This window comes from Bubalus kerabau, chromosome 4, assembly GCF_029407905.1.
Source record: "Bubalus kerabau isolate K-KA32 ecotype Philippines breed swamp buffalo chromosome 4, PCC_UOA_SB_1v2, whole genome shotgun sequence".
In the NCBI taxonomy this organism is placed as follows: domain Eukaryota; kingdom Metazoa; phylum Chordata; class Mammalia; order Artiodactyla; family Bovidae; genus Bubalus; species Bubalus kerabau.
In genome coordinates, this window is record NC_073627.1 from 71,312,472 (window position 1) to 71,384,560 (window position 72,089).

Below are 72,089 nucleotides of genomic sequence, written 5' to 3' on the forward strand. Positions count from 1 at the left end.
CCCAACTTACTTCATTATTTAGCATCATGTCTTGTTAGATTTCAAACTGGATCAAGGTCAGCTCCATTCCAAAGTACTCTGCCTTAGCTGCTTCCCTCAGTTCGATCTTTGTGAGCACTGAAAATGCATTTGATGCACAAAAGAGGAGAGCACAGGATAAAAAGGAAACTTGGCAAGAGGAGGAGGGAGGGTGACATATTGGTAATTCTTTTAAAATCCACTTATTAAACAAACATTAGGCCAGTGATAATGGAGACATATATTACATTTTTGTGTAGATTATACATTCACAAGATTAAGAATGAAAAATATAAAATGAGACATTGTGAAGAAATTGGTTCCTTTCCCCATCTTGCACGTAGAACCATTTTTATTAGTTTCTCATGTCTTGTCTGTAATTTCTTTACGCAAATATATCTGAAAACCTCCCCTCCTTTAATGCAAAAGGAAGCACACTATAAACTTGTTCTTAATCTTGCTTTTGTCACTTAACAGTGTATTTCAGATATCTTCCCCTATGGGCCCAGTAGCCTTGGTTTTCACAGGCTATATACTACAGTATGTATAACTATATACTATTCCATTGAAAGGATGTTTTCAGTACTATAATTTATCTACCTAGTCACTTGTTGATGGACCTTGATAGGATTTCTTACATTTTTTATTACAAAAAAACAAAGTAATAAATTACTTGAGAATGCATTACCAGTCTTTCTTAAACATTGGCCTATCACTCCATTGAAAGGCTGTATCATGATTTTTTTATCCAGTCCCCTTTTGGTGGACATCGAGTTTCCAATATCTTATTTTTGCAGACAGTAAAATAACCTAATACTTAAGTATTTTCATTTATTGTCTTTTTAGGCAGTGTTAGAGCCATACAAGTCTGAAATTAGAAAAGTCTAGGTAGCCTGCTAAAGATTATAGAAAATGCCTTACATGAGAAGTGCGAGCCCATGCTAACTGCATGAATAAAATGTTTGGCTGTGAATAATATTTTTCTGTTATGGATAATTTTTAGATACTATTAGCTGAGGAAAGTGGAGAAAAATCCTTCTGTCACTGAGTCAGGAATTTTATGAGATAAAAGTTAGTGCTAGTAATGATTAATATTATTATGTACCATTTAAAAAATGTAATATATCCAGGTAATTTTTTTATACCCATTTAACTATGATATTGGAGAAGGCAATGGCACCCCACTCCAGTACTCTTGCCTGGACAATCCCATGGATGGAGGAGCCTGGTAGGCTGTAGTCCATGGGGTCGCTAAGAGTTGGACACGACTGAGCGACTTCCCTTTCACTTTTCACTTTCATGCATTGGAGAAGGAAATGGCAACCCACTCCAGTGTTCTTGCCTGGAGAATCCCAAGGATGTGGGAGCCTGGTGGGCTTCCGTCTATGGGGTCGCACAGAGTCGGACACGACTGAAGCAACTTAGCAGCAGCAGCAGCAGCAAGTATGATATGATTGAGTCTAAGAATTATTTTAAATTAAGAAATAAAAAGTAGAAAAAAGGTAGAATTTAGGAAATATGGCCCAAAAATGCCTTCCTCAAAAATTGTCAACCTTACATATACTTGTAGTTAATGCTGTTTGGGACATTTCTTTCTATGTGTCATCAATATGACTCTTCCCTTTAAAGACAGGGAATTTAAGGAAGTCATGGATGGAAGACTGGTTTAAGGTGGGACACATTAACACCTGGGTTATTTTGGGTCCATAGTAATGGGATTTGTTGTAGAGTATTCATTCATTCATAAATCCATTCAATTCATTTATTCATTCATTCCCTGTCAGATTCCATATTTACTTGGCTTTTGATATGCAAATCATGCTAAAACTCTGGAAAATATAAAAAGTACAAAGTACAGATCATACCGTACAGTCTTGTAAGGAAATTAACAAATACACAGGATACAATGAAAGGGTCCATGGTAAATACCGCAAGAATGACATAAACTGATATAAAGGCAGTTCCAAAGAGGAAGACATTACTTTCAATGGGCAAGAGATGGTGGCATTTGTCCTGGAGTACAGGATAATAGGAATAGCAAAATCTGAACATAGTAGATTCTACTGACAATGCAGTGACTTACTCAAAGTCTGCATTGATTGGATAAATTCTCAGAAACTGATGAACAGATGGCTTCCTAGCTGCCCACCTTCCCTGGTATTCCAGACACTTGCATAACCTGGTTCCATGTTGCCCACTGGGTCTGGGTGGGCTGTTGGACAGAGGATCTTGGCATTTCTCGAGATGTACACGAGGGGCAGACTACATCATTTGTTGCTCAAAGACCCAAAAGTTCTTTCTTTTATAGTTGATTGTATCTTGCCATTTTTAGAGTGTATTTTGGTGTGATCTTTGCTACCATCTTTTCTGGAAATTCCATATTAGATAGATACAAGTTGAGGTGAGCAGTGTGGTACTGGACTTTTTCCAGGCTTTACCCTTATGCATCCTCTTTATCCATCCTGACTCCTATTGCTAAGCCACAGTGGCTATATCTGGAACAGTTCTTCCCAGTCTTGCCACAGAATAACTATGGAAAGGATCTTGATGAATTTGGACTTAGGGTGGGATATAGGAGGAAAGAGAAATAATTCTAAGTGGAAGAAACAGGACAAATGGTGTCAATAAAATGTTCCATGTCTGTGCCAATGCAGTAGCCACTCATCACATGTATTGGGTTTGCCAGAAAGTTCTTTGATTTTTCTATACGATCTTATGGGTTTCCCTAGTGGCTCAAATGGTAAAAAATCTGCCTGCAGTTTGAGAGACCTGGGTTCAATCCCTGGGTTGGGAAGGTACCCTGGAGAAGGGAATGGCTACTCACTCCAATATTCTTGCCTGGAGAATCCCATGGACAGAGGAGCCTGGCGGGCTACAGTCCTTGGGGTCGCAGAGAGTTGGACACAAATGAGTTACTAACACTTTCACACAATTCACATACAATCTTATGGAAAAATCCAAAGGAACTTTTTGGCCAACCCAATAGCTATTGAGCAGTTGAATGGGGCTCCAGCAAGTGCGGAACTGAATTTTTTTATTTGTTTGATTTTAGTTCATTTAAATTTGAATTTAAATGGCCACATACGAAATAGTGGCTTCTATATTGGACAGCCCAGCTCTAGGCCATTCTTGGAAATTCTGAATATATAGGACTAGTTAAGAGCTGAAATAGACCTTCAAGTTTACCTAGTCTGGCATTTTGATTTTACAAATGAGGGGTTTGACAAATGGGAATACTGAAACCCAAAAGGTAGCACGCCTCATTCAAGGGTTTTGCACATGGGTATTGGCGAGCCGAGTTGGAAGCTGGCCTTCTGATGCCCTGAGCCCCAGTTTGGTGGACTTTTGGCCCCAGCATGTCGCCTCCCAGTTATGACGGCAGTGCTGTAGCCACACCCAGTCACAGGATGGTTGATTGGAAGATTTAAAAAGTGAAATCACGCGTAGGTCCTTCAAATCAGCTAACCATGAGATACGTGCTGAACTTGGTGGCGTGCACTAAGATCGGGGGGTAGTTGTTGGTGAGGGAGGTGCAAAGTGTCATAAAGAACCCACAGTCAAGTTGAGGAAACAGGAAATTTTCTGAAATATATGTTAGAATATATTCTAATATAATATATATTTCTATAGACTTAACCTATATTGAAGTCTCTAACACTGGAAGTAAAAGATGACATTCAAACGTAACAGTGGTTGGACTTCTCTGATGGTCCAGTGGTTAAGGCTGCAGTTCCAGCGCAGGGGGTGTGGGGTCAATCCTTGGTTAGAAAACCAAGATCCCAAATGTCAGGGGACAAGGCCCAAACAAACAAACAAACATAACAATGGCTGATATGAAGCAAACTTCTGCTCCATGGCTGACTTTGCATTCTTGCATTTTGTATTGATTACACATGCTCAGTTATCACCAGGATCATTTATACTGTTTCTGGAGTTTTAAGACGTGAAAGGCAAGTTTGTTTCTGGATTATTTTCCTATAGAGTGGCACTGATATAGAATGAATTAGTATTAAAGCTATGCTGTTAGATCACAGAAGAGTAATACAGTCATGGGAGGCTGTCTATTTAAATCAGGAGAAAAGTATTGGCTCCTATCTTTTAGACATAGCCAGGCAACCAAATCCTTACTTGATTTACTGAAGTCTGAACCTGGGGTTGCATGACAGCATTTCTAGAGTCTTTTTTTCCCACTGGTAGGCAAAACAAATGAGACCCACGTGCTCATAGAACATTCCAAAGAGTCAACAGAGAGAAGTGGAAAGTATTAGAAACATGATTGTCTTTAGAAAAGGAGACACAATTATAAGTAAAATGGGGAATGAAAAATCATCTAGAATCTAAATAACCACACTATAAATGTTTCCTAAGATTTTTTCCTTTCTCTTACTTTATAAAGGTAATGTGTGCTTAATGTATTCAGCCAGGAAAATAAAGAAAAAATAAACAAAAGCAACTAAAAATTACTCCCTATCTCACTCAGAAACAACCCATGTTAATTTCCTTTTCCTTTCTTTCCAAAACCTACTTTTAAATATTTAGTTACTTAATATTGTAGAGAGCTTTGTACCATAATTTTTCACTTAACCTTAATTGAATTTTGACTGGGGAATTTTTTTGAGGGAATGACTTTTGTTAGGGGAGCCCAAGCCAGTTGGGAAACCCATGCAGCGTTTTCCACTTCTGCAGGTCTTTAAGGGTGTTAATAAATTATGTCTTGTAATGTTAATAAGTTCCAAAAGTTTTCTTTGTTGGCATGCTTTGGTAAGGGGGTAAAATTATCTGGCTTGGTACTTTATTCATTGTCTAGTTGCTGATATGAACCACCCATCAATCTGCGCCAAGAACGTGTAATGCTTGCGTCTTCAGAGCTTTCACTTCAGGAAACACTGTCGTCAATGGCAGGGACAAGAAAATATCCGTTGTCTCCTTGGCATATGGAGATCTGATTTGTCTAGGGCATTCCAAAGTGGACTTCAAGAGTCATCTCCTTTTTCCAATGAAACATATTTATGTAACCATATTGCATTTATTATGCGGACTTTTTCTATGCCATGTTGAGTGATGTCACATTCTGTTTTCTTCAGTCCTGGGAAGGGATCTCTGACTTGGCAATTTGGTAACATTTCAGTGTCTCTTCTTGCTACAAATGATCTATTAGAAATATTGCTGTAATACATGGATATATATATGAATGGCCGAGTCCCTGTGCTGTTCACCTGAACCTATCACAATGTTGTTAATTGGCTATACCCCAATACAAATAAAAAAGTTAAAATAAAAAAATGACTATAGTTGGAAAAATAAAGTAATATCAGTGCTGGTAAGAAAAGAAATATTGCTAAAAATGTTTGGTCCAGTTTGGATAACCTAAAATGATACTCTGTTCTTTACTAACCTTGAACTTTATAAATCAGTTTCTTATCCTCAGAGGAATATTTTTTTAAAAGATGTTGTTTCCTGAACATTATTGCCTCCTTTGATCTCACACTACATTTGGTCTTTCAGATAAGCGAGCCCAATAATTCCTCAGCTATAACTTCAGCAACACAGATAACTATCAAGCACCATATGACATGCAGCTCATTACACAGTTGTGAAGAACTAACCGTGGTCCTACATTAAATGTTTTACAGCTCATCTCTTCATGGCTTACCAAGTTAATATAACACTTACGGCTATCTTTGTGTCCAGGACTGATAAAGCAACTCTTTATAAAATGGCATATGATATTTAAATTGAAACATTTTAAGATGTCTTAGAAGAAGAAAACGCATGAAAACACACGAGTAAAGTAAATCTCCATATGTAGCTTAGTCCTTTTATTTTATTCTATCCAATAAAGGGGCCTCCTTTCTTTGATGTGTCTAGTAATTCTCATTATTGCCTTTTGGATAAAGTAGATGAATATGCAGAAGCAATATGCCGTCTTCAGAACTCTCTGTATCAGCATCTACTGTGCCATCATCCTTCTTTATCCACTTTATAATATACCGTTGAGTTCTTTGCAAGGCATAAAGACCTCTTTGGAATGTAATAGAAAAACAAAAGATTGGTTCAAGATCTGATCACATACTTCAGGACAATCTTTCTACAGTTTTAGCTCACCAAATAAAGAGCTGGCAGTCTGGAGATGGCTGGACGAGCAGTTTCCTAATTTCGAGTCTTTGGCAAGCTGGAATTCCACCTGCTAACATGTAACAGTGTGGAGATTGTTGTCCTCCGGGTACATTTGCAACTTTCTGTTGGGTGCTCAATAAAGCGGACTGTATTACTGCGCTGGAAAAATTTAACTTGCTGCTCATTTGAGTATTAATCTATCAAAATATTTCCTGGACTTATTTTATGAGCTAACAAAAGAGCCATTATACGTTTACCATCAGAAAGTTCTTAGTTCAGATTGATATTTTTAATTCCTTAATTGAATGGTTTTACTTCCTTGCTTAATGTAGACATTATTTTCAGATTATTGGTGAACTAAGAGAAGGTTAATTTGTAAGTTGAATTGGATTTTTGTTACAATCTGAAAAGACTTTTTGTAACCCAAAGACATTTTTTTCCCTGGGTTCTAACTCTCCCTACCACCATTTCCCCAGCATCCTTCTCCTCTCAAATGAGGCTCCCTCACTCCTTCATTTCTCCTTCTCCTCAGTAAAGTGACTCCTCGGTCAGATAGTATAGATGCACTTCTCAAGACCAACTGGTTCCCAAACATTATAAGGGGGATGCAGATGTTTATTTAAATGATAGCAAAAGAGGGAAAATGATGAGAGCCTAAAGTTTTCTGGAATATATACCAGGATAAAAGTCTGCTTGTTTTACAACCTAAGTGGGAACTTTAGCAGACTTTTATAATTTTTTTTAGAAAAAATATTCAAGATGATAAAAAATATATAGCATTTTTTTCCCTAACTTAGCGCAAATATCTAGAGTAAAAGAAGAATTTTTTTTTTTCCCCAATCATGTCTGGGGTTGTATTATTATTATTATTTTTTTGTCTCTTTGTGGAAATTTTTTGGCACAGTAGGTTCAAAGTTTGTTTAAACTTGGAAATTAATTTTTCAAAAAGGTGGGGTTAAAATTTGTATGGTCTAATTCCTACCTTAAAAACACAAAATAAGGGTTTTTTAAAATTCTACTGTCCATTGTTCTTACTCAAATCCAATTTATTGGTGTGTGTGTGTAGGACTTGTGTATATGCATGAACAATTAAAAACAAGACTTTAATTAAAGGAAGAAATTATCATTGTGAGTAAGGTTTTGTCTACACAAACAAAATAGAAGGCTATTTCATAATTATCAGGTGAAATAGGACTATAAAAAATGGCATGGTGGTGGATCTCTGTTGTTTTTTGTTGTTTGGTCACTAAGTGACTGACTCATGTCTGACTCTTTTCGACCCCATGGACTGTAGCCCACCAGGCTCCTCTGTCCATAGGAATTCCCAGGCAAGAATACTGGAGCGGATTGCCATTTCCTTCTCCAGGGAAGCTTTCTGATCCAGGGATTGAACCTGAGTCTCCTGCATCTCCTGCAGGCTAATTCTGCAAACACTGCAGACTTTTTTTTAACCACTGCACCACTTGGGAAGTGGTGGATCTTGGTACCAAATTCTAGTCCCTTCAGTAATACTTTTACAGCATGAAGGTTAGTCTTCATTTCATCAATGTCAATCCAACTGAAAGTGTTTGGGCAAGGGACACTACAGTACTGCAACCTGAACCTACCTTGGCAAAGTTTTGTCAGGGTAAAATCTGTGTTGAATAATGACTCCTTCATAATTCTGTTCTTTGCAACTCATCATGTGGACTGGTTTGCTGAGCAGTCAGCATGGTGAATGGGGCTTCCCTGATGACTCAGTGGTAAAGAATCTGCCTGCAATGCAGGAGATGCAGGTTCAATCCCTGGGTCAGGATGATCCCCTTGAAGAGGTCACGGCAACCCACTCCAGTATTCTTGACTGGAGAATTCCATGGCCAGAGGAGCCCGGTGGGCTACAGTCTATGGGGTCTCAAAGAGTCAGGCAACAGACACGACTGAGGTGACTTAGCACACACACAGCATGGTGAACAGAAAAGGGCGTGAGTTTTAGGATCAAAAGACCCCATTTCTGAATCTTATAGCTTCGGGGCTTTGCAAAAGTCAGATGGCTTCCTGGAGACACGATTGTTACCTCTATAAAAGAGGTGAACAGCACCTACCTTCCAGGTCTATGGTGAGGAAAATAATTCGATATGTGAATGTCCCCCATTATGTTTTTTTTCTTGGATGTGGACTATTATTGAACTCTTTATTGAATTTGATCCAATATTGCTTCTGTTTTATGTTTTGTTTTTTTTGGCATGTGGGATACTAGCTTCCTGATGAGACGTCCAACCCACACCCCCTGCATTGGAAGGCAAAGTCTTAACATCATGGAAGTCCCTGAAAGTACCTAACATTGTCCCTTATACGCAGTCACCGCTCAGTACATTTTATGTTTTCACAATTACTTACTACGAATTAAATATTTAGCTATTTTTTGTTTTGTTTTGTTTCTTTTTGCAGTGTAGCATCAGTTAAAGTATTTCGGGGATATCTCATTAATAGGCAAATGTATTCCAACAGCAGACATCCATATTATTGTATATTTGTGACATCTGATCATCCTCAAATGAAAAAAGGAGTGCGACAGGATACCTCTTTGAAAACTTGGAGGGGCGCCTGGCTGCCCTGTGAGTTTTCTTTCAGGAGATCTTAATGTGCGTCTAATTCCTTGTCTTGCGGTAGCTGTGTGCTCAGGTGTTTTTATTGTGGACCTTCTGGGGCCTCATGCTGCCTCCCCCACCCCTTCCCCCCACCACACAGCCACGCCTCAGTACAAGCAGAAGTTCATTTCTTTGCTAAAATCACAGTGACCTTCAAAGACCCAGAGATGGGAAGTGCTGGATCAGAGACATGGCTCTTCCCTTTGTTCACCAGACCTGTGTTTTCTGCCAATCCTCTCAGGTGGCTTGAAGAGCCCTGTGGTATGGGCTCTTCTATTTCCTTGGACATCCTGTGTCCTCTTTGTCACAAGAGAGGCTCTAGCTTTTATTTGAAAATCAGTCCTATGGTACATCCAAGCACTGACAAGGAAAGAACTGTCAAGATAGGCACTGTACTTTCTTGGGATTGTTCATTCTTGAATGGCCTGGTCCCTGCCCGCTTCCATCCCCTCAGGTCTGAGTCCTAGTGGAGGCTGAGGCCTGACCTGCTATGGCTCTGCTGCTGGATCACCCCTTGCCTGTGGTGGATGGTGGATGGTAATGTAAGGGATGAAGCTTTCTGGATTTGAGGCCTTTTTACCTCTTCCTTCTTGGGAAGCCACTCCACTTACATAAGGTTTCCTTGATGGCTTGGTGGGTAAAGAATCTTCCTGCAATGCAGGAGACACAGGAGACCTGCCTTCCATCCCTGGGTAGGGAAGATCCTCCGGGAGAAGGAAATGGCAACCCACTCCAGTATTCTTGTCTTTAAAAAATCGCATGGACAGAGGAGCCTGGCGGGGACTACAGTTCATGGGGTCTCAAGAGTCGGACATAACTTAGTGACTAAGCACGTACCACTTACATAATTGTTAAGGGGGCTTATTTATAAAACAGAAATTGAGTCACAAATGTAGAAAACAAACCTATGGTTAACCAGGGGGAAAGGAGGGAGGAATAAATTGGGAGATTGGGATTGATGTATACATACTATATGTATACATATATATGTACAGTCAGTTCAGTCACTCAGTCATGTCTGAATCTTTGTGACCCCATGGACGCCAGGCCTCCCTGTCCATCAGCAACTTCCGGAGTTTACTCAAACTCATATCCATTGAGTCAGTGATGCCATCCCAGCATCTTATTCTCTCATCCCCTTCTCCTCCTGCCTTCAATCTTTCCCAGCATCAGGGTCTTTTCAAATCAGTCAGTTCCTCCCATCAGGTGGCCAAAGTATTGGAGTTTCAGCCTCAGCATCAGTCCTTCTAATGAATATTCAGGACTGATTTCCTTTAGGATGGACTGGTTGTATCTCCTTGCTGTCCAACGGACTCTCAAGAGTCTTCTCCAACACCACAGTTCAAAAGCATCAATTCTTCGGCGCTCAGCTTTCTTCACAGTCCAACTCTCACATCCATACATGACCATACAAGGCTATGGAAAAACCATAGCCTTGACTAGACAGACCTTTGTTGGCAAAGTAATGTCTCTGCTTTTTAATATGCTGCCTAGGTTGGTCATAACTTTTCTTCCAAGGAGTAAGGGTCTTTTAATGTCATGGCTGCAGCCACCAACTGCAGTGATTTTGGAGCCCCCCAAATAAAGTCTATCACTGTTTCCATTGTTTCCCCATCTATTTCGCATTAAGTGATGGGACCAGATGCCATGATCTTAATTTTCTGAATGTTGAGCTTTAAGCCAACTTTTTCACTCTCCTCTTTTACTTTCACCAAGAGGCTCTTTAGTTCTTCTTCACTTTCTGCCATAAGGGTGGTGTCATCTGCATATCTGAGGTTATTGATATTTCTCTTGGCAATCTTGGCTCCAGCTTATGCTTCATCCAACCCAGCATTTCTCATGATGTACTCTGCATAGAAGTTAAATAAGCAGGGTGACAATATACAGCTTTGATGTAGTCCCTTCTCGATTTGGAAACATTTCCCGATTTGGATTTGCTATGTCTATTGCACTATATGTACATATATATGTATATACACTATATGTACATATACAGACTATATATATAAAATAGATAACTAATGAGAATCTACTGTACAGCACAGGGAACTCAGTACTCTGTAATGATCTATATGGGAAAAGAATCTAAAAAGAGTGGATATATGTATATGTATAACTGATTCACTTTGCTGTACAGCAGAAACTAATACAACATTGTAAACCAATTATATTCCAGAGGGCAGTACCTGGAACTCAGGTAACCCTTACCATGTTTTGCAACCTTTATTCCTATCTTTGTTATTTATTTGTTTAATTTTTATTGGAGTGCAGCTGCTTTACAGTGTTGTGTTAGTTTCTGCTGTACAGGAAAGTGAATCAGCTACATGTATACATGTATTCCCTCTTTTTTGGATTTCTTTCCCATTTAGGTCACCACAGAGCACTGAGTAGAGTTTTCTGTGCAATACACTAGGTTCTTGTTAGTTGCTTATTTTCTACATAGTATCAAAAGTCTGCAGATGTCGGTCCCAATTTCCCAATTCACCCCACTGCCTTTCTTTGTTATTTAAAGTAGGAGGAGCAATGGCACCCGACTCCAGTGCTCTTGCCTGGAGGATCCCATGGACGGAGGAGCCTGGTAGGCTGCAGTCCATGGGGTCGCTGGGAGTCGGACATGACTGAGCGACTTCACTTTCACTTTTCACTTTCCTGATTGGAGAGGGAAATGGCAACCCACTCCAGTGCTCTTGCCTGGAAAATCCCAGGGACAGGGGAGCCTGGTGGGCTGCCGTCTATGGGGTCGCACAGAGTCGGACACGACTGAAGCGACTTAGCAGTAGCAGCAGCAGCAATAGAACCTGACTCACCTGTGAGTGTTAAGTGAGCTGAGATGCTGTGTCTATTGCCCTTGGCACACTGTAGGGCTCCCATACATGTTTCACTTCAGATAATCAGAAAATGAGTTCTTATCCAAATGAGAAGAGCTTCAACATCATGCCCCTTCTCCAGGCTGCACACAGGTGGGTTGGTGCTGGTGGAGAGGCGGGGTGAGCCCTCTCTCTGGGTTCTGGTGGCTCTGCATTGGGTTCTTTGGGTCCTACTGTTGCTCCATGGGTTTAAACTGCTGCGGTTTGAACAAGTGTAGAGAGCCTGGCCAGGGGTCGGGGGGTGGGGGTGTGGAGTGGGGGACCAGTGGCAGGCTTTTCTCTGTTGGTTTCTCAAGGAGCCATAACTCTTTCAGATTCACTGCTCACATATGGCCTCCAAGCAGGCCTGGCAGTTCCCATCCATGGTGCAGGCTGGGAAAGGTAGGGTCTGGAAAACTCATAAAAGCGGACTGAGTGGTAAAGGAAAATCAATCTTCTCCTGCTTTGGACCAAGTTGATGAGAATCCTTCTCCCTGATTCTCCATAAATTGGAACAAGGCTTAGGACACTAATCCTACTGTAATACCATTTGAAGACGAACAGTGACATTTAAATACCAGTTCAGGTCTGCTATTAAACCAGGGCCTCCAACTGTTTAACCTTTGCTCTTGTGTACTGTTGCCCTTGGTCCAGTGGATGCAAATGTATTTATTAATGCATTTCAGCTTTCTGATGACACATACTTAGTTCATTCTGCTGGCTGTGTTGCTTCTGTGAATGGCGCGGCACCAAATGCAACATTTGTTTTCAAACTTTTCAGTGTGATACATTCCAAGACTCTCTCTTAGATTTTTTTTTAAATAGAGTTAAAGCTAAATAAAAGTCAAGGCCATTATCCAGAAAACTTCCTGTGGGTGGAAGAGTGTATTTCCGGAACTATCTAGAGAAGCCCAAAGCCAAATTCATTCAGCAAAATTTCTCAAATGCTTTTTGTGTCACATACTGTATTATATGCAGTACGAAGAAGAGGTGCATCTTGCCTTTAAAGAATGTAGCCTTGTGATTTAGGGCCCTGCTTATGGGGTTCTGCACCTTAACTTGTATGAATCTCACCTTACTCTTTGTCTGCGCTGACAAAATCACAAAAAGCAGATTCTCGTCTAGTTAAAGTCATGTAAACACATGAACTAGAGACTGGAGGATATGGATCCTTTTCACTTTGATATGTCTTCCCGGGTGGCTTAGACTGTAAAGAATCTGCCTGCAATGCAGGAGACCCAGGTTCAATCCTTGGGAAGGATCCCCTGGAGAAGGGAATGGGTACCCACTCCAATATTCTTGCCTGGAGAATCCCATGGACAGAGGAGCCTGGCGGTCTATAGTCCATGGGGTCACATAGAGTTGGACATGACTGAGCAACTAATACTTTCTTTTTTTTTTTTTTTCATGGTATTTTTAAACAGTGTTGGTCTTAAAAATCAGGAATAAACTCTTCATTCTTGGATATTTTCCTGAGCAGGAGAAAACACTTTCTGCTTTGTTCTTTCTCATCATGTACCATCTCCTGAGCAGTGACAAATCTGCTGCACATCTCATAGAAAAGCAGGTCGCTTTGGTACTAGGATCACTTGGAAGCTGGCATTCTAGTTTAGCTTCAGATAAAGTTAGTCCCAGCCTGGCTGGTTCCTGAGAGACCCAACCTAAATGACTGGTCCTGCCAGTTGCTAGATGTGCAAAATTCACCAAGGTGCTTCTTCATTCCATGGGCCTCTGTTTTCTTATCTGTAAAATGGGTGAATTGTACTTTCTTGCTGAGTTGTCAGAAGGATCAGAGGAAAGAATTCTGGGAAAATAGCGTAAAGCCTGGCCCATGGCAGCCTCTGTTTGGGTCCCCATGCTCTGCAGAGCCCCCATCCCATTTCGTTCCTGTTCCAGCTCTGCTGCTGGTCACAGCACAAACCTTTTCCTTCTGGGCCAGTGATTCTAGACTAGGAACTATTTGTCCCCAGGGATACACCTGAAAATGTCAGGAGACTGTTTTGGTTGTTACAGTTTTTGAGCAGGGGGGAAAGTTACTTGCATCTAGAGAGAAGAGGCCAGACACACCGCTAGACGTCCTATAATCTACCCTCCCCCACAACAAAGACACATCTGGCACGAAGTGTCCGTGGTCCTGAGGTTGAGAATCCCTGAAGGTCCCTGGGAAGCTGACATTCTCTTCCCTGAACAACCCATTTCCAGGGTCTGTGCTTCTTTATCATTGGTCACGTGGGATGAGTTGAGATGTGAGAGCGATGTGGGCAAAACTTGGAAGTGTGGGATGGAGTGTCTTTATGCTTCAGTGAGGCCCCTCCCAGAGGCCTGGGGTGGATGAAAAGGCAGTGGCCCTTGGGCCTGCTCTCTATGTTCCAATGTGGATCCTTTTAAAAAATATTTATTTATTTGGCTGCATCACAGGATCTTTCATTGTGGCACATGGATTCTCTAGTTGTGGTGTGTGGGATCCGTCGCTCCATGGCTTGTGGGATCCTAATGGCTTGTGGGATCCTAATTCCCCAACCAGGGATTGAACCTGTGTCCCCTGTGTTACAAGGTGGATTCTTAAACCACTGGACCACCAGGGAAGTCCCCTCCAATATGGATCTTGCAGGAGGCTGAAGATCCTCCACAGCAAGCTGGCCTTCAAGTCATTACAAAAGAACATCTGTCAAGGCCAGATGATAAACTATATTTTATTTGTCAGTTTGTAAACTTGAGGAGTAACTTTAAATATTTAAACATATGACACGGGGGCCTCTGTTTGCATTCTTGCTCTGGGAAATGAAAGTGAGGGCTGGGAGCATCAGTTTGATTTCTGAGACTCTGCCCTCTTCGCTCCTGCACAGCTGGCTACAGTGGTTCCCCCTGCAGGCTCAGCTCTAAGGCTGTCCCTGTACTGCAGGCAGGTGGTGGAGGAGGCTCTAGGGCTGCAGGCTCAGCCCCAGTCTGTTTTGATTGCTGGTTTGTTTCTGAGTTGGTGATCTTTTTTTGTAGTTGAAACAATTGCATTTGGGAAATTTTTGTAGTGTAAATAAGGAAACAAGTTTTCACCTGGACATGTACAGTTTATTAGATGCAATCTTGAAGACATATCAGAAAAAATTGCATACTGCAGAAAAACTGGTAGGAGAGTATACAAATGAGTATTCAGATGCTGGTCTAGGGGCCTAGCTCAGAGGACATGGCTGGCCTTGGGAATCAGAGTATGTGTGCATGTGAGTGAGTGTGGGTGGGTGTGACTGACTGTGTGAGCCTGCTATTTTCCAATATCTTAACATGTGTTTTCTCACTGATTCTTCATTATAACCACATGCAGTCCGTCTTATTATTTCCATTTTTATAAATAAGGAAACTGGAGCCCCTGTTAATGGTGGAAGTGGAGTTTGAATTTGGGTATGAGGGTAGTAGTAAGGTGGGAGCTATAGAAATCAATGGTTTTCTTATAGAAATGTTGGAATGTCTATTTTTATCTGTTTGTGTCATGCAAAAATTTAGGTTCTAAGAAACCACTTAGAAGTTAACAGTGCTTAAAAATTGTAGCCTGCAGACTCGTCTGAGACACTTCTTTTTTTTCTTCTCTGTTTGCTCACCTGAGGATTTAAGCTGCTTCCAAGAGATCCAGTTGATTCATTAATGCAGGCATTTTTTTGGTGTGTGTGCAAAAATGTCCAAGTGGCTTAATGATATTACACAGTGAAGACAATTGACTGACTGGCTTGCTTCCTTTCCCTCTTGTAATATTTTTTTATTCCCCTGCTGAGGTTTGCTCTTCTTTTGCTTCTCATTTTATTCAGGCTGCTCAGTCAATGTCTATGAGTTTATGTGGGTTTGTGTAAAGTTTTTGTTTTTTTTTACTGAAGTGTAATTGATTTACAATATTGTGTTAATAACGTTTTCTTATATATAGACTCAGGATGGCTGTCTGGATAAACTGATCATCTGTACTAATATCATTGTTAAGATGAATTTTTTTAAAAGGCAAATTAATTTCAAAAGTCAATTTGTTAAACTCTTAAACATTCTATTTATGCTTTTAGTCTTAGCCTGGCCATAATTTTAGATTCAAGAACTGAACCTAATTATAGATATATGTATAAAAAAGATGCTTAGAATAACTTTGTCATAGTACAGAGGATTCTATGCCAACAGTTTTATGATTTTGTTTATTCCTAAAATATCCAGTCTAATGGACATTTCCAAGATAATTTAAATAGGGAAGTTTTACCATGGTTGTTGGCAAATTAGGGTTTTGTTCCCCAAAACTACCATATGTTTTAATCAATAATAAGTAAGATCTAAAGTCTTACACATTCTGCTAGTTCTGAAAGAAAATTAAAGGTCTAATTAAAGACCCATGTCATGGTAGAAAAAATGATGAATCTTTTCACCACTCAGCATCATGGGATCCTCTAAATATATTGTTCTTTTTTCCCCCTTGGAGTTATTTATTGGCCAGAAGGGGAGGGTGGACAGAACTTCTTTTGAAGTTAAACATCTTGCTTGGATGAGTAGATATGTTGCATCAAATCACAGTAATAAAAAGATAAAATGCTTTATTAAATCTTCTTTATCACTATATTGTGCTCCAATAGAATGATCTAATTAAAGACACAGTGAAGCCTCTTTTCATCTGAAGAGGAGTTCAGAGGCTTTCCTTATTAAAAGGTTTGCACACAAACATATACACTGCTGCCTTGCTTCCAAGTTTCTTAGGGGTGCCTCCTTCCTGTTTTGCTCTAATAATTATGGATGTCTTGGCTGTCACTTCGTGGCTTGAAACTAACTTGTCTTTTTCATCTTCAAAGTACCTGCAAGGCATTTACATGATTAATATTCATAATACCACTCAGAGAGAGGCACTGGGAATGCTATTCTTTTCTCAGATATGGAAACAAAAGAAAAGAATGGAAAGTGGTGCTTATTTGCTTCTGCTAATGAACAATTTACTTTCTAGTTCTAAGCTTCCAGATATCTAAGCTGGTGCCTTTTCCTGGCAACTCTAGCAGATGCTGCCAATTCATTCTGCCTAACATGAGACTTCTTTGAGCAATCAGATGAATTGCTATCATTGTCATGGGAAAATGTATACGAATCAGAGAGAACGTGATTCGGTACTACCCTTCTGTTAGAGTCTCTCTAGGTTCTCTTGATTCAAGGAGCATTTATGAGGAAAGGAAAGGAAAGGAAAGATATACTCATTTGAATGCAGAGTTCCAAAGAATAGCAAGGAGATAAGAAAGCCTTCCTCAGGGATCAATGCAAAAAAGTAAAGGAAAATAATAGAATGGGAAAGATGAGAGAGCTCTTCAAGAAAATTAGAGATACCAAGGGAACATTTCATCCAAAGATGGGCACAATAAGGGACAGAAATGGTATGGACCTAACAGAAGCAGAAGAAATTAAGAAGAGGTGACAAGAATACACAGAAGAACTATACAAAAAAGATCTTCACAATCCAGATAATCGCGATGGTGTGATCACTCACCTAGAACCAGACATCCTGGAATGTGAAGTCAAGTGGGCCTTAGGAAGCATCACTATGAACAAAGCTAGTGGAGGTGATGGAATTCCAGTTGAGCTCTTTCAAATCCTAAAAGATGATGCTATGAAAGTGCTGCACTCAATATGCCAGCAAATTGGGAAAACTCAGCAGTGGCCACAGGATTGGAAAAGGGCAGTTTTCATTCCAATCCCAAAGAAACACTATGCCAAAGAATGTTCAAACTACCACACAATTGAACTCATCTTACATGCTAGCAAAGTAATGCTCAAAATCCTCCAAGCCAGGCTTTAGCAGTATGTGAACCATGAACTTCCAAATGTTCAAACTGGATTTATAAAAGGCAGAGGAATCAGAGATCAAATTGCCAACATCTGCTGGATCATCAAAAAAGCAAGAGAGTTCCAGAAAAATATCTACTTCTGCTTTATTGACTATGCCAAAAGGCTTTATTGACTATGCCAAAACCTTTGACGGCGTGGATCGCACCAAACTGTGGAAACTTCTGGAAGAGATGGGAATACCAGACCACTTGACCTTTCTCTTGAGAAATCTGTAAGCAGATCAAGAAGCAACAGTCAGAACTGAACATGGAACAACAGACTGGTTCCAAATCGGGAAAGGAGTACGTCAAGGCTGTATATTGTCACCCTGCTTATTTAACTTATATGCAGAGTACATCATGCGAAATGCCAGGGTGGATGAAGCACAAGCTGGAATCAAGATTGCCAGGAGAAATATCAATAACCTCAGATACACATATGACACCACCCTTATGGCAGAAAGTGAAGAAGAACTAAAAAGCCTCTTGATGAAAGTGAAAGAGGAGAGTGAAAAAGTTAGCTTAATACTCAACATTCAGAAAACTAAGATCATGGCATCTGGTCCCATCACAAATAGATGGGGAAACAGTGAGAGACTTTATTTTCTTGGGCTCCAAAATCACTGCAGATGGTGATTGCAGCCATGAAATTAAAAGACACTTGCTCCTTGGAAGAAAAGTTATGACCAACCTAGACAGCATATTAAAAAGCAGAGATATTACTTTGCTAACAAAGCTCCATGTAGTCAAAGCTATGGCTTTTTCCAATGGTCATGTATGGATGTGAGAGTTGGACTATAAAGAAAGCTGAGAATCGAAGAACTGATGCTTTTGAACTGTGGTGTTGGAGAAGACTCTTGAGAGTCCCTTGGACAGCAAGAAGATCCAACCAGTCCACCCTAAAGGAAATCAGTCCTGAATATTCACTGGAAGGACTGATGCTGAAGCTGAAACGCCAATACTTTGGTCACCTGATGTGAAGAACTGACTCATTTGAAAAGACCCTGATGCTGGGAAAGATTGAAGGTGGGAGGAGAAGGAGATGACAGAGGATGAGATACTTGGATGGCATCACTGACTCAATGGACATGAGTTTGAGTAAACTCTGGGAGTTGGTGATGGACTGGGAGGCCTGCTGTGCTGCATTCCATGGAATCGCAAAGACTGAGCGACTGAACTGAACTATGAGGTACTGAACTGTGTTTTAACTTAATCCCCTGAATAATATCCTTCTTGCATAAGAACTTCATTCAGGTTGAACTAAATTATGGATCAAAAACTAGCAGCTGGTGTATTAATGCATATTTGTGGAATCTGAAAACAATTGGTGTAAATGATATTCTTTACAAAGCAGAAATAGAGACACCAATGGACAGAACAAATGTATGGATACCAAGGAAGAAAGATAGGGGGTCGGATGAATTAGGAGATTGCAATTGACATGTTTATGTATGTATATATATACTGTGTATAAAATAGATAACCTAATGAGAACCTACAGTATAGCACAGGGCACTCTACTCGATGCTCTTTGGTGGCCTAAATGGGAAGCAAACCCAAAAAAGAGGGGATTATATATATGTGTGTGTGCTCAGTTGCTCAGTAATGTCTGACTCTTTGAGACCCCATGGTCTGTGGCCCACCAGACTCCTTTGTTCATGGAATTTTCCAGGCAAGAATACTGGAGTGAATTGCCATTTCCACCTCCAGGTGATCTTACCCATCCAGGGATTGAACCCATGTCTCCTGCCTTGGCAGGTGGATTCTTTACAACAAGCCCCCTGGTAAGCCCTGATATGTGTATATCTGATTCACTTTTCTGTACAGTAGAAGCTAACACAACATTGCAAAGCAACTTGTTATTGTTCAGTCCCTAAGTGGTGTCCAGCTCTTTGCAACCCCATGAACTGCAGCATGCCAGGCTTCCCTGTCACTGTAAAGCGATTGTACTTTTTTAAAAAAACTAGCAGCTGTCTACAGATATTAATTGGTTGTTCACATTGTTAATAATTTTGTGTTTGTGTTTTCAATTCTTGTGATGAACTTTGTACTTCTTGATTCATCACAGACACCCTCCTCTACTCGACACAGAATGATTCTGTGGAATTTATGTTGTCCATTAACTGCTGAGGGAATTTGAGATTGCTGGCTAAATAGGAAATGATTATCTTATTTCTCCAAAATGAGGAAAATTTGGTAAATTGACAAATTTGGTAAATTGTTGGATTTCTTTGACGTCATATCACTCCTGCCCCCAAATGATCTCTCTCCCTTCCCTGTAAAATTCTTGTTTTATTTATTTCATTTAGCATTCTCAGAGGACAGTGACTTCACAAGGGAATCCACGCAGAATTGTGAATGGGTGACTCCAGAATGATGGTTTGTGCTCTAGAGCTACTGGGAGTTTAAAGGAGAGCGCTAACCCCATCATCATCTCTGGTATCTTGCCAGGCATTGGAATATTTTTTTTTTGGGGGGGTTGCTAATGGTATGATTGGTATAATGGTCACATTATACAGTAGTGATTGACTTTGACACTGAGTGTATAGCATATAAGGCAAGTCCTATCCAAAAACCTATTTTTAAAAATATAAAAAAAAAAACCCAATTTCATTCATGAATTAATTCATTAAACTTTTTGGCTGCATGGCATGTAAGATCTTAGTTCCCTGCCCAGGGATTGAACCTGCGCCCCCTGCATTGAAAGTGTGGCGTCTTAACTATTGGACTGACAGGGAAGTCCCAAAGCCTATATTTCTATATTCAGATTTCATTGTCAAAATCTAGAAAAACTGGAAGAAATTCACAAGTAAATATCAAAAAAGTAGTCTAAAACATCACCTATTCCATGAGGGTCCTCTCTGCGTTAAAGAGAGTGTGAATAGGAAGAGAATGTTCTGGGGCAGCAGTGCAGAGAAGCTAGGCAGACCCTCTTACATTTCAATTTCCATTCTGAATTTGATGCTGACCTGCCTGGCCCTGGGAGTACATACACAGACAGAATGGAGATCATGATGAATTATCCTGGACGGAGGCGCAGGTCGGGTAACGGCAACTGTGAGTAAGACACATGAAACACTCCAGTGGTGACTTCTAGGATGGACCTGCAGGCGGGAGGGGTGAGCTGAGAGCTAGGAGCAGAGTCCACTTCGTTACTGTCCCAAGCTCTCGAAACCTTCACTGTCCCCTGTAACTTGCGGTTAGCTGAAGTCACTCAATTTAAGTCCTTAAAGGCCCAGGCAGTGCAAGAACAAGAGGCTTTCTGAGCCATGTACAACTCAGTTAATTCCTTGGGCCTTCCATTTTTAATTTTCACAGGTTTTCAGCTTGAGTTTAACAATTGTTTGTGATCAAGGTTAAATGAAAGTTTATTTTACTTTTGGTGACATTTTCACAGCTAATTTGAACTTAGGTCCCTTGCTGGAGAAATATTTACAAAGAAATAACATCAAATTGCACAGAATAAATGCCATGCCATTCAACTATGTAAATAGCAGCTGAGATGTTTAATTGAAAATAAAACACTGGTAAAATGTAAACATTTTGTTCCAGTTGCTGTGAGTACAGGATTCAGTGGCAGCAATGAAAACGGGAACATGGAAGTTAGAGTTTGTGACAGCGTCCACTCACTCTAATGTGTCTGTAAGCCTTTTTTTTGTAGTCGCTGCATATTCTACAAAGCTGTTTAGTCCACCTCTCAAAACACACTCATTTGTGTTTTTCCAAAAAACCTAAATGACTAACTTGAAAAGATACATGCACTCCAGTGTTCATAACAGCACTACTTACAATTGCCAAGGCCTGAGAGCAACATAAGTGTCCATTGACAGATGACTGGATAAATAAGATGTAGCGTATATACAGTGGAATAGTATTCAGCCATATAAAAGAATGAAAATTTGCCATTTGCAGCAACATGGGTGGACTTGGAGGGCATTATGCTAAGTGAAATAAGTCAGACAGAGAAAGGCAGATACTGTATGATAACACTTATATGTGGAATCTGAAAAACACAACAAACTCGTGAATAAAACAAAGAATTAGATTCACAGATATAGAGAACAAATCAATGGTTACCAGTGGGGTAAGAGAAGGAGGAAGGGCACCATAGGGGGAGGGGGAAAAGGATTATTATGGGATTATATGAAGCCATGCATGTGAAAGTTTTGAAAATTGTAAAGCACTATAGAATTTAATATAAATTAATTTTTTTATCCAATAAAAAGTCTTACTAAGATAACTAAAATGGAATAAACAAATAAATAAATAAAATCTTCCTCCTTAATAAAAGGCCACTCATTTGTTATCATAAGGTTTGGTTGGTTGAGACCTATTTCCACCAGCCTTTTAATGTACAGTTCAATGGACCACCAGGCATTTGGGTCTTTCACTCATTAAGCTATTCTGTGGCTGTCAGTCAGGTATCTCTCCAGAGTCTTTGGGCTTCCCTGGTGGCTCAGACGGTAAAGAATCTGCCCGCAACGCGGGAGACCCAGCTTCAATACCTGGGTCGGGAAGATCCCCTGGAGAAGGGAATGGCTACCCACTTCAGTATTCTTGCATGGACAAGAATTCAGTATTCATCCCCTGGACAGAGAAGTCTGACAGGCTACAGTCCATGAAGTCACAGAGTTGGACACAATTGAGTGACTAACAGTTTCACTTTTTCCAGATGTTTTATTCTTTCAGACCACTAGGAGCACACCTGGCCTTCCAAAGCATCAAATTCTGGTGTTTTGATTTGATTGTCTATTTATATAGCTGTATTTATATAGGTCTTCCCTGGTGGCTCAGAGGTTAAAGCATCTGCCTGCAATGCAGGAGACCTGGGTTCGATCCCTGAGTCGGGAAGATCCCCTGGAGAAGGAAATGGCAACCCACTCCAGTATTCTTGCCTGGAGAATCCCATGGACAGAGGAGCCTGGTGGGCTACAGTCCACGGGGTCGCAAAGAGTTGGGCACAACTGAGCGACCTTAATTTATATAGCTGTAGTTCTGTACCCCAAACAAAACCCTCCCAGGTCCTATCTTGACAAGATTAATATTGGAGTAAACATAAATATTTATGTACCTTGGGGAGAGTTGTCTACGTGTATCTATTAATACTTTTTGGAAAAGGGGTCCTCTTTTCCAGATTTAAAGCTTTAAGATTAAGAATGAAATTGTGATATATTTTGACCTAAAATTTAGGAGAGGTGGAGGATTATTTTGAAAATTCCAACCAACTGTATATTTATTTTGAAATTGCATTAATTGGAGAATTTCTGTTACCTTTGTTGAAAGCCTTATCTGAAGAGGTATTATAACAACTATTAAGAGCACAGACTATGGACACAGACTTGTTGGATTAGCCCCCACCCTCACAACAAGTTACTGAACTACTCTTTGCCTCAATTTTCTCATCTGTAAAACAGGTATAAGAATAATATTTAGTTCATCAGGCCATTGTAAAGATTATACAGGGTAGCATATATAAGCATAATAATGCCTGGCACAGTTAGTGCTAAATAAATGTACTTATTATTCATTCCATTAGTACATATTTATTAAGAGCTTTTATTACTTAGCATTTACTTATCTGTATTAACTTTCTATATTATTATTATGTTTTATGGGAAATGCTTTAAACTGATTTATTTCATTATTTTTTCCAGCTTGATTGATGTATGATTGAAAAAAATTGTATTTATTTAAGCTATACAATATGATTTTTAAAAGGGTGTACAGTCTGATTATTTCATATGTATATACATTGCGAAGTGATGAGCAGAATCAAGTTAAATGGTATATATAGGACCTCATGTAGTTACCGCTTTTGTTTGTGTGTGGCAAGAAAATTTAGCAACTTTTAAGTATATAATACAATATTGTTAACTCTAATCCCCATACTGTACATTAAAGCCCGAGAACGTAGTCCTCTTATAACTGAAAATTTGTACAGTACCCTTTGATCAACACCTCCTTATTTCCACAGCTTCCCAGGGAAGAAATTCTTTTTTTTTTTAATTTACTTTTTGGGGTGTAACTGCTTTATAATGTGTTAGTTTCTGCTGTACAATGAAGTGAATCAGCTGTATGTATACATACATCCCTTCCCTCTTGGGCCGCCTTCCCTCCCCTCCCCCATCCCATCCATCTAGCTCATCACAGAGCACTTGAGTTGAGCTCCCTGTGCTAAAGCAACTTCCCACTAGCCATCTGTTTTACACACGATAGTATGTATATGTCAATTCCACTCTCAATTCATCCCACCATCTCCTTCTCCCACTGTGTCCACATATCTGTTCTCGATGTCTCTATTCCTGCCCTGCAAATAGGTTCATCAGTAACATTTTTCTAGATTCCACATATATGCATTAATACATGATATGTGATTTTCTCTTTTTGACTTAATTCATTCTGTATGACAGACTCAAACTTGATTACAAATTCTCCCTGCTTCATCCCCACAGTGAGGGTCGAGTTTTAAAGAGTTAAAATCTGATGAAAATGTGCTCATATCTGGCAAAATTCTTAGCATGGACACGTTTTTTAAAAATGAGAGGCAGCATCTGGACTTTGGTAAGCAAATGTGCACTAACGTGTTACTTTGACCTTTTAAAAAGTTGATCTTCATTTTATTCAAATGGTAGAAATATTCTGAAAAGTTCCATGTTGAATTGCATTTTGGCCATCATTTAGTGAAATACTGACGTGCAAATGATGCTTTTACATTTTATTCTTTGTACTAAAAATTAGACTTATAGAATCATCTAAAGTAAAAAATGAGAAAGATCAGACTTCAGCTCACCAAACACAGGAATCCAACCCGAAAACATCCTTTTCAGATGGGAAATGGCTGACTCTTTCTTGTTCTAGCATAAGGGTCAAAAACCCTAGGATGGGTGATTTTGCTCCCTGTTACAGCCAAGTCTCTATGACTGGAATCAGGCTGAACCCAGTAACCACTGGCTGCAGCCCAGACATGAGTGTGAGAGCACCTCTATTTCTGTTTCCTGCTCAAGGCATTTAATTTCTAAAACTCAAAGTGGACTTTGCCAGAAATAGAAAATTATTCCCCCAATTCAAAGTCTTTGTTTATTAATGAAAGAGCAAATGCTACAAGCACATTTATACTAAAGCTTTGTTGTGTGTGTGTGATTAATTAAATGTTAATATTTTACATGGAAATATCAATGCAGCTGATGGTAACTTAGCTTTCAATAATATTTTCTTTGAAGCTAATAGCTCTTGTGAAACTTCATCAGTTACATGCTTCTGTAGGGCTCCACAGTGAGATTTTGCCCAAATGTGTTTTGGGTTGGCAGTCATTGCTAATCAGCCAGTGAGAGTATATGTTCTAACTCAGTTCTATAGTTCAGCCTTTTTGCTGCAATTTTGGGGATAAAATGTTGACAGTATTGAAATGAGCTACACTGATATCTTGGGGGAGGTGGTGGTGTTCAGTTGCTCAGTAATGTCCAGTTCTTTTGCTACCCCATGGACTACAACACACCAGGCTTCCCTGTCCTTCACCGTCTCCTGGAGTTTGCTCAGACTCATGTCAATTGAGTCAGTGATGCCATCCAACCAGTTCGTCTTCTGTCATCCCCTTCTCCTCCTGCCTTCAATCTTTTCCAGCATCAGGGTCTTCTCCAAGGAGTCGGCTCTTTGCATCAGGTGGCCAAAGTATTGGAGCTTCAGCTTCAGCAAGGAGGGTCAATTAACAGACACAATTGGTTTCAATACTTGCTTTCCAGAAGTGAAGTGTCTGCCACGGTGTTATTAGCTGAGATACCGTGGGTAGTTTTACATGTCAGGAACTGTGAACATGCACCCTGCAGGTCTGATTACCAGTGTTAAGGAAGTTCTGTGCTACATAACCCCCAGAGCCAAGCCTCCAGGAAAATTAAAGGTCCCTGTTCTACCAATAAAATGGGAGACTCATGAGACTTTTTTGGATTGACTATAAACTCGGACTTGTGGAACTTTGTTCTTAAAGGTGAAAACAAACACAAATGGAGGACAAATTGCTTTCCTTAAAAATCGTTAAACCTTCCTTGAAAGCATTGATCAGAAAGTTTCTGAAAAGAAACGGTATCAATACTGCCTTATGGTTATCAAAGGGAAAAAAAGTGAAAAAGCTGAAGTGGACATTTTCTCCTTAAAATCCAGCACAGAAGAAATTTTATACACTTAGGCCATTGCCCAGAAGAGTGGTAAATGTGATATTTGATATGTGAGACAGTTGGAGGAACAGCAGAAGGAGTCATATTTATCAACAGATTTTAGGAATAATTAAATGATTGTGAATTTATGAGACATATCATGGACCCTTGAAATACAAAAGTAATTAGGTGAGATTCACCCACAGATGGTGAATTAAAGGCATAACTACTCCTGTCCAGTAACATGCATATCAATTATCTTGAATGTGAGATCAAGAGCATGGACTCTGAGAACGCAAGCTTTCTATCAGGTTTGAAATTCCATGGTCCTAAAAGCATACGTTGAATATTTTTTTGAAAACTGATTATGTTTCTCTTCTCTCAGAATGGAGGGAAAAGAGACAGAAAAGAAGTGTCAAAACAGACAGTTCTAATCCTAAATGCTGGGCCTCTGAGTGAATTCAGGACGCAGATCCATTTAGTTCACATCCTCCCAGACTAAAAAGAGAGGCGGGCTGGCTGCTGTCCCCCAGAGACCACCATCTAGGGCAAAGGATAAGTCTCTTCACCACAGGGTGATGCGGGTGTCACCACAGACAGAGCTGGACCACAGTGGCGGTTTCCACCTCTGTCACCAAGAGCCTGTGGCTCTGGACAAATTATGTAGCCTCTGTGGGCCTCGTCTTCAAAAGAGGTGCTTGGACAGGCCTCCAGCATTCTTTCCAGCTCTTATATCCTTTGATTCAAAGAAAGCATTGTCTTTCGTATCATGTAACAATCCAATGTGTCTACTAATCTGAGGTCAAGTTTTCTTTATTTTTGCCTAAAATAGTATCATTCCAAGCTGCAAAGTAGAGATAGCTCCCACATTGAGACTAACTGGGCCATTTACAAGGACAAGAGGAAGATTTTGGACTTTTCCTGGAACCAAGGAATTAAAGGGCTTCCCAGGTGGTACAGCGATAAAGAATCTCCCTGCCAATGCAGGGGACGTGGGTTCGATTCCTGGGTGGGGGAGATGCCCTGGAGGAGGCAGTGGATCTTCAGTGCAGTACTCTTGCATGGGAAAATCCCATGGACAGAGGAGCCTGGTGGGCTACAGTCCATGGGGTCTCAAAGAGTTGGACACGACTTCGCACAAGAAAATAAAAGAGCAGGGCGCACTGTCAGGAGAGCTGTAAAGCTGTGGGGAGATGGAGAGATTAGGCATTTTTCTATCAAAGACAAAAAAGTTGTAAGAAGAAAGTGAAAAAAAGAAAGAGGGAGCAACACGGGGGAAGGAATGGGGGAGGAAAAAGGAAATAAATAGAATAAGTGCAGCCCCTCTCAGCTGCAGGTCTTTGAAGTGAGGCCAGAGTCACGGCCCAGCATCGTGGGACCAGAGGTCGACCAAGAAGGAGATGGAGCCCCGTTGTTCAAAGGTTAATAGTGTGTTATGAGGGCTTTATCAGAGTGAAATGCCCTGGCGTTTTTAGATACTTCTTAGAGGAGTAAACCAGTTCTGGGGAAGTTTCCCAACATCCTTATGAAAGAAAAGTTTGGTTTAAAACCTAAAAAAGATCCTCTGCAACTAAGGGACTCTGTTTTCACTAGAAATATCTTTGAATTATTTGAATATGAACTAGGAAAGGACTGGTCGTTCCTATTTAAAATGATCCAAAACAAAGTGGTTTGATTTTTATTTGGGGTGAAAACAGTGGGTGAGTGAAGTGTTGATAGTGATCCTTTTCCCTTACTCTGTAGGATTTGCACTGTTTCCACAAGCTCAGTGCCATGTAAATAATGAATGAGACGAGAGATCTTTGCTCTCTGTAGACATTCTGGTTCCTAAGTGATGCCAGCCAAAGGTCAAAACCGAGGTAAATTTAAGTTTGCTTTGGCAAAAGCTACCTTCTCATTCAGATAGCTGAGTAGGTGATTGTGTAAAATTAGCAGAGGTTACTATGGAATCATCTGGAAAGCTTCCTGCAAGTGTCGGCGACCAGGGCAAGTGGTGTTTCCTTGAATGAGTTATCCAGAGTGCTTCAGATCACTCAGTTCCAGGGAGATATAGATGTATTTTTTTTTTTTTTAATAAGAAAGCCAAACCTTTTGCTTTACATTTGGCGGGTTTCTTAGTGTGGAAGTGATGTGGTCCAGCTTTTTCATTTGTCCGGCTCTCCTCCGATGGTGCACAGTCAGACAGCTTCTCAGATGATTAAGGGGGCTCGCAGGGAACTTCCACCTCTGACTGTTTAACTTACCAGAACTTTTAAAAGCAAGGCTGATAAAATTCATAAATTTGTCACATCTCTAGCAGTGGATGGCCCTTGTCAGGTTCGTTTCTAAAACCCTTTGGTTCTGCGCTTTTGTGAAGCCGGGTCACCAATGACAAGTGCAATGCAGGGCCATCAAGTCATAACTAACCTTTAAGTGTTTCCTTAAAGGCTAAGACCCTAGAATCTGAATAAAAAGTAGCAGGATGCTTGCTCTGATCTTTTTCTGACATTTCCCAAATCCCCAAGGCTGAGGGCACAGTACAGGTTGGAGCACATAAACTGTTCCATACTTGTGTCCCTCACTGTGGGCTCACAGGCGTGTTGGTTTCTGCTGGCAGGGAAAGGCACAAGCATATAGTAGGCAACTCATTGGATGCGATTGTGGATATAATTTTAAGAAGCTTATCAGAACTCCTTAACTGTAAAGAAGACACAGAGGTAATAAATGATCATACATACATACAAAATGCTGAGATGCAAATTTCTTTTGTTTGACATATTATAAAAATTCTCATTTTTCTAAGCTCTTGTGGTACAGTTCTTATAAAGCATCTCGTTTCACCCCAGCTCAGGATTTTGAAAATTATTTAATCTGAAAAAAGGATTTCCTCCTGTTTTAATTGTTCCTCAAAATTTCAGATAGAATGCGATATTAATATTTTTTTATATATGATAACAAGCAGACAGTGTGTTTCTTCTAGGATGGATGGTTTGTTGTCCTTATATAACCAAATATCATTTTCTGAAAAAGCAGGTCAAGTAATGTTAGACTTAGTAATAGCTGTGGGTACCTTGAGCAGGTCTCAAATCAATAATGACAGAGGTAGCCTGATAGCAATTTATGAACCACAATCCTCTTGGGAAACGTATTTCAAACCATAACTTCATCTAAACTGTTTATCGGCTAAGCTTGCTCAAATGTATGAAGTGTCAAAAAGTTTCTTTGACATTAGGCTTGTTATTGTCCTTTGATTTATGGACAAAAGCAAAACGTAGTAAATAAAAAGAATGTTTGGTGGTTTGGTATTTTCAGGAAATGATTAGAAACATTTGCCAATGCTATTCATTTTATATGGTTTTTTTTTTTCCCTTTTCAAAAAAAAAAAAGGTGCTTCCATCCAGTGAATGACTTCACAGTAATGTTACCTTAAAGGATCATTATCGTAAGCAGAAAGGCCAGTGAAGTTGCTATGAAATATTTAGAAAACTCTTAACTCAATGTGCAATGATCATTTAAAGCGTTTATCCCTTCCCTCAAATTTCGCATGCCCGGCAATTCACAAAATGTCCTGTTTATAATTTGACACACATTTATGGTGGCAAATCTGACTTATTAAAAACAAGGTCATCATATCTTAGTTGGTTTTTGTGGAAACTACCAAATGGCAAAGAAAGGACTATTTTCTTGAAAAGCATCCTTCAAGAAAATTCTTGGGTGTACACAAAGCATTTTTATTTGCTTAGAAATGGAAATACTGACTTTTTGGCTTTTTTTTTTTTTTGAGGATAGAATATTATAGAGGTATAAAATGAATCAAAAGGCAAGCTGCAAGATAAATCCTTTGAACTATATTTCATTTATATATTTTAGTCCAGTCCATTTTACACTTTATTTCAATTTGATGTTTTCCATTCTTATAATTACTTAAGCAGATTTTCATATTAGACAACTCTATGGGCAGAATGTATATAAACACTTAAATATAAGATGATGAAAATTGACCAAGAATTCCAAAGGATTGCACTGTGAATTTTAAAATGTTAATTAAATAAGTGTGTTATAAATGGAATTCACTTGCATGTTGAAGAGAAACAAGAAATCCAGTGCAGATGGACACTTTTTAATGTAAGAGTTGCTTAAATGAAGACTATTTCTGTTTCCAATATATCTTGTTCTGAATGGTTAACTACTAAGTTGATGGGCACCATCAAAAAAGTCACAAAGGTAGAAGGACAAATGAGTACACAGATATCTATGCCAGCATTGTTAACTTGGTACTGAATCTGTTTCCTTGAAAACAGGATGCAGTGAATCTGGGTATATTTAATGGAAAGTGGCCACAGTTACTGGAGATTTAGGACAAAACACTCCCGCATGGAGTCAGAAATTCTGATCTGCTATCCTTCAAAGAAAGGCTGTTTCCTAGGCTGGCCAATATTCCTATGGAGCAACCTATGCCTATTGATAAGTTATCGGATTCCTCTCCGGAATCAGCTGGTCAGGAAGGATACAGAGGGGGAGGAAGGGAGTGAGGGAAGTTTGATAGTGGCTTTGTCTGATCGCCAAGGTAGGAAGGGGGTGGAGTGCTGAGAAAGGAAGAATAAGAGAGGTAAAGATAGGAAGGAAAGCTGGGAAAGAAGGGGAAGGGTTCCAGTAGAAACAAAGCAAGCAGGGAGAAGATTTGTGTTATTTGGTCACTCAGACGTGTACGACTCTTTGCGACCCCATGGACTGTAGCCCGCCAGGCTCCTCTGTCCATGGGATTTCCCAGGCAAGAATACTGGAGCGGGTTGCCATTTCTTTCTCCAGGGGATCTTCCCGAAAAGAAACGCTGGCTTGTGGTGATTGGGTGCTTATTATCTTCCATGCACTATGAGAAGCATTTTATATGCTTTATGTCATTTAATCTTCCCAACAATTTTATGAAGTTTCTGTTGTGTTCATTTTCATTTTACAGATGGGGAAACTGAAGCCTAGAAGTCAAGAAATTTGCTCAGGGTCATGGAAGAAAAATGGTGGAGCTCAGTATGTGAACACAGGCTATGTGACTCTATAGCCCCTGCTCTTTATTTTTTTTTTTAAGGGTTTGTTGAATTTGCTACAATATTGATTCTGTTTTTATGATTTGATGTTTTGGCTGAGAGGAATGTGAGATCCTAGCTCCCCAATCAGGGATCAAACCCTCAACCCCTGCATTGGAAGGCAAAGTCTCAACTAATGGACCACAAGTGAAGTCCCTAGCCTGTGACCTTGTACCATCAGTCGGATTGAGGCAACGCACCTGGAAGGCTTAGCTTAGTGGTTGCTAAGTTACTGTTTCTGCTGCTGATGGGCGAGAGTCCTGGTCCTTTCTTGAAGTAGTTACCATGGCACAATTTGCGCTGAAGCTGCTTTTATTTCTGAAACATGTATTGTTATCTTCTCTCCCTCCATGTTAAACGTTATACTGCAGTGTTCCATCTTGTTTTTCTCTGCTCCCCTTCCAGGTAACTTCCTGGGTTCTTGAGATTCTGTAATTTTAGGGGAGAAAGGATCACAAGAATCTTGATATGAGTTTCAGAAGAAAACAACCTTTCCATCACCTACACAAAGTTGTCTCCTAGGAGCTCTAGGAGAAATTGCGTTTCCCCAGACACTTGATTTTCTATCAGAATTAGCTCCAATTCTTTGGAAGTGTTACCTTAGCAAGTGCTCAGGCACTCAGTCATGTCCAACTCTTTTGTGACCCTATGGACTGTTGCCCACCAGGCTCCTCTGTCAATGGAATTCTCCAGGCAAGAATACTGGAGTGGGTTGTCATTTCCTTCTCCAGGGGATCTTTCCAACCCAGGGATTGAAGGTGCGTCTCCTGCATTGGCAAGCGGATTCCTTACCACTGAGCCACCAGGGAAGCCTGGTACTTGACTCATAAATGAGCTCTTTATTTGTCAGGAGCAATGCATAGGTGGAGTAGGTCTTCTCAGTTGGAAACACAGCGTGGAGCCTCCTTCTGCAAGGCTCTGGAAAGGATGGAGTGACGTTTCCTGATCTGTTCCTCCCTCAACTTCACCCACCCTCCCGCCTCCTCTTCAGAAGCAGGATGCTGCGAAAGGGCTGCAGAACTGGTTTCCCTGGTGCCTGGTGGAACCTTAATTCCTTCCTGTCAGCACATCCCTAGGCCACTCTCTGAATTAGGATAAGCCCTGGATAAGCTGTTGAACTTCTGGGTAGTTTTCCAAATGAAATTCAACCTCTAGACCTTTGGGGGTTTACCAAGTCTTCTTCACTACCCTAAGCTGAGTTTGGAATGAATTTTCACTTAATGGATTCTATTTGTGGGTGGGAGAGGCAATGATTGCATTGCTCAGAGTTGCGAGCATAACTTCAAATAAGGGAAAAGAACCCAGCAGGAATGTGAGAAGAGATGTGATCCCTGGGAAGGTGTGCCTGAGGAGGTGTGGGGAGATTCTGATCGCCTGTTGAATGGAGATACCATAATCACGTGACAGAGGTCAGCTTCTGACAGGAGAGTTGTGTTTGAGTGGTGGTTTAAAAAATAATATAGCTGACAAAGAATATGAAAGATGTTGCTTCAAAGTACGGTGAAGCTGACTATGAAACATTCAGGATGAATGACCAAGGACCAATTAGCTGGGAGAAAGGCAGTAAAACATTAAAAGTAAAATTTATAGGAACAGCATCCCAAGTAAGTGGGACTATGCTTCCTGCTGGTTTATTGCAAGGAGTTTTCTTTGGGGGAAATTCCCTTTGAATTCTGTGACTTGTGAATCTGGATCTAGGTCTGCAAATGTAATAAGAATGGAAAGAGAACTTCTTAAAATACCAAGATATCTTTAAAAATGATCATTTTTTAGCTCATGATTAACAACTCATTAGCATAAATCCTTACACTGCAGTTTGTCTATCGGTTTGCCCCTGCTTTTGTACGGGGACGAAAACGAGTGTGAAGCCACTGTGTGCCCAAGGCGTGGCCCTATTTCAGGGCACATGTCTTACTTGGTAAATGAACAGGCTCCAGATATACGTGTGAACAGGATTTCTCTCCATATATTTATTTTCTTAATGTAGTAAATAGCAAGAGTTTATTAAGGTTTGGCAGTAATTCTCCTTTGGACTAAGTCTTATTTTTCTTTGAAGATGACACTTGTTTCCCAAAACAGAAAAATGTCATCACCAATATCTCCTTAACAACAAATAAACGATCATTTCATTGAAAGAGGGTGGACTTCATAGCTCCACATATGAAAATGCAAAGAGAAAAATTGAATGGGCAAAATAGCTTTTTTTAGGGTGTTTTTTTAAATGTCTTGATTGAATTTGTTACAATATTGCTTCTGTTTTATGTTTTGTGTTTTTGGCCATGAGGCATATGAGATCTTAGCTTCCCTGACCAGGAATCAAACACACATCTCCTGCATTGGAAGGCGAAGTTCTAACCACTGGACTGCCGGGGAAGTCCCAAAATAGCAATTAAAAACAACTGATGTTATGGTGATAATACAAATGTTTTCCTCTGCCAGGGAAGCAGATCTACCTGCTATGACTTGGAGATGTCCTTTTTTGTCTCTTCTCTTTGTGCATATGTTCCAACTTCCGTTCAGTTTGCTCCTTTGTCTGTGGATCCGTAAACGTTGTTCAGCTCAAGGTGGTGCGTATCCTGTGAAATTAGACAGTGGAAGAAAATTAGCTAGGGCCCAGAAAACTCACAGACTTCTTATAATCTGCAATCATTATGTGTAAATCTATACAATTTCAGCATGAAGGACCTTGACCACACATACGAACTAGGAACTGGGATGGAAATTGATAATAATGGTGGCTATCTGTCATCCAACAGAAATATGAAGTTTACCTCCTTTTTAGTTTGCTTTATAATTTACCTGCTTTGGATCCACCCATAAACACCTTTCATTTCTAAGCAGGACAGGTTTTTAAATTGGAGTATAGTTGATTTATAATGTTGTGTTAATTTCAAGTGTACAGCACAGTGCTTTAGCTATACACATATATATTATTTTTCAATTTGTTTTTCACTATAGGTTATTATTATAAGATGTTGAGTATAGTTCGCTGTCCTATACAGTAGGTCCTTGTTGTTGACCTCTGTTATATATAGTAGTATGTGTATCTGTTAATTGCAAACCCCTAATTTATCCCTCCCACTCCTTTCCCTTTGGTAACTATAAGTTTGTTTTCTATTGTCTGTGAATTTGTTTCTGTTTTATAAATACATTCATTTGCACTATTTTTTGGATTCCACATATAAGTGATATAATATTTGTGTGACTTCACTTAGTATGATAATCTCCAGGTGCAGCTGTTTTGCTGCAAATGACATTATTTCTTCTTTTTACAGCTAATATTCCATTGTTTGTAAATATCATATCTTCTTTATTCATCTGTTCATGGGCATTTAGGTTGCTACTGTGTCTTGGCTATTGTAAATAGTGCTGCTATGAACATTGAGGTGCATGCATCTTTGAGAAATATGGTTTTCTCCAAATATATGACCAGGAGTGGGATTGCAGGATCATATGGCAATTCTATTTTTAGTTTTTAAAGGAACCTCCATACTGTTCTCCATAGTGGCTGCACCAATTTACATTCCCACCAACAGTGTAGGAAGGTTTCCTTCTCTCCACACCCTCTCCAGCATTTATTATTTGTAAACACCTTAATGATGGCCATTCTGATCAGTGTGAAGAGATCCCTCAGTGTAATTTTGATTTGAATTTCTCTAATAATTAGCGATATTGAGCAACTTCTCATGTGCCCATTGGCCATCTATTAATATATGTAGGACAAAGTTTTAAAAATGGCTTCAGTGAGCTATTTTGCATTTTCCCAGGTGGTGTGTCCTTGGACAGATGGGTTTATTGAGGGCAGATGCCGAGACTCTGTAACAACACAGAGCCAAGACGGTCATCTAACCCTTACAGTCCTCAGCGGAGTCCAGCCGTGAATCTGTTCCATTTCTAATTCCTCAACTGGGTTTTCTTAATTGCACTGAGGTATTTTTCTTACCCTGATCGCAATGTTTGCCTTAAATCTCATAAAGTTCAGTGTGTTCCTGCTGCTCTGAAAGTCTCCTGCTTTGTGAACTATGAGGTTTAGTGCATTGGGACTATCTGTGCACATTGCATTCACTTAAAAAGGAAAAATCCTTTCAAACAGCTCCAGCTATAGAAAATCAATTTAGTTTATTTAGGAGGAAATGAGAAACTTGCATTGTAGGTGTGGAGTCTTACAACCATTCTGACTGGTAAAGTGTTCTTAAGGGGGTGGTTGGAAGAGTATGGAATCGCTGCAGCCAAAATTATTTTTGCGAGCACATTTCCAAACTCATGATCATGTTTTGATAAGAAAAATCCCTCTCCTCCTTAAGTTCTCAGGCTTCCCTCACTCCCAATTCTGGAACCCATGTCAGGCTGTTCTGTGGCTCAGTTCTTGGTGATATGTTTTCAATTTGAGTCACTTGATGGGAGAAAAATTACTAAAAAGTGGGAATGAGCTGTGAGGTGAACAGGGTTTTCCTATCAAAGTGGAGGTATTTTTAAAAGCATTTATTATTTCAAACTAAAACATTTATAGAAAGCCATGAGTGTGAAGTGTATGGTTACCAGTTGTGGATTGCTGCATTGAAAAAGTCAAGTTCCTAGGAAATATTAACTGAGGCTCTGGTTAACAAGAAGTTTGATCGAGGGAATAATTTGGTCCAGAAGACATAGCAGCTTAAAACAATAGTTTACTAATGTGGTAGAAACTGGCAAATAGCATTCATAAATGCTGCCATGATTGAGACAGCATTTTGGGTCTTAAATGGAAACAATTCTGTCATTAACAGAATTGAAATGCTGAATGTCTATGTCTTCTGAATGTCTATGTCTTATGCATGATGTGTATGTCAGAAGTGAGAAAACTCAGTCCTCCATTTTCTATATTTTATGGCCTCTGATGTAATATGGTTATTTTTTTTCAGTGTTGAAAATGATAACTATACCATTTTCATCACATTTGTTCCATAATACAGAAGTATTTGATGGACTTCCCAGGTGGTTTAGTGATAAAGAATCTGCCTGCGATACAGGAGACGCTGTTTTGATCCCTGGGTTGGGAAGATCCCCTGCAAAAGGAAATGGCAACCCATGCCAGTATTCTTGCTTGGGAAATCCCATGGACAGAGAAGCCTGGTGGGCCACAGTCTGTGAGGTTGCAAAAAGTCAGACACAACTTAGGGACTAAACAACAAAAAACAATAAAATATTTAGCTTAGAAGCAAAAAAGTCTGGTTTCGACTGTGGATTAAAGAGATGTTATAGAGTTAAGTTCACTTTTTTAGGGAAGGTCAGTCTTGTGTGGCATCTCTGGAAATTTGTTTGAAACTTATAAAATTCTCTTATCACGGAACTGCTGGAGATCTGAGAGAAATGTGTTTAATCACATTGGGTGGGAATGTCCCTTTTTGTGTAAGTTCTTAGCTCACAATGTTTCTTCTCACTCAGTTAAGCAGCGTGGGTTCATTCTGCAACAATGCATATGGTATGTTGTTAGATAAATAGCCAGCTGCAAACTGTATTTATGGTATATGATTCTACATAGACATAAAATTTTATGCACGTGCATGTGGGTGCATGTGTATAAAAAGAAAGATGACTTGAAGGTTGTTAATACTTAACTCTGGGTGGTGGGTTTGGGGTGATTATTGTTTTCTTTGTACAGTTTTTAGAGTGCTCATTTTCTTTTGTTATTATGAAATGTCATACATTTGTTCAGTTTAAAGAACAGTAATATAATGACTACCCACTGCCTGGCTGAAAAATAGAATATTGTGTTATCTTAGAAGCCAAGGCTTCCTCTGTCCCTATCTCTTTCATGGAGGTCATTACTTGCCTGAATTTTTTTGTGCTAATCATTTCTTTATTTTTCTATATGGTTTACCCACCTATGTCATCCTCTGCTCACTTTTTTTTTTTAAACAATAATTTTATTTATTTGTTTTTGGCTGTGCTGGGTCTTTGTTGCTGCACATGGGTTTTTCTCTCGTTGCGGTGAGCAGGGACTACTCTCTAGTCGCAGAGCACAGACTTCTCATTGTGGTGGCTTCTCTTGTTGCAGAGTAGGGGCTTTGGAGCACGTGGGCTCAGTAGTCGTGGCTTGCAGACTCTTAGAGTGCAGGCTGAATAGTTATGGAGCTTGGGCTTAGTTGCTCTGCATCATGTGGGATCTTTCTGGACCAGGGATCCAACCCTCGTCTGCTGAATTGGCAGGTGGATTCTTAATCACTGAGCCACCAGGGAAGCCCTCCACTCTCCTTTCTCTGCAGACATTCCCTGCACTGGCCTCTTTGCTGTTTCTGCAACGCCCTGGGGACCCTCTGACCTCAGGGCATGTGCATTTGCTGTTCCCACTGCCTGGACTGCTCTTCCTCCTTATCTGGCTCATCCCCTCACTGTCTTCAGGTCTGAACTCCAGTATTACATTCTTGATGAGAATTTCCCCTACTGTTTTCTGTGAAATTATTAACTCCCAGAGCCTATATTTCCTACTCTCTTTCACTACATTGCTTTTTCTGTATATACTTACATTATCTAATACATTATACATTTCACGTTTTCACTTTGTCTTTTTTATGTCTTCACTGGAATGTAAGGTCTGTTTTCACAACTGTGTTCTAGTTGAATGGTATTGGCACAGAGTAGGCACTCGATATATATACTTGTGAAGAGAATAAATGAACATGTGTATGAAAACATGCTCTTACTACTACCTTATATTACTTTTCTTAGACTACCCTAGTTCCAATCCACATTTTAATTAGAGCAACATATTTGTCATTACGTGAAAGCATTTGCATGTGTTTTCTTTTTCTGTACCACAGCTTGAATTTTGCCTTTACCAAGCTTAAAAAGTAACCTGTTGAGTGCAAGTTTAATCTTTTCCGTCACTTGGAGAAAAGAGCTTCTTGCGTTAGAAACTGAAAAATCTTCAGGTATTCCAGATATATTCTCTTTGAGAAAATGTCTCAGGAAGAGCTTTTAAATCTATCTTTGTATGATCTACACATCCAAAGAGCAAAGAAATCTTTGAGTAGCAAGACTTATCATGAGATTCAGCTCAGTTCAGTCACTCAGTCATGTCTGACTCTTTCCGACCCATGAACTGCAGCACACCTGGCTTCCCTGTCCATTACCAAATACCAGAGCTTGTTGAGACTCATGTCCATTGAGTCGGTGATGCTATCCAACCATCTCATCCTCTGTAGTCCCCATCTCCTCCTGCTTTCAGTCTTTCCCAGCATCAGCGTCTTTTCCAATGAGTCAGTTCTTTGCATCAGGTGGCCAAAGTATTGGAGCTTCAGGTCAGCATCAGTCCTTCCAATGAATATTCAGGACTGATTTCCTTTAGGATGTACTGGTCGGATCTCCTTGCTGTCCAAGAGACTCTAAAGAGTCTTCTCCAGCACCACCGTTCAAGAGCATCAGTTCTTTGATGCTCAACTTTCTTTATGGTCCAGCTCTCACATACATACATGACTACTGAAAAATCCACAGCTTTGACTATATGAACCTTTGTTGGCAAAGTAATGTCTCTGCTTTTTAATATGCTACATAGGTTGGTCATAGCTTTTCTTCCAAGGAGCAAGCATCTTTTAATTTCAAGGCTGCAGTCACCATCTGCGGTGATTTTGGAGCCCAAGAAAATAAAGTCTGTCACTGTTTCCATTGTTTCCTCATCTATTTGCCATGAAGTGATGGGACCAGATGCCATGATATGCATTTTTGAATGCTGAGTTTTAAGCCAACTTTTTCACTCTCCTCTTTCACTTTCATCAAGAGACTCTTTAGTTCCTCTTCACTTTCTGCCATGAGGGTGGTGTCAGCTGCATATCTGAGATTATTGATATTTCTCCCACAGTCTTGATTCCAGCTTAGGGCTGCTTTTACATTTGAGGTGGATGGTCACCTCCATTAGACCTCAGTTGATCTAACCCAGTTCTTCATCTTGATCTTCAGATATCAATACTTGAGTGAACATTTGGGTCAGATGGTCTACACTGCATATATATTTCCTTTTCCTTGTTTGACTTCATTAAAGATTAGAAAGTTTTCTCAGCAGAAGGGAGAAAAGAAAGTGAAAGTGTGACCCCATGGACTGTAGCCTACCAGACTCCTCTGTCCATGGAATCCTCCAGGCAAGAATACTGGAGTGGGTTACCATTTTCTTCTCCAGGGATCTTCCCGACCCAGGGATTGAATCCAGGTCTCCTGCATTGTAGGCCAACTCCCTACTGACTAAGCCACCAGGGAAGAGTTGTTATCTCTTAGTGTGCCAGCAGAAGGAAGATGGAGAGTCAATTAATCTGTCTGGATGCCTGTTTTTATAATGTTTTACTGGAACACAGCCTCTCCCATTTGGTTAAATCTTGTATGTGAATATTGTCTACACCTGCATTCATTCTATGACAGTAGAACTGAATAATTGTAACACTGGCTATATGACTGACTTGTGAAGCTTATTTACTTCTGGCTCTGGTTAGAAAATGTATGGATCCCTGATACCAAACTATAACCAACATGAAAGGGAGTGAAGCCAAAGGCAATTAGCCTTGTGAAAGAGGAGAAAACAAAGGTATTCAATTGGGACTTCCCTGGTGGTCCAGTGATTTTTTTGGGCTCCCAAAACACTGCAGATGGTGGCTGCAGCCAAGAAATTAAAATACGCTTGCTCCTTGGAAGAAAAGCTATGACCAACTTAGACAGCATATTAAAAAGCAGAGACATTACTTTGCCAACAAAGGTCCATATAGTCAAAGCTGTGGATTTTCCAGTAGTCATGTATGGATGTGAGAGTTGAACCATGATGCATGATTGAAGGCAGGAGAAGGGGACGACAGAGGATGAGATGGTTGGAAGGCATCACCAACTTGATAGACATTGGTTTTAGCAAGCTCCAGGAGTTGGTGATGGACAGGGAAGCCTGGCATGTTGCAGTCCATGGGGTCACAAAGAGTTGGACACAACTGAGCAACTGAACTGAACTGGTGGTCCACTGGTTAAGGCTTCACCTTCCAAGTCAAGGGAGGCAGGTTTGATCCCTGGTTGGGGAGCTGAGATCCCTCATGCCTCATAGTCAAAAACCAAAACATAAAACAGAAATAAATGTTCGATAATCCATAGGAACTCCGTCCTTAATTAATAAGCAACTACATTTTTTAAATTTGTACAATGGCTTGATCTTGTTACATTATTTGTAAGCATAAGTTTTCTAAATATGATCATTTATTCTCACTGACATATTGAAATTCAAAGCTGTTTTATTTTAATTATGGATAGATTTTCAAGTAGCAGTGACTTCTGCCACTCATTTGCAGTTCCTTTGCAGCTTTTTAGATCAAATGCTATTCTGTAATAGGCACCACTGCATTTTTATAACACAAATTACACTATAACTTGCCTGTTTTATATATGTGTCTTTTAATATGTGATTGAAATTTGTTGTAGTGATTGGTTTTGATGAAATCCTATCTCTTTAAACGTAACTACTTCACAGTGGAAAAATAAGTCGTAGTTAAATGCTGTAGTTAATTTGGTCATCCAGTCAGGTTTTATAAAAACATCTTGTTTCCTGGATTTTTAAAAAATACAGATAGCACCTACAGATTTAATGTATCTTATTTGCGGAATATCAAATAGACTATATTGAAATGTCTCTTGAGATGTGTGAAAAATGATAAAAATTAAGTATTTGTTAAACACTTGAAAAGCTTTCAGAATGTGTTTTCTGCATTTGGAAATCTCTAGGAAGGTCCTACTTAGATTTGCCATCTGTTTGAATTAATGAGGTAGGTATAATAGAGACAGAGTGACAAACCCAGCCTTCAAATGTTTATGGGGAAATACAAAGCCATGTCACATTTTTAGTACATAATGCAGCCTTAACAGTCTGAAAAAGTAGGTTCACTGTAAGTATTTCACAGTCAGATTTACGTAGGCACAATGGAAAACAGAGGAGACTTTTGACTATAATGTATGCATAAATATATAGCCATTAATTCATAAGTAGAAGACTGTATCTGGCACTGCATTGTTGCAGTAATTTTTTTCTTTAATCAAAAAGTAATAATAGCAAAATGTACCAATTGTGGAGTCTCATGTGTGTCAGACTTGTTCTGTGCGCTTTCTGAGCATTGTGTCTTGGTGTCATGTGTCTTTTATGAGATCCTTCCAGCTCTATTTTGCTGATGAGGAAACAGGCTTAGAGAAGTAACATCTCAGGAACAAGAGAGGAAGTCAAGGCATCAAGTTTTGACTGATCCAATCTATCATATCTGGAAGTGTAGCTCTGAATCCCTGCAGTGTGCAACCACCCTCAATAGGTATTCAGTTCAGTTCAGTTCAGTTCAGTCGCTCGGTCGTGTCTGACTCTTTGCGACTCCATGAATCGCACCACGCCAGGCCTCTCTGTCCATCACCAACTCCCAGAGTTTACCCAAACTCATGTCCATTGAGTCAGTGATGCCATCTAACCATCTTATCCTCTGTCGTCTCCTTCTCCTCCTGCCTTCAATCTTTCCCAACATCAGGGTTTTTTCAAATAAGTCAGCTCTTTGAATCAGGTGGCCAAAATACTGGAGTTTCAGCTTCAACATCAATCCTTCCAATGAACACCCAGGACTGATTCCCTTTAGGATGGACTGATTGGATCTCCTTGCAGTCCAAGGGACTCACAAGAGTCTTCTCCAACACCACAGTTCAAAAGCATCAATTCTTCCGCACTCAGCTTTCTTCACAGTCCAACTCTCACATCCGTACATGACTACTGGAAAAACCATAGCCTTGACTAGAAGGACCTTTGTTGGCAAAGTAATGTCTCTGCTTTTTAATATGCTGTCTAGGCTGGTCATAACTTTCCTTCTAAGGAGTAAGTGTCTTTTAATTTCATGGCTGCAATCACCATCTGCAGTGATTTTGGAGCCCCCCAAAATAAAGACTGCCATTGTACCCACTGTTTCCCCATCTATTTGCCATGAAGTGATGGGACCAGATGCCATGATCTTAGTTTTCTGAATGTTGAATTTTAAGCCAACTTTTTCACTCTCCTCTTTCACTTTCATCAAGAGGCTCTTTAATTCTTCTTCACTTTCTGCCATAAGGGTGGTGTCACCTGCATATCTGACATTATTGATATTTCTCCTGGCAATCTTGATTCCAGCTTGTGCTTCATCCAGCCCAGCGTTTCTCATGATGTACTCTGCATATAAGTTAAATAAGCAGGGTGACAATATACAGCCTTGACGTACTCCTTTTCCTATTTGGAACCAATCTGTTGTTCCATGTCCAGTTCTAACTGTTGCTTCCTGACCTGCATACAGGTTTCTCAAGAGGCAGGTCAGGTGGTCTGGTATTCCCATCTCTTTCAGAATTTTCCACAGTTTATTGTGATCCACACAGTCAAAGGCTTTGGCATAGTCAAGAAAGCAGAAATAGATGTTTTTCTGGAACTCTCTTGCTTTTTCCATGATCCAGTGAAAGTTGGCAATTTGATCTCTGGTTCCTCTGCCTTTTCTAAAACCAGCTTTAACATCTGGAAGTTCACAGTTCACGTATTGCTGAAGCCTGGTTTAGAGAATTTTGAGCATTACTTTACTAGTGTGTGAAATGAGTGCAATTGTGTGGTAGTTTGCTTATTATTTGGCATTGCCTTTCTTTTGGATTGGAATGAAAAATGACCTTTTCCGATCCTGTGGCCACTGCTGAGTTTTCCCAATTTGCTGGCATATTGAGTGCAGCACTTTTGCAGCATCATCTTTTAGGTTTTGAAAGAGCTCAACTGGAATTCCATCACCTCCACTAGCTTTGTTTGTAGTGATGCTTCCTAAGGCCCACTTGACTTCACATTCCAGGATGTCTGGCTCTAGGTGAGTGATCACACCATCGTGATTATCTGGGTCGTGAAGATCTTTTTTGTACAGTTCTTCTGTGTATTCTTGCCACCTCTTCTTAATATCTTCTGCTTCTGTTAGGTCCATACCATTTCTGTCCTTTATTGAGCCCATCTTTGCATGAAATGTTCCCTTGGTATCTCTGATTTTCTTGAAGAGATCTCTAGTCTTTCCTATTCTATTGTTTTCCTCTATTTCTTTGCATTGATAGCTGAGGAAGGCTTTCTTATCTCTCCTTACTATTCTTTGGAACTCTGCATTCAATAGGTATGATCTTAGCTTATTGATTATGGGAAAGTACTTAAATGAATCCTGTCTTCACATCTGTTTTTATGTCTTACACAAAATGGTTAAAAACAGAATTCTCTCCTACCTTCTATCAAACCCTGCACCCTCAACCCTGTCTCTTTTATATTTGCATACTTCATTACCTTTTGGAGATCACACAAAATAAAATTAAAACCTGTTTTTTTTCAAAGCATTACAGTCATCTTTCTCTTATTTATCCTTTTCCTAGATTCTTAAATGTGATGTTGTAAATCTCACTTCTCATTCCTGCCTCAAAAGGTGCTTTCTCATTAAAAGAAATAAAAAGAAATGTGGAAATTCCAGGGTTGCTGCAGACAGCTGTATTTTGTTGAGTTGACTTAGGTCTGGAAGGTGTTCATTCTACTAGACATTTCTGGAAACAAATATTTTAGCTTGATTTATGGTGCTGAAATAATTATTGTTATTTTACGAATCCCATGTACTTCCATTGGAAGAACATTTGGAAAGCATCTTCCAATTGTCCAAGCACCTTTCCATGCCCTAAATGATTTCCGTTTAATTAAACCAGGTGGTACTTTGTGTCAACAGATTTTAGATAATACTTCTAAAGAGACTTGAAGGTGAAACGTACAATTTAGCAGGACATGTTATTGGTGTAATGCCATCAGTCTGGATATGACAGGTCATTGATAAGCACCTTCTTTGTACAGTTTTATGTGCAGACAGTTGTTCTGGCATCTAGACAGCATCTGGAGAGTGCACTCTCCCTCCATGATCATGGGAAACTTTGGGGAAGAACCAAGGTGTTTTTCAAGTTGATCTCCTTTCTCCCTCTCTCAGCTCCTGACTGTCTGCTGAATGAGCAGAAAATTATTTTGCAGCATCTAGAAGTCGAAGCATGCAATCATGTTGCCCACTCAGGGCACACCTGACTGAATTTCCACTTATTCCTTTGGAAGCATATGGAGAAATGAAGGTGAAATTTTTTCACAAGCAGTTAATAGATTCAGCAACACTTGCATAATTATTTCAATCATTAATAAAATATTATTGACTATCTCATTCCAGAAAATATAGTCTACCTCACTCTAGAAAAGTCTTGAGGGGATGCACTTGAATGTGTAAAATAAAGTTAAAATTCTGCTGTAGTAGGAAGTCAGGACAGGGGAAATATTACATGGCAATTGAGGCTGGGAGAATCAGGGCAGAACCATTCATGTAGAAGTCAATAATGTGGAGGTCCATGTGGCTTTGAACTTCCTGTGACTGACTTGGAAAGGAAATCTTGCCTGCTGCTGCTAAGGCGCTTCAGTCGTGTCTGACTCTGTGCAACCTCAGAGACGGCAGCCCACCAGGCTCCCCCGTCCCTGGGATTCTCCAGGCAAGAACACTGAAGTGGGTTGCCATTTCCTTCTCCAAATCTTACCTGGTAAAGTCTAAATTTAATTAACCGAGAAGAAACTATGCAAACATTTCAGTGCTTTTCCCTCCATTGTTTTGAGTAGTAAAAGTCACAGAGGGTCAAAGCTTTTTTAAGTCCCATCTTGTCATGGTGGTCATTTTGAGGGAAATTAATTGATTCTTTCTTGCCACAGATAACATAACTAGATGGATCATTCCATTCCATTAATGTCACGTGGGAAAAAATTCCTCTCACAGTGTAGTCAATTTAGATCTGCAGAATGGACACACTTGGTAGAATCTGGCTGGTTCTCTTTAGTTTAGTTATAGGGACCAGCGATGCTGTTGAGAACTCCAGGAAGAGATATTCACATCTTTCTCTATTTCCCCCTTAGTATCCCTCTTCCGAGGCCAGCATTTGGACTGTGGTCGCTATCTCAGATCTCCCTGTTAGGAACTGTGAAAGGTCTGCTGTCTTACCCCACTTGCAAGCTGACAAGTGAGCCTGACCTCGTTCATGACTCACAGCAGCAGCAGCAGCCGGAGGATCCCCCCACACTCCAGTTCCACAGGCCACATAGAGAGGGTGAGGGGTGCCTGCACAGTCAGTGGGTTGTAGTGGTCCCCAATCTTTTTGGCACCAGGGACTGGTTTCATGAAGACAATTTTTCCATGAATGGGAGTGGAGCAGAAGGTCTCAGGAAGATTCAAGCACATCACATTTATCGTGCACTTTATTTCTATTACTATTACATCAGCTCCACCTCAGATCATCAGGCATTAGATCCCAGAGGTTGGGGACCCCTGATCACAGGAGAGGAACCCTGAGCTTAAGGCACCCGCCTATCTCGATATTGTATCATGGGCAGTAAGCATGCTGCTCCTTCATCCAAGAGAAAGACATTTGTTTCTGTCTTGTCAGGTTGTCAGTTGTACGAACATCCATAGTTTGAAACAGTGGCCATTCATGCCTTTTCTTGTAAGAAATGCAAAAATGTGACAGGCCCACAGAGAACAGCCTTATAACAGTACCCCAGTTCTTTAGATCTACCTAAATACTATCCATCCCTGAAAATGAACATTTTCAGAGCTGCTTTTTTTTTCAGACTTCCTGATGCCTATATTTTATTTTAACTAAAAAATGTTTTATTGGAGTATAGTTGATTTACAATGTTGTGTTTAGTATCTACTCTACAGCTAAGTCAATTATTTATGCATATGCATATATTCACTCATTTTTAAGATTATTTTCCCATATAGGCCATTATAGAGTATCGAGTAGAGGTCCCTGTGCCATACAGTAGGTCCTTATTAGTTATCTATTATCTCTCTCTCTATATATATAGTAGTATGTATATGTCAATCCCAATCTCCCAATTTATCCCTCCTCCTCTTGAGTGCTTGTGTGCTAAGTCAGTTCACACATGACTCTTTGGGACTGTATGGACTGTAGCCACTAGGTTCCTCTGTCCATGGGATTCTCCAGGCAAGAATACTGGAGTGGGTAGCCATGCAACCCAGGGATGCCATGCTCCTCCAGGGCATCTTCCCACCCAGGGATCGAACCCATATCTCTTTCATCTCCTGCATTGGCAGGTGGGTTCTTTACTACTAGTGTTACCTGGGAAGCCCCCTCTTCCCCTTTCAGTTCAGTTCAGTTCAGTCACTCAGTCGTGTCCAACTCTTTGCAACCCCATGCATCACAGCACGCCAGGCCTCCCTGTCCATCACCAACTCCCGGAGTTTACACAAACTCGTGCATCAAGTTGGTGATCCCATCCAGCCATCTCATCCTCTGTCATCCCCTTCTCCTCCTGCCCCCAAGCCTTTGCAGCTTCAGGGTCTTTTCCAATGAGTCAACTCTTCACATGAGGTGGCCAAAGTATTGGAGTTTCAGCTTCAGCATCAGTCCTTCCAATGAACACCCAGGACTGATCTGCTTTAGAATGGACTGGTTGGATCTCTTGCAGTCCAAGGGACTCTCAAGAGTCTTCTCCAACACCACAGTTCAAAAGCATCAATTCTTCTGTGCTCGGCTTTCTTCACAGTCCAACTCTCATATCCATACATGACCACTGGAAAAACCATAGCCTTGACTAGATGGACCTTTGTTGGCAAAGTAATGTCTCTGCTTTTCAATATGCTATCTAGGTTGGTCATAACTTTCCTTCCAAAGAGTAAGCGTCTTTTAATTTCATGGCTGCAATCATCATCTGCAGTGATTTTGGAGCACCCCAAAATAAAGTCTGACACTGTTTCCACTGTTTCCCCGTCTATTTGCCATGAAGTGATGGGACCAGATGCCATGATCTTAGTTTTCTGAATGTTGAGCTTTAAGCCAACTTTTTCACTCTCCTCTTTCACTTTCATCAAGAGGCTTTTTAGTTCCTCTTCACGGCTGTGATCACAGTGGAAACAGTGGCTGACTTTATTTTTGGGGGCTCTAAAATCACAGCAGATGATGATTGCAGCCATGAAATTAAAAGACGCTTACTCCTTGGAAGGAAAGTTATGACCAACCTAGATAGCATATTGAAAAGCAGAGACATTACTTTGCCAACAAAGGTCCATCTAGTCAAGGCTATGGTTTTTCCAGTGGTCATGTATGGATATGAGAGTTGGACTGTGAAGAAAGCCGAGCACAGAAGAATTGATGCTTTTGAACTGTGGTGTTGGAGAAGACTCTTGAGAGTCCCTTGGACTGCAAGGAGATCCAACCAGTCCATTCTAAAGCAGATCAGTCCTGGGTGTTCATTGGAAGGACTGATGCTGAAGCTGAAACTCCAATACTTTGGCCACCTCATGTGAAGAGTTGACTCATTGGAAAAGACCCTGATGGTGGGAGGGATTGGGGGCAGGAGGAGAAGGGGACGAGAGAGGATGAGATGGCTGGATGGCATCACCGACTCAATGGACGTGAGTTTGAGTGAACTCCGGGAGTTGGTGATGGACAGGGAGGCCTGGCGTGCTGCGATTCATGGGGTTGCAAAGAGTTGGCGCAGGACTGAGCAACTGAACTGAACTGAACTGAAGAAAGTGCCACAGTTGGAAAGGTTGTCCATGGTAACACAATGATAAATAATTGCTCATAATTTCCAATTTTTCATGCTGCAATGACCAAAAACACAGAATCCGTCACTAAGAATCTCAAAGTTTTTATGATTTCATAGCTGTAGCATGCCAAGATTCTATAGCCACTCTTGGCTTGGCTTCACTGGAGTTTAATCATGGCATGTTGGTGATTAGTGTTGATTTATCTCTGATTAAACATAAGGGATGGAAGGAACTCTCATGAGACAAGTGTGGCTCTGTTTTTATCCAAAAGCTTTTTTCTATAAATAGGGCCAGTCATGTGCAGAAGACAGGTGGCAGCAAGGTGGAAGGCTAAATTGTGGATGAGCACAATTCATGTCTGTGTTAATTAAGCAAGCAGCAAGTCCATGTTTGTTGAAAATTAACTAGATATCTGCACTGGGCAAGTCTTGTCATCTTGGTTTCTGGTACAGAAGCAGAGACCGAGACCAGTATGTGTACTGGAGATGTCAGGAACTGAAGTACATATTTTTCCTTTTTTTTCTGTATATCTATGAAAAAGCAAGATATGTTTTGAAATGGAATTAGAAGGAAGGCAATTTTATAGATTTGTCAGAGGCACTTTAGCCTCATGGGCGGCATAAGCTTTGGAAGCAGGGTTAAAATCTGGACTGCACCACTGAGTCAGGTTAAATTGCATGAGTTTGCTGAGTTATCAGCAAATGCGGAAAATAAAGCACACTTCTTGGAGAATTAAACGACATAATGGATGGCAAGCACCCAGTGGATGTACATCTGATACATACAATTGGGCCCCCAAATGCTAATTTTCATTATTATTAATATTAAACAATTGAGTTGTAAAGAAGTTTCAAGGCTGGAAAAGTGGGGAGGTAACTAAAGAGGAATTAAGAAGAGCAGAATTGGGGGAATGATTTCCCTGGTAGCTCAGTGGTAAATAATCCACCTGCCAATGCAGGAGATGCAGATTTGATCCCTGGGATGGGAAGACCCTTTGGAGAAGGAAATAGCAATCTGCTCCAGTATTCTTGCCTGGGAAATCCCATGGACAGAAGAACCTAGTGGGCTACAGTCCATGGGGTTGCAGAGTTGGACACAACTTATCGACTAACCAACAACAAAACAAAGGGTTGGAAGGGAGGCATGAATTGGCAGAGAACAGGAGATGTTCAGGGCAGTGAAACAATTCTGTGTGTGCTATAAAGGTGGATACATGTCATTGTATGTTTATTCAAACGCATGGGATGTACAAGGCCAAGAGTGGACACTAATGTGGTGGTTATGATGTGTGTTGTAGATTCATACATAGTAACAGATGGGGCTTCTTTAGTGGTCCAGTGGTTGGGAATCTGCAACTGCCTTGCAGGGCAAGGGACACCGGTTTGATCTCTGGTCTGGGAAGATCCCACATGTCTCAAGGCAGCAACTGCTGAGCCCACTCATCCTAGAACATGTGCTCCTGTGCCCCACAGCAGGAGAAGCCACCACAGTGAGAGGCCCAAACACCCCAACTAGAGAGAAGTAGAGAGAAAGCTCACAGGCAGCGATGAGGACCCAACACAGCCAAACAAAAAAATAAAAATAAATTTAAAAGTTAAAAAATAATAACAAATGTAGTACTGGAGTAGACAGTGATGATGGCGGAGGCTATGAAGGGCAGAGAGAGGGGGAGAAGGGACAATCTCTGTACTTTCTGCTCAATTTTGCTGTGAACCTGAAAGTGCTCTAAAAATTAAAGTCTATTTAAAAAAACAGCATTAGAAGCAGCCCTCAAACAGGAAATAGGCCAAGGGATGCAGGAAGATTTTAACTAAAGCCCAGGGCACCCACCAGGTTTCAGAGATGGAGGGAAAAAGATGACAACCCTTCATCAGGTTGGTCTGATGGATTAAAATTAAAATTACTGATGGATTAAATGAAGAATCTCAGTTTTCAGGATCACAAAGAAAGCATATTAAATTTTGTAACGCTATTGATCCTTGTAAATTTTCTATGCTAAAAGTGGACAAGTCATTCATAGAGGCTTTGTCTGAGTTGACTTTTTTTGTATTTTTTACTTGCTTTTTTAGATAGTTTCATTATAAACTATAAAATCAAAATTATGATGTAGAGAGTAATAGTCTCTTTGTCAAATTGAAATAAGGTAACTGGTAGTTTCCCAAGACAGTCTGAAGGGGGTGAGTTACATTTATGTGATCTAAATCCATTGGTTAAATGCACAGGGATTAACATCTGTTAAAAGAATTGTGCTTAGCATGCAGGTGTTTCAATATTTGCATTTAGTATGTGTTTCAGAAACGGCCTCTGAGAAAAACATTTATACAACAATCTGGTGGTTTTATTGTCTAAATCTGTCAGGACAGTCATTCTGTTACTCAGACTTTGTGACCCTCTTGCAAGCTGTAAACTGTTTAACGAAGTGAGTATATTGAGAAAGATGACAGACTTTCAAACTCTGGGGAAAGAGTCTTATATGAGAAGAATCAGCTTTTCCCCTGGAGACAGGGCCTAATATGTGAACAGCAAAAACAATTACATTGGTGATTTCAGGAAGTCCAATAAATTTCATGGCACAGCCCCACTTTTGAAATATTACATCACTCAGCAAAAGTTCAGGCTCATATATTAGCTGAAATGAACTAATCATGAATTAATTACCACCAGTTCATTTTTGTGAGTGGACTGCAGAGGTTGGGCTCTGGTGTCAGTGTGGTCAGTGCTTTGCAGCTTAACTGTGCTGCCCTTTAAGTGTCCCTGTGCCCACAAGTGAGGGCACCCGGGGGTGGACTCCATCCAGCAGATCGGGGGATCCCCTGTCATTGTGGGGGTTGACCCCATGCCCTAATCTACCTTGTTAAAATAAGTTGTACTCTGGGCATTTGTTTTGTAGGTAAAGCAGGGGAAATAAATGCAGCATTTCTCCAGGGATTTGTGGCTTAAAATTAGAAGTAAAATAGAGGAATCAATTGGTTTTGCACACTGCCAGATTGTCTTCAGAGCTAATGAAAACTGGGAAAAAGAATTAGAAATGATTTTTGCTTTATGAAAACCACATGTAGCAATGACAGTATAGGATGGCTCGCTTTGGCTTAATTACTGAAACAGTAAGACATTGAAGTACCTTCAATGTCTTGAGGGTATGTGGACAGCCAGTCAGAAACCATGTTTTGTGTATAAATAGCAATTAGCTTTTGATGTTAATATCTGCCATGCGACTTGTTCTTCACAAGGACTCTGCATTCTGACTTCTAGATAGTCCTAAATCAAGGTGATTTCAGGTCACTTTGGAAACTCATCCAGGAAATTTCAGTTGAAGCAGATTTTCAGAGACCTTATGGCTTCAGAGTTGGACTATAAAGAAGGCTGAGTGCCAAGGATTTGATACTTTCAAACTGTGGTGCTGGAGAAGACTCTTGAGAGTCCCTTGGACAGCAAGGAGATTAAGCCAGCCAATCCTAAAGGAAATTAACCCTGAATATTCACTGGAAGGTCTGATGCTGAAGCTGAAGCTCCAATACTTTGGCCACCTGATGCAAAGAGCTGACTCATTGGAAAAGACCCTGATGCTGGGAAAGATTGCGGGTAAGAGGAGAAGGAGGGGGACAGAGGATGAGGTGGTTGATGGCATCATTGACTCAATGCACATGAGTTTGAGCAAACTCTGGGAGATGGTGAAGGACAGGGAAGCCTGGCGTGCTGCAGTCCATCGTGTTGCAAAGAGTCAGACGTGACTTAGGGACTAAACAACAACAACAAATGGTTTCAGGTCACTGTCTTCATCAGCTGAGATTGTGTCATGTGGGGTTGCAAGTAGAATTTTGTCTGATGGTTTCTGGAAAAATCCATACTTTTCTGGTGTCATAATAGCCATCTTTTGTGTCTTCCTCACTGAACATGTTTTATTATTTCTCCCAATTACTGTTGCCAATCAGTCTGATAAACTGTACCTTATTCGTATATCTTCCTTTGGTGCTTTGCATGAACCAGAAACATCTCCAGAAATTTTTTTGAGGGGAGACCTGTTTTGATAATTAACTCCTGATTTTGCCAGTTATGAGTATTAAAAAAACATACTTTTAGCACTTAATAAATGAGAGTACATTTTAATACCCCAAGTTAAGAAAGATATGATGAGTGAATGAAGAATGGCACGTTGAGTAAATTTGATTTATAACACAGAAGCAGTTTCTTATTTTTCTCATTTGGGTGACCTGGATTGACATCTAGCAGGAGAGTATCGAGAATCATTGAGAGATCTGAAAATGCCTTTCTCTTGATACCAGAGGACCTGGGTTGGGGTGAGGCGCTAACTCCAGTTCAGTTATTGTTTTTTTTTTTTTTTTTTTTCTGAGATTCCGCCTCTGGGAAGAGGAGATGGGAACTTTGGCCTGGCCTTTCTGGCAAGTTTATTATGAAATTCACATGAAATAATGTATGTAGAAGTTTGGACTATAAAGCATGCTTTTGGACTATAAAGCTTGATGAAAGTGAGGTTGTTTTATTGAAAATTTATGGAAGATGATAATGAGGTATTAGAATCCTCCGGTTGGGCACATAGTCAGGAATCATCTGAGGAATTGCCGCCTGGTCTCTCTGCTGAGTGTTTGACCTCTCCATGTGCGCAGCAGCAATGCCGTCTTTTGTCTCTGACTGGTAAAGGATACAGAGATTTTAGCTGAGCTGGTTCAGACCTTTTCCTGAAGCACCTCCTCCTATTGCTACCAGCTCCTTTGAAGAAAGAAATGCTCCTTTTCTTTTCAGTGATGGTCCTTGAGAAAGGCAAACATGTAGTCCCTAAGATTTTATTTTTTTCCAGGGCAAACATGTCTATTTCCTTTAATCATTTCTCATGTGGAAAATTCTGAGACCCATGGTCTTCCTGTCCTGTTCCTCCCATCTCTCAGGGGCGCTAACAATGGCCTTTGTATCCCAGGGATGCTCTGCAGAGCACATGGAGAGGTGTGGTACCCAACTCCTCGCTCAGCATGTGGTACTGCAAGTAAAGCTTTAAAGACCTTGGGATGTCCTTCCTGGATGTTGTATTCTCTGGTTTCCTTGGGCTTGGCATACACCTCCCTTTACTTCTACTACATTCTATTTAATGCATAGAAGCAACTGAAGTGACTTAATGCACGTGCGCACACACACACACTAATAAGCCACATATTTCTTATTTTTTAAAAAATACTTACTTTTCCTGGTGTCAAGAACAAAACCTTATAAAAACTTTGTTTCACCGTATAAATTTGGCCCTGTACTCAGTTCTAATATCGAGTGCAAGTCTGGTTTTTAATTTCTTAAATGATTTTAAATTCAGGTAATACATGTATAAGGAATACAATTCAAAGGGCAAAAAAGTATATGTGGTGTAAACCAAGTCTCCTTTTTTTGTCTGTATCTCAGAACCTGCCACCTCTCCTCTCCAGATGGAATTGTTACCTGTTTCTTGTATATTCTTCAGAAATGATTTACACACACACACATTTTTCATATATACACATTGTTCTACATGGGCTGGATAGAATACAGTTGATGAGTAGTCTTTTTTTCTTATGCAAACATACATATTTCATGGGTCACACAAGGTCACATAAGCAGATCACATTTAGTGTATTTTAAATGGGAAAGAAAATAGATGTCAATTTGTTTTAATATTTAAATTTAAATTGGCATTTTGCACCCTTAAAAAAACTGCGTCTTTGCTAAGTTGCATCAGACTCTTTGTGACCTCATGGACTGTAGCCCGCCAGGCTCTTCTGTCCATGGGATTCTCCAGGCAAGAATACTGGAGTGGGTTTCCATGCTATTCTCCAGTGGATCTTCCTGACCCAGGGATTGAACCTATGTCTTTCATATCTCCAGCATTGGCAAGCAGGTTCTTTACCAGTAGGGCCACCTGAGAAGCCCTAAACTTAAGGAAGGCAGCAGAACCCATAAGTCAACCATACATTTTATTTTATTTAAAAAATTTTTTGATTTGAGCCACTTTTAATGTCTTTATATAATTTACTACAACATTGCTTCTGTTATTTATGTTCTGGTGTTTTGGCCATGAGGCATGTGGGATATTAGTTCCCTGACCAAGGGATCTAACCCACAACCCTTGCACTGGAAGGCAAAATCCTAACCACTGGACCACCAGAGAAGTCCTGTCATTTCCTCTTCTTTGCCCTTTAAGAGGGAAGGATGGGTGTCTATAAGCCTTGGTGCTCTCCAGCACCAACCGATTTTTCTTGCCCTTCCTTCTTGTTTTCTATGACTCACAGTTTTCCTCTATGTGTGCATTGACTCTGTGGTGGTGGTGGGGGTTTAGTGGTGTGGGAATGCAGGAGACGAGGGAGGAAGGAGAGGTAATACCTGATGACTGGGGCTATGTCTATAGTCTCTGAGGAAGTGATGTAAGCACATTGTCAGGTGAGAATATGACTGTCACTGCTTCTTATTTCAAGGGTAAGGAGTGACTGGAATGGATATTACATCAAGGAAGAGAAGGTGGGTAGGGGCTTCCATTTCACGTCCTGCCTCCTCTATTCCTTCTGGTGCATCCTAGACGATCAGTCATCATTACTGCACTGCAGAATCATACCTTGTCTGTGAACAGCATATTATAATCCATAGTATCCCTATTTTGAAGAGTAGGAAAATAGATGGATGAAATTTCTTTAATTCCTTTATTTACTGTTTAGGAGGGCTTCCCTGGTAATTCAGCTGGTAAAGAATCTACCGACAATGCAGGAGACCCTGGTTCGATTCCTGGGTTGGGAAGATCCCCTGGAGGAGGACATGGCAACCCACTCCAGTATTCTTGCCTGGAGAATCCCCATGGACAGAGGAGCCTGGTGGGCTATGGTCCGTGGGTTCACAAAGAGTAGGACATGACTGAGTGACTCAGCACAGCACAGCGCTGTTTAGGAAGTTAGTAGTACCTCACTGCTAGCCTAAAAGAATGTGGGAACTTCTGGGAGACAGAAGAGATATGATATCTTTAAACACTACATGTGTACTGGAGAATCATCAGGGGATCCTTCCCTGTGTGGTGTGGTGCTGCCTTAACCACATACGATTAGATGCTAACATGCATTTCTCGAGGTTCTTTAACATTTATTCTGTAGGATGTCCTCTGGCTCCCGATGCGACCGGCTTCCTGGGCTACTGTTTGGGTCAGATCTCAGTGTTTAAAGCAACAAGACAGTGATGGACAAATGATGCCTTGTGTAATCGTGTGAATACTACTTTTCTGAGGTCCATCTCACGATGCTAAAATGGAACAGTTTTCTCACATATTTACTTCTGAGAAAGTGCTGCTAATGAAATCACTATAGATTCATATTTCCACTGAGTCTCCAATAATCTGTATCCTGCGACCTACTGCATCATGCTTCTGCAGGTTTATATCTTCAGTGAAAATTTGCTTGCTGAAGCCTTTAGAAAAGAGAGGGAGCGAGGGGGAGAGAGAGAGAAATAGAGTAGGAGGAGGGAAGGAGGGAGAGAGACTGCAACTTTATTTATTTATTTTTTTAATTTTATTTTATTTTTAAACTTTACATAACTGTATTAGTTTTGCCAAATATCAAAATGAATCCTTCTAAGTCAGGGCAGAGAGGAAACAGTCACCAGCATTCATGACATTGATGTCCATGTGATGAGGGCTGTCACGTTACTAAGTTGTTCAGGATTTCAGTGACATTTCTTTAAAAATATAGCAATGGACTGGGAGTTTGGGGTTGGTAGATGAAAACTATTACAATTAAAATGGATAGACAAGATCCTACTATATAGCACAGAGTATTATACTCAATATCCTGTGGTAAACCATAATGGAAAAGATACATAAAATGGAATAATGGAAAAATATATAAAAAGAATATATGTATATGTGTGTGGATAACTGAGTCACTTTGCTGTACTGCAGACATTGGCACAACTTTGTAAATCAACAGTACTTTGATAAAAAGAAATATATAGAAATAGAAATTATAACTAATACTAGTAAAAGAAAAATAACCTACAGATTGAATGTGCTTAACAAAAAAATCCAGAAAAAACTTATTTCCAATGAGCTTTCCAGTTGTGGTGCTGAGGAATATGTGTTACTAATCTTCTAATAGGAATAATGACTTCAATCCAGGTTTTCTAAGAAACTGAATGACTGCCCCAGGTTAATGGCCTCGAGGCACTCTCCCAGGCAGCCCTCTATCCTCAGGAAATGCCCCAGTCCTTCATCATTATTGTGTAAATAATACAAAAGTGGTACTACTTCTCTGGTCAGATGGGAAACATACAACCCTGTTCTCTCCTGAATTTCCTTTTTGATAATAAGAATAACATATTAGGGACAAAATGCAACAATTTTGCTATCAATGCAAATAAATAGTCTTGTTCAAACAAAATTATTAAGCATAACATTAAACAACTTGAGCTCTGTACATCTGGGTAAGAAATAGGGGAAGACTCCAGGCTCAGAATTCTTAGACAGCTGTAGTTACAGCTGAGCAGATACAAGTATTGCATCGAGAATAATGCAATTACTGTCATATTACATATTTCAAGTTAAAATCAGGGTTAAATAGACACATAACTGACTGCTTTAATGGTTGCAAAGAAAAGACGGTACTGAAATGTACTTTTAAAATTAGGACCTTCTATTCTCGTAAAAATATCTTATGTAACTACACTTTAAAAGTTTTCCAATATATATTATGATGTATAAGGATTGTATTTTCTTATCTTAAAATATCAAAGGATTTTTATGGTCTTTTCATGGGCTTATTTTGCATTCCAGGATCTTCAAGCAGGCAAATAGTAAAATGAAAACATGTGCGGGAAATTAGGATTGTAGTTGCCTCGGCCACTGTGGGGGTTACTGCTGAGGGGGAAAGGTCTTGGAGGTGTTCTTCTTACTTTGAACAGAGATGTGCGTGCATAACAGCATCCCACGCCTCACATTCAGCCGTAGAAGTTGTACGCTTTAAATATCGCACAATTGTATCTGTTAATTATATGTTAATAACACTGGAAAAAAGTAAATTAAAAAAAATGCTCTTTCTTGCTGTGAGCGTTCTTTTTATATTCAGAGGGTCAGCTCTTTTTCTAAATGATTACACGCAAAGCTTTTGATTTAAAAGTCCATCTTGTTCTCAAGTATGTGGTTGTTGTTGTTTAATCAATAGGAATATTTCATGAAAAGATGGGCACAATAAAGGACAGAAATGGTATGGACCTAATAGAAGCAGAAGATATTAAGAAGAGGTGACAAGAATACACAGATGAACTATACAAAAAAGATCTTCACAATCCAGATAATCACGATGGTGTGATCACTCACCTAGAACCAGACATCCTGGAATGCAAAGTCAAGTGGGCCTTAGGAAGCATCACTACGAACAAAGCTAGTGGAGGTGATAGAATTCCAGTTGCTGCTGCTACTGCTGCTAAGTCGCTTCAGTCGTGTCCGACTCTGTGCGACCCCATAGACGGCAGCCCACCAGGTTCCCCCGTCCCTGGGATTCTCCAGGCAAGAACACTGGAGTGGGTTGCCATTTCCTTCTCCAAAGCATGAAAGTGAAAAGTGAAAGTGAAGTCGCTCAGTTGTGTCCGACTCTTAGCGACCCCATAGACTGCAGCCTACCAGGCTCCTCCGGACGTGGGATTTTCCAGGCAAGAGTACTGGAGTGGGGCGCCATTGCCTTCTCCGAGAATTCCAGTTGAGCTCTTTCAAATTCTAAAAGATGATGCTATGAAAGTGCTGCACTCAATATGCCAGCAAATTGGGAAAACTCAGCAGTGGCCACAGGAGTGGAAAAGGTCAGTTTTCATTCCAATCTCAAAGAAAGGCAATGCCAAAGAATTCTCAAACTACCGCACAATTGCACTCATCTCACAAGCTAGCAAAGTAATGCTCAAAATTCTCCAAGCCAGGCTTCAACAGTACATGAACCATGAACTTCCAGATGCTCAAGCTGGATTTATAAAAGGCAGAGGAACCAGAGATGAAATTGCCAACATCTGTTGGATCATCATACTTCTGCTTTATTGACTGTGCCAAAACCTTTGACTCTGTGATCACACCAAACTGTGGAAAATTCTGAAAGAGATGGGAATACCAGACCACCTGATCTGCCTCCCGAAATATCTGTAAGCAGGTCAAGAAGCAACAGTGAGAACTTGACATGGAACAACAGACTGGTTCCAAATCAGGAAAAGAGTACGTCAAGGCCGTATATTGTCACCTTGCTTGTTTAACTTATATGCAGAGTACATCATGAGAAACGCTGGGCTAGATGAAGCACAAGCTGGAATCAAGATTGCTGGAAGAAATATCAATAACCTCAGATAGGCAGATGACACCACACTTATGGCAGAAAGCAAAGAAGAACTAAAGAGCCTCTTGATGAAAGTGAAAGAAGAGAGTGAAAAAGTTGGCTTAAAACTCAACACTCAGAAAATGAAGATCATGGCATCTGGTCCCATCACTTTGTGGCAAATAGATGGGGAAACAATGGAAACAGTGACAGATTTTGCTTTTCAGGGCTCCAAAATCACTGCCGATGGGGGCTGAAGCCATGAAATTAAAAGACACTTGCTCCTTGAAAGAAAAGTTATGACCAACCTAGACAGCATATTAAAAAGCAGAGACATTTTTTTGGCAACAAAGGTCCATGTAGTCAAAGCTTTGGTTTTTCCAGCAGTCATGTATGGATGTGAGAGTTGGACTATAAAGAAAACGGAGAGTTGAAGAATTGATGCTTTTGAACTGTGGTGCTGAAGACTCTTGTGAGTCCCTGGGACAGCAAGGAGATCCAACCAGTCCATCCTAAAGGAAATCATTCCTGAATATTCACGGAAAGGACTGATGTTGAAGCTGAAACTCCAATACTTTGGCCACCTGATAGAAAGAACTGACTCATAGGAAAAGACCCTGATGCTGGGAACGATTGAAGGCAGGAGGAGAAGGGCACAACAGAAGATGAGATGGTTGGATGGCATCACCGACTCAATGGACATGAGTTTGAGTAAACTCCAGGAGTTGGTGATGGACAGGGAGGCCTTGTTGTGCTGCAGTCCATGGGGTCACAAAGAGTTGGACCCAACTGAGTGACTGAACTGAACTGAATCACTAGGTCGTTGACTCTTTTGTGACCCCCCTCATGGTAGCCCACTGTGCGCCTCAGTCCATGGGATTTCCGAAACAAAAGTACTGGAGTGGGTTAACGTTTCCTACTTCAAGGGATCTTCCTGGCACAGGGATTGAACCCAAGTCTCCTGTATTGGCAGGCAAATTCTTTAACCACTGAGCCACCAGGGAAGCTCCACATGTGTGATAAGGTACCTCAATTAGAATCTCTGTTTTCATATTTCCAAATAATTGGATCTTTTTGGACTTTTTCTTTTCTGTTGTGTTAGTCTGACTGTTTATTCATCTGCCATGCTTTGATACAGAGAAGTGCTAATCACTTCTGTCTTGGTTCTTCATAAAGGGGCTATCAGAAATTTTGCATATATTTTACATATACATGTGGATTTTAGAGCCAACCTGTTTAGTACCAGGATCTAATTTACATATATATTTTTTGGGAAAATCACATTACATTTCCATTACCTAGAAAGATGTCTGGTATCGTTTTTGTTCAGTTATCTTGATGAGAAGCAAGGGTTGTCTTTCTATTTGTTCAACCTCACTTTTTTCTTTCAGGAGTGTCTGTAATATTCCTCGTGAAGATTTTGTATGTTACTGTTAATGCACAAAATGTTTTTTAGGTTTTGTTGATGTTTTTCCTGTCCTTACATCTTCTGCCTGGTTATTATTTATACATGTTATGACTATAGATTTTTGTATAATTTTGTATTTTGCTAACATTCTCAATTATTTTATGATCACTTTATCACTGATTTGGATATTACAAGTAAAGTATTGTATCATGTGCAAACACTAGCTCCAATTATTTTCTCTGGTTTCATTACATTAGCTAATAAATATAATTCTGTGTTAATAGTTCAATAGAATAGTAGGAACTCTTGCCTTGTTCTGGATCTTAGTGGAAATGCTTCTGCTGTTTACCTAGTAGTCACTGACTGGTTTTAGAATTGAGGTAATTATTTTACCAATTTGAAGAAAAATCCATGATTTTCTATTTTACAAAGTGTTTTTTTTTAATCAGAAATGGATTTTGAACTATTGAACTTTTTTCAGTATCTATGTGAATAATCAAATTTTCTAAAGATTTTTTAAAAAGATAATGGTCATACTAAAGATTTTCTTAATATTGAATCACTCTTGCTTTCATGTAATAAGCCTTAGTTATGATATATTAATTTAAAAATATGCTATTATAATCTATTTCCTAATGTTTCATTTAAGATGTTTTTGTCCTGGGACTTCCCTAGTGGTCCAGTGGTTAAGACTCAGTGCTTTTACTGCAGGAGTCTCGGGTTCGATCCCTGGTCAAGGAACTAAGATCTTGCATGCCATGTGTGGCCAAAAAAACTAAAACAACAACAAAAAAGGATTTTGTTTTGTCCTAGTATTTCAAAGTGAGACTGGTCTGTGTTTTTCTTTGCTATGCTCTTTTATCAAGCTTATGTATCTATCCTATATTTCCTTTGTAGTAACGTTTTTGAAAATGTCTGTCCTTGGAAAAATTAAAGTAGCATTGGATTATCTAGTCTTTGAAGGTTTGACTGAATTCCTTGTGAAACCTCTGCACATGCTAATTTTTAAGGGCTAGTTCCCCATTTTGTCTATGAAAATTAATCCAAGTTGTTTTTTTTTTTTTTGAAAGATATTTGTATACTGGTATACAATAAAAAAATACTGGCACCTAAAGGTGTCTATGCCCAATTCCCTGGGACCTGTGACTATGTTATGTTGCATGGAAGAAATGAGGGTGTGAGTCTGATTAATGGTAGAGGACTGGAGATAGGGAGATTATTTTGAACTATGTAATATTTTGAGAATTTAAAAATGCATAACTTTTTTTTTTTCTAGGTCAGAGAGATACCTGTGAGAGGCACTTGATCTGCATCCACTGAATCTGGCTTTGAAAATTGGGTGAGGGACCATCAGCTAAGGATATTGGTGGCTTCCAGAAGCAGGGAACGGCTCTCAACTGACAGCTGGTAAGAAAACAGCCACAAGGAGACAAATCCTGGCAATACAGCAGTCAGCTGGAAACAAATCCTCCTGTAGACAATCCAGAAAAGGAAGCAGACTGATGGCATCTTGATTTTTGTTCAGGGAGACCCATATTGGATTTCTGACCTCCAGAACTCTAAGATAATACATTTGTGTTAAGCCATTAAGTATGCCAAAAGAAAAAATTTACAATAACAGCAAATGACAAAGGAAAAAATTTACAAAGCAGAAATAGAAACACAGACATAGAGAACAAACGGACGGACACCTAGGGGGAAAGAAGGAGTAGGATGAATCGGGAGATTGGGACTGACATATATAATCTATTGACACTATGTATACAATAGATGAGAGCCTACTGTATGGCACAGGGAACTCTATATTAAGTGCTCTGTGGTGACCAAAGTGGGAAGGAAATCCAAAAAAGAGGGGATACATGTATATATAGAGCTGATTCACTAAGCTGTGCAGTAGAAACTAACATAACACTGTAAAGCAACTATACTCCAATAAAAATTAAAAAAAATACACAACTAAATAAAAAGATTATTCCTTAAAAATTGTGTTAAGCCACTAAATTTGTGATATTTTTGTGACAGCAATAGAAAACAGGGTCAAATTTGATAAATATGTTTTCATACGAAGTGGACAAATTTAGGTAGGTTTTCAAATGTGTTTTCATATAATTATGCAATACGGAGGCATGATTTTCAAAGTTTTGTCTATTTCCCTTTGGTCATGTATTATTTTGTGTATTTGTTCAGTTCAGTTCAGTTCAGTCACTCAGTCGTGTCCAGCTCTTTGGGACCCCATGGGCAGCAGCACACCAGGCTTCCCTGTCCATGACCAACTCCTGAAGCTTGCTCAAACTCATGTCCATCAAGTCGGTGATACCATCCAACCATCTCATCCTCTGTTGTCCCCTTCTCCTCCCACCTTCAATCGTTTCCAGCATCAGGGTCTTTTCCAATGAGTCAGTTCTTCCCATCAGGTGGCCAAAGGATTGGAGTTTCAGCTTCAACATCAGTCCTTTCCATGAATATTCAGGAATGATTTCCTTTAGGATGGACTGGTTGGATCTCCTTGCTGTCCCAGGGACTCACAAGAGTCTTCTCCAACACCACAGTTCAAAAGCATCAATTCTTCAACTCTCCGTTTTCTTTATAGTCCAACTCTCACATCCATACATGACTGCTGGAAAAACCAAAGTTTTGACTAGATGGACCTTTGTTGCCGAAGTAATGTCTGCTTTTTAATATGCTCTCTGGGTTGGTCATAACTTTTCTTCCAAGGAGCAAGTGTCTTTTAATTTCATGGCTGCAGCCACCATCGGCAGTGATTTTGGAGCCCTGAAAAGTAAAGTCTATCACTGTTTCCATTGTTTCCCTATCTATTTGCCATGAAGTGATGGGACCAGATGCCATGATCTTCGTTTTCTGAGTGTTGAGTTTTAAGCCAACTTTTTCACTCTCTTCTTTCACTTTCATCAAGAGGCTCTTTAGTTCTTCTTTGCTTTCTGCCATAAGTGTGGTGTCATCTGCCTATCTGAGGTTATTGGTATTTCTTCCAGCAATCTTGATTCCAATTTGCACTTCATCTAGCCCAGCATTTCTCATGATGTACTCTGCATGTAAGTTAAATAAGCAGGGAGACAATATACAGCCTTGACGTACTTCTTTCCCAATTTGGAACCTGTCTGTTGTTCCATGTCCAGTTCTCACTGTTGCCTTTTGACATGCTTACAGATATTTCAGAAGGCAGATCAGGTGGTCTGGTATTCCCATCTCTTTCAGAATTTTCCACAGTTTGATGTGATCCACGGAGTCAAAGGTTTTGGCATAGTCAATAAAGCAGAAGTAGATATTTTTCTGGAACTCTCTTATTTTTTCAATGATCCAACGGATGTTGGCAATTTCATCCCTGGTTCCTCTGCCTTTTATAAATCCAGCTTGAACATCTGGAAGTTCATGGTTCATGCTTGGAGGATTTTGAGCATTACTTTGCTAGCTTGTGAGATGAGTGCAATTGTGCAGTAGTTTGAGCGTTCTTTGGCATTGCCTTTCTTTGGGATTGGAAAGAAAACTGACCTTTTCCAGTCCTGTGGCCACTGCTGAGTTTTCCCTTGAGTGCAGCACTATCACAGCATCATATTTTGGGATTTGAAAGAGCTCAACTGGAATTCCATCACCTCCACTAGCTTTGTTCATAGTGATGTTTCCTAAGGCCCACTTGACTTTGCATTCCAGGATGTCTGGTTCTAGGTGAGTGATCACACCATCATGATTATCTGGGTTGTGAAGATCTTTTTTTGTCTAGTTCTTCTGGGTATTCTTGCCACCTGTTCTTAATATCTTCTGCTTCTGTTAGGTCCACACCATTTCTGTCCTTTATTGTGCCCATGCCCGTGTTTTCATGAAATATTCCCTTGATTTCTCTAATTTTCTTGAAGAGATCTTCAGTCTTTCTTATTCTATTGTTTTCCTCTATTTCTTTGCATTGATCACTGAGGAAGGCTTTCTTATCTCTCCTTGCAATATTCTTTGGAACTCTGCATTCAAATGGGTATATCTTTCCTTTTCTCCTTTGCCTTTAGCTCCTCCTCTTTTCTCAGCTATTTGTAAGGCCTCCTGAGACAACCATTTTGCATTTTGCCTTTCTTTTTCTTGGGAATGGTCTTGATCACTGCCTCCTGTACAATGTCAGGAACCTCCATCCATAGTTCTTCAGGCACTCTATCTGATGTAATCCCTTGAATCTATTTGTCACTTTCACTGTATAATTGTAAAGGATTTGATTTAGGTCATACCTGAATGGTCTAGTGGTTTCCCCTACTTTCTTCAATTTAAGTCTGAATTTTGCAATAAGGAGTTCATGATCTGAGCCAGAGTCAGCTTCTGGTCTTGTTTTTGCTGCTTGTATAGTTTGTACTTACTCTCTTTTTCTTCAGTGAAGTTAGCTAATTTTTGTCTATGGCTACTTTCAGGTCTTTGGAATTGGCAGTTTTGGAGGGGAATGCCAGGGGTTCTATCTTCCCTGATCTTTGCCCCATTAGCTCTGTGATGATTTCGAGAAGACAGGGCCAGGCTTACCTCATGCTGAATCTACCTCTTATAATTCTCTCTCTCTTTTTTAATTTTAAAATTTTTTATTTGAGTATAGTTGATTTACAGTGTTGTGTTAGTTTCTGCCGTACAGAAAAAGGAGTCTGTTATATATATATCCCCTCTTTTTTATATTCTTTTCCCATATAGGCCATTACAGAGTATTGAATAGTTTCCTGTGCTATACAATAGGTCCTTATTTGTTTATCTATTTTATTTTCTTATTTATCTATATAGTAGTATGTACATGTCAATCCCAGTCTCCCTATTTATTTCACTCCCACCCCCGTATAATTCTCTTGAAGTAATTTCTCTTGCAGGAATGCTAAACTCAGCAAGGAAAAGCCAAGTCTCACCAGAATTCTGATTCCCTCCCCACCACTTAGTCTCACTCACAGGCTCTACCTGCGTGTGAATTTGGACCCTCTGATTGGTTTGCTCTGTCTGCGTGGTTGCACATGGCTCACTCTATACCCTCCAGGCCTGACCCATCACCTCTGCTTACACTGAGTTGGACGGAGCTTAGACACACCCTACATTCTTTCTCTCCTACTGGCAAGGAAGGCTGGGAAACGTAGTGTTTATTCTCAGTGGCCGTCTGTTCAGCTAAAACAGACATCATCTTGTAATGGCAGAAGAGAATGCATAGCTGGCCAGCTGTTGGCATGTGCCATGTCTTTATCTCATGATTTTTTTCTTTTATTTTCCCCAGTAAAAATAAGGATGTTTCTTTGCACTTAAATGCTTAAAAATTTACTGTACACTAAGTAATATTTACATTGAGAGAAATTTAAACTAGTTTATTCTTCATTTAGTTGTTAGTTTTTTTCTCCAATGAAAATAGCCCTTTATCATATATACTATAGTTAATAATGATCATTATTTAAAAATAATGAGAGAAATATCCAACATTTATGCACATTGAGAAAAAATATCAATAATGATGACTATTCTTTCCTGTAACATTTTAGAAATATACACCCACTTTTCCAAAGATTTTATCAAAAAGTCATCATGTAATACTGCCTTTACTGTATAAACTTTTAAAAATGCAGTTTTCTTTTTGTTCATTTTCTTTTCTCCTCTCTCCAAGTAATTAACCCTAGATATCAATGTTATCACTTTGGTATGTATCTTGGCTTACTTTAATTTATGGTCATAAAATTATATTCATACATATATTTGCATATACACATTATATAATTATACACATGTGTGCTGCTGCTGCTGCTAAGTCGCTTCAGTCGCGTCCGACTCTGTGCGACCCCATAGACGGCAGCCCACGAGGCTCTCCTGTCCTTGGCATATCTCCGGGCAAGAACACTGGAGTGGGTTGCCATTTCCTTCTCCAATGCATGAAAGTGAAAAGTGAAAGTGAAGTCGCTCAGTCGTGTCTGACTCTTAGCGACCCCATGGACTGCAGCCCACCAGGCTGCTCCGTCCATGGGATTTTCCAGGCAAGAGTACTGGAGTGGGGTGACACATGTATAATTGTATATATATTCAAAAATCTTGGTATTGTTTGTTTAGAAAAGTGGGATAATATATATTACATATTGTATTATAATGCAATATGTTATTACATATTTCTCTGCCTCTTACCTTTCTGACCTAACAGCATGCTGTAGAAATCTTTTCAATCATTGATTTTATGATTTTATTTATTATTATTTTTTATTTATTTTTGGCTGTGCTAGGTCTTTGTTGCTGCAGGGCTACTCTCTAGTTGTGGTGTGCAGGCTTCTCACTGCGGTGTCTTCTCTTGTTTCAGAGCACAGGCTCTAGGGCTTTCGGGCTTCAGTAGGTGCAGCTCCTGAGCTTTAGAGCACAGGCTAAGTAGTTGTGGCATGCAGACATAGTTGCTCTGAGGCTTGTGGGATCTTCTGGATCAGGGATTGAACCCATATCCCTTGTGTTGGAGGGCAGATTCTTTACCACTGAGCCACCAGAGAAGTCCTCAGTCACTGATTTTAGATTGAAATTATTCTTTGCAATTGCTGCCTGTTATCTCATAGTATGGCTTTACCCAACTTATTTAAATTTTGGGGTTTCCCTGATAGCTCAGTTGGTAAAGAATCTGCTTTGCAATGCAGGAGACCCCAGTTCGATTCCTTGGTGGGGAAGATCCCTTAGAGAAGGGATAGGCTACCCACTCCAGTATTCTTGGGCTTTCCTTGTGCCTCAGTTGATAAAGAATCTGCCTGCAATTCAAATTTTTACCTGATACTGAGCATGCATTTTTTTCTCCACATTTTTTTGTCTCTGCCCTGAAAAACAGCATTAACCTTCCTTATACACCAGTACTTCATTTCTACAGAATAGATGGCCAGTAACAGGAATACTGATGGGAAGAGTGTATGTACTTGAAATTTTAATAGATATGGCCAGGGTGCTTGTCCAAAAGGCTATAACAATTCATACTTCCTCCAGCAACATATAGTTATATCCTTTCCCACAACTCTATCAGCAATAGGTGTTATCACTCTTAAATCTTACCAATATCGTGTGTGAAGTGATATCTCATTGCTACTTTAACTTTTCATTTTATGATCATTGAGACTGTGTGTGTGTCTGTGTTATATGTGTAGTATTTTTTAGGCTAACTGAAAAATGTTATAAAACAAAACCCATGAATTTTAGTACTTCAGTGACACGTATGTGTGTGTCAGTCGCTTAGTCATGCCCGACTCTTTGCGACCCCATGGACTGTAGCCCGAGAGGCTCCTCTGTCCATGGGATTTCCCAGGCAAGAATACTGGAGTAGGTTGCCATTTCCTTCTCCAGGGGATCTTCCCGACCCAGGGATCGAAACTCGGTCTCCTGCATTGCAGGCAGGTTCTTTGCTGTCTGAACCACCAGGGAAGCCCATAGTTTGTCTATAGAAGGCCACATCAGCTGTTCAAAAGATAAAAAACTAATACAGTTATGTAAAGTTTAAAAATAAAATAAAATTAAAAACACACACACACACACACACACACACACAATTCTGTGCAGAGCTTTGTGTGATATGAAATACCCATCTCACTGCTCTTTTTCTTTTCAGAAGTAGTTTCAAATTTTAAATTGTCTAATTAACTGGTTGTTTTCTTATTCTTTAAACCCAGCAGATGACTAAATAGCTAGAAAGCTTCTACTTCCAGGTGAAAATATGCTATACATCCCATTGCTTCAACAGTAAACATTTGGCTATTTTTGCAATGTTTAAAAATACTTGGATTACTTTAGTCTTAAAATTTTGGCAGTCAATTTAGAAGAGCATCATTTGGAAGCTCTTCCTGACCTGTCTGGGTCTTTTCAAGGTAAATGTAATTGCCATTTCAGGAGGTTAAGATTCTAGTCCTGTAGCTTTGACATAGGTGAACCTACCTAAAGACTAAGAGAAATAATTTTGTCATAATTCAGACTAATGGTAGTCTCTTAGTCTAAAGACATAAACTTTAAGTTAAACATTGAAGCCGTTGATTGTGTTCAATGTAATTGATTTTGGTAAACATTAAAACCAGTCTTGTAAAAGTCTTGGTCTAGGTATTTAAAGAGAACAGCCTAGGTATTTTTCAAATATGGTTGTTTGGGTATTTATTACATACCTGTTCTATTTAAAATAAAAAAATCTTACAAAACTGTTCCTTTATGCCATTATGTTAGTTCCCAAATATTACAGCTTGATTTACTTATACCAGTCTCAACTTTTAAAACCTATTCAAGTATCAAATATATTTTTACAAAGGCACCGCAATTGCTCTTACAAACTCAAATTGCATGATTACTGTACCTATATGTAAATAGCATGTATATTATGGATGCCAAAATCTAATACATGTATTAGGTTGTACTTGAGAATTCCCCCCTCATGGTATCATGTTTCTCTTAAATTTTTAGGAGTCTGTGGTCTGTAATATAAATGCTCTGAGTGCTGGGTCAATTTTTTAAATATAGATGTACAAAATTGTAGCTACTTGTCATTGGGTTTTTCTTACAGAAAAACCAGCACCAACCTTTTGGCCAACTCAGTCTGATGTGATAGACAGAGAAACTGTGAAGTCAGGTTTGGTCGTTCCTGTGGCATTTTAAACAAGCAAAAAATGTTAAACTGTCTATAAAGAAACTGTGTTTGTAAGTTTTATTATTAAATCTGCCACTGCTTTGCTGACTCATAAAAATGGAAAATGTGTGCTTTTATAGGTTTATAAAAAGGCAAGCTATCGTTTCATGAAAAATATCTTGCACCGATTGAATACAGGTGGCTGCTTGTTTGGGCTTTGAAGATGTAAAGGCTTCGTATAGATGTCTGAAAAAGGTAATACAGCAATATAAAAAAAAATCTTCCTCTCTTTGCTCATCAATCCTTTGGGTATTCCATGTCAAATAAACGCTACAACAATTTATAGTAAGAGTACACAGTGGAAGTGCCAACCCTAACACTCCTTAGGACTGGATACCAGCCAGGTTTTTCACACCAATATTTAATGCGAACTAAAACGTCTTTTCCACTGGAAGTGTGAGAAGGAGCCTGCTTTCCTATATTTGGCTACGCGCTTACGTGAAGTATAAAGTCAAATGCCCGTGATGTTCTCTTTATTTCAACCGTGATGAATTGTGTTCATTTGTTTAAGTGCATGTGGCAGCTTTAGTGTTCCAACTATAAATTTTGGTTAACGTCTATTGACATGCTGTATTAAACTTAAGAAAAACAAATTACACTTCACCCGTTTTAATTGACTAAATGTGTCAAAAACACAGTGCGTCGAACACGAAAGGTCAGCGCCTTCGTCTACACTGTAATGGGTGTCATGGCAAGGATCCAACTTTTCTCGTACATTTCATTTTTCACCGAGTTTGAGGACGAAGCATGCGTTTCACGTTCACTTCCACTTCTCATTTGTACTTCAGAGTTTATCACAGGCTGTGTGACTACCAAGAACACTTCTCTCCTGTGCTATTTAAAATTCTCTTCGCTATGACGTGCCTGCCGAGAGAATACTGATGTTCTCCTGTAAACACGGCCTCAAGAATGGACTGCGGCGTTCTCAGGAACAAAATGCTGATTTATAGCACACATAGATCACCGTAGTGATGCCTGGAAAGGGCCCCGTTTACATATCTTGTCCCTGCTTCCATGACTGAACCAGCAACTGTGTGGCTAAACTTGGCATCCCAGATTCCCTTGGGATCTGATTAAAGTTACCAGTTCTTTGGCTCTGCATCCATCGGTTTATATAAACCTTGATTCCTCCAGTAATTTATTAGCTTGATGCTTGATGATTATATAATGTTTATGAAGCTCTCTCTCACCTGCTACCACCCACCTGTCCTTCCCTGCCCCCGCCCCCGTCCCGAATTACCTCTTGGTCTGGGATCTTTTCATCTCTTTTCTCAAAATTAGCTCCTTTTCAAGGGTTCCACCATGAGTTTCCAGTGTGAATTTATGTCTGGAAAAACTCTCCATGCAGCAGGTGTTTGCAAAGTGTTACATTTCATATTGGATAAAACAGGGATTCTAAATCTTAAAGTTTATGCCACTTTCATCATCGCTTGCAACAATCTCATTCCTTATGACATTCTTCATTCTGTAAAACCACATGTTTTATGTCAGCAATAATGAGACACTGTCAATATTTGTTCTACTCGGATCAACTAGGGGTGGAAAACCTAATAGTCGTCCTTATCTGAGAAGCTCAGACACTGCCTGGTGGAGCTTCATTTGGACTTTCAATCCTGCTTAAGGAAAGGAGACGGCTTCCCTGGTGGCTCATTGGTAAAGAATCTGCCTGCCGTGCAGGAGATGCAGGTTCAGTTCTTGGGTCAGGAAGATCCCCTGGAGAAGGGAATGGCAACACACTCCAGTATTCTTGCCTGGAAAATTCCACGGACAGAGGAGCCTGTCAGGCTATCGTCCATTGTGTCGCAAAGAGTCTGACCCGACTGAATGGCTAACACTTTAAAGAAAGGAGGAGACCACCCCACCCCAGGGAATCGCTACTACCATGAAGATTTTCTGTTTATTTTTGCTTTTTTATCTCAAAGATTTGATGAGAGTGAGTCTGGTTCTAAATGATGGGCAGGCAGCTTTCTGTAAGGGACCAGAGAGGGAAATTTTAAGCCAAGAAGCCCAGGTGGTCTCTGTCACAGCTCCTCAGCCCTGCCATCCATGGCACAACTTTCAGCGTTCTGTAAACCGATAAGTGTGGCTGTGTTCCCATAAATATTTATAGACAATGAAATTTGAATATCATATACATTTCACGTGTCATGAAACAGTCTTCTTCTGACTTTTTTCCAACCTTTTTAAAATGCAACACCATTTTTAGCTTGGGGGTCATAAGAAAACTGTTGGCAGGCTGGATTTGGCTGGAGGGCCCTAGCCTGCCGACCCCTGCTTTAAACTCACATGATATTAATTTCTAAAAGACCCAAGACAATTAGAGTTAGGAAGTTTCCCTTTTAAAATAGAGTTGCTCTAGTCTTCTCTATGGGTTTCCCACGTGACTCAGTGGTAAAGAATCAGCTTACTAATGCGGTAGGCACAAAAGATGAGGGTTTGATTCCTGGGTTGGGAAGATCAACTGGAGAAGGAAATGGCAACCAGTATCCTTGCCTGGGAAATCCCATGGTGGGCTGCAGTCCACAGGGTCACAAAAGAGTCAACTGAGCACAGTCTTCTCTTAATACAAGAATTGTTTCCCTCCCTTCCCTCATTTTTGGGTTGGATGGTAAATATGGTGGCATTTGCAGTTGAATCCTGTGAGAATGAGATGTAGCAAGGGCATGTGATGCCTGGCCAGTATCTGGTCCATCCTTATCCCCACGCCTGTCCTCTCTGCCGCTTAGTGCAGCAGGCTCCGAGCCTCTGCATGCTGTCTTGTCTGGCCTCCGGGGTGCCTTTGGCCCGCGGGGGAGGCTGTGCCGGAGGTGCTAAGGCGGTAAGATCCCTTGGGGGTAGCCCTTGGCCAGTGACTGAGGGTAAGTATCCCCAGTGTGGGTGGTCTCCAAGGGAAGATCTGCATTGCCCCTCTGGTTCCTCAGTGGGGTGGGAGCCCTTGTTGCTCATGGCTGCAAAATTCTCAAAAACATACCCTTGACTGGCCTCCATCCTTCTCTTTTGCATCCTAACCTCTCTCCTGGTACATCTCAAGACTCCCCCCAAAACCACCTGCTTGCTAGAGCCTCTAAAGGTAGCATGTTCTTTTATTTTTTTTTATAAGTGATTAAAAAAATATTTATCGACTGCGCTGGGTCTTTACTGCGGCATGTGGGCTTTCTCTAGTCGCAGAGAGTGGGCTTCTCTAGTTGTCAGTGTGCACGGGCATCTCTTTGTGATGGCTTCAGTAGTTGGGGTGCCTGCGCTCAATAGTGCAGCTCTCGGGCTCTCGAGTGCGAGCTTAGTAGTTGTGGCCCATGGGCTTAGTTGCTCTATCAGGGATAGAACCCATGTCCCCAACACTGGCAGGCGAAGTCTTAACTACTGGATGGCCAGAGAAGCCACAGATGGCATGTTCTTAAATTTAAAAATAATGAGGCCCGCTGGCTTAGGTTGTAAATCTTAAATCCTTCCCTTTTCCATCTGTATTTAGGCAGGGCCGGCCACCTGTCCTTGAGTGTGGTGGGGACTTTTTCCTCCTCTTTTGTCTTTGGCCGAAGGACAGATACCAGAGGTCCTGGCCCTCTGAATGATTGCTCACCAAAGAGCATTCCGAGAAGTGGCGTGACACCTGCACCCAGGTCACAGCAATCATTGTGTTGTGTGTGCTGTTACAGAGGACACAAGAAAATAGGTCAGAGGGGATGCTGTGTGACTGCCTCCCGCCATAGCAGCCTGTGACATGTCAAAGGCTATCTCTATGAGAGCTCACTTTCTCTTTTCTGTTGTGAGTGTAGGATTGGGATGAAGGAAAGTGATATGGCCTCTTTGAACTCCAAATCTCTGATAAATCTTACTCTGTGTTCAGTCCACTGCCGATTTCCTTACTGCCCTTTGCAACTCTGGCCCATCTGCTAACTTTTCTTCTTTATGGTGCTGGGTGGCGTAAAGTCATTCCAGAAAACAATTTTTACATTTTTATTAAGACTTTTTAAAAAGTAGTTAAAAGTTTTCCCTTGATAACACCCTCACTCTGAATCTTTCTTTCATTAGCAGGAGGCATGGACATGCCTTACTAGTATTTCTTTTACTGACTCCTGTTTTTGAAAAGCACAATGTCTTCATTACTTACAGTATAAGTGGAAAAGGAATAGGGTGACCAGAAGTGTTCTTAGGGTAAAATTTTCTTGAGGAAAGAGAAATAAAGTGAGAAAATGCAAAGGAGAGATATTAAGATTCCATGTATAGCAACAGAAGGGGATGAAGAATGATCTGAAACCATTAAATACAAAGTTGGTAAGATAGAAGGGTTATGCTTACCTAAAGTCAAAGACACTTAGAGAAGCAAATTTATAATTTAATCAAAAGATTTTATTTTATTTTTTAAAAATACTTTTTGATGTTGACCATTTTAAAAGTACTGAATTTATTACAGTATTGCTTCTGTTTCTTTATGTTTGGGTTTTTTTTTTGGCTCCAAGGCTTGTGGGATCTTAATTCCCTGACTAAGGACTGAATCTGCACCCCCTGCATTGGAAGGTGAAGTCTTAAC